This window comes from Mastacembelus armatus, chromosome 4, assembly GCF_900324485.2.
Source record: "Mastacembelus armatus chromosome 4, fMasArm1.2, whole genome shotgun sequence".
Lineage (NCBI taxonomy): Eukaryota > Metazoa > Chordata > Actinopteri > Synbranchiformes > Mastacembelidae > Mastacembelus > Mastacembelus armatus.
The window spans coordinates 13,081,947-13,154,035 of NC_046636.1; the positions used below are offsets into that span (position 1 = coordinate 13,081,947).

Sequence of the window (72,089 nt, forward strand, 5' to 3'; positions counted from 1 at the left end):
TTAATGCCTTCTGACCCGTTTAAAGGTCGAATGGTGTTTCTAGCTGAAAGTATGCTGACACAGTTAAGGCTCAAAGAGGACAAAGTTGAAAGGGGATTTTAACGTCCTCTCCATTTATTCCTATGGGAAAAAATTCCGACAAAACCTGGAATATTTCGGAAATTATGAAAGATATCGCTGAGAAAAGTAGAAGCACCCATCTCCTCATCGAGCTGCACGCGACGGTGTTTGAATGACGTTTCTACGTCGAACGGTGTAGGACTAGATAGCGACCGAAAAACGGCGGAATAATAATAATAAAGAGAAAAAAACGAAGAACATATCTTGGGATTGCTGCTTTGCACAGCAATCCCAACAATAAAAAAAAGAATAATAAAGAGAAAAAACGAAGAACATATCTTGGGATTGCTGCTTTGCACAGCAATCCCAACAATAAAGAGAAAAAACGAAGAACATATCTTGGGATTGCTGCTTTGCACAGCAATCCCACAATAAAAAAAAGAATAATAAAGAGAAAAAACGAAGAACATATCTTGGGATTGCTGCTTTGCACAGCAATCCCAACAAAAAACGAAGAACATATCTTGGGATTGCTGCTTTGCACAGCAATCCCAATAATAATAATATAATCAATTTAATAATATGATCAATTTGGTAGGGAGTGGGATTGAAGCAGCTGCCCTCCACTATGTTTATATTTGGCATAGATGTAAATAAAGATGGAATCATTTTCTTAAATTTATTAACAGCGTTGTCGGATAAACATCTGCTGTAGTGGAATTTTCTTCCAAACGCTGCATGATCCATCATTTTAAATTCAAAAGTTGTTAAAGAATGATCTGACAAAACAGGATTTGGGGGAAAAACTATTAGATGTTCAATTTTGATGCCATAGGTCAGAACAAGATCAAGGGTGTGATTGAAACAGTGGGTGGGTTTATTAACATTTTGAATGAAACCAATTGAATCTAATATAGAATTAAATGCAATGCTGAGGCTGTTATTTTCAACATCTACATGAATGTTAAAATCTCCCACTATAATGACTTTATCTGATCTAAGCACTAAATCAGACAGGAAGTCAGGGAATTCAGTTAAAAACTCTGAGTAAGGGACAGGTGGATGGTACACAATGACAAGTAGAACTGGTTTTTGTGTTTTCCAGTTTCGATGCGAGAGACTAAGAGTGAGGCTCTCAAATGAGTTATAACTGTTCTGAGGATGAAAGTTTAATAATAAGTTTGAGTGGAAGATTGCAGCTATTCCTCCACCTCAACCTGTGTGGTTTGAGGGGGGCGGCGGCTCTAAGGAAACTGCAGAGAGGCGTTTTAGACTGAGTCTCTGCATCCCGGTCCCCACCCTGGATTGTCAGGCTTTAGGTCGGCTAATAAACTCGGCCAAATTTCTAGAGATGAGAGCTGCACCATTCAAAGTGGGATGGATGCCGTCTAGACCGGGTTTTCCCCAGAAAGTGGCCCAAATGTCTATGAAGCCCACATCATTTGCTGGACACCACCTAGACAATCAGCGACGGAACAACGCCATGCAGGTAAACATGTCATCGGTGGTCAGATTGGGGAGGGGTCCAGGGAAAACTACAGAGTCCGACATTAATTTAGCAAAGTTACACCCCGACTCAACATTAATTTTAGTGACCTCCGATTGGCGTAATCGGGTGTCATTGCTGTCGACAATGACAATTTTTCCATATTTACGATTAGCCTTAGCCAGCAGCTTCAGATTTGACTCGATGTCGCCCGCTCTGGCCCCAGGAATACATTTGACAATGGTCGCTGGTGTCTCTATTTTCACGTTTCTGACTATGGAATCGCCAATTATCAGAGTCGGTTTCTCAGCGGGTGTGTCGCTGAGCAGGGAAAATCTTTTAGAAACTTGAACAGGCAGGTGATGAGCCGTGGGCTTCTGCTTAGCAGTACGTTTCCTTCGGACCGTCACCCAGGCTAATTCTCCGGCCTGCTCCGGAGCTGCCCTTGGACTGCTAACAAACCCTGAGCTCGTTGGCTCCACACCAGCTAACGGGGCTAGGCTAGCTGGCTTTTGTTCGAAGGTGCGGAGCCGCGCTTCCAAATCAGTGATCCTCGCCTCCAAGGCTAACAGAACCTTACACTTATTACAGGTATCATTATCACTAAAGGAGGAGGCAGAGGAATAACTAAACATGTGGCACACCGAGCAGGAAAGAGAGAGAGGGAGAGGCCATGTTAGCTAAGCTAACTAGCTAGCTAAGCTAACCGGTAGGCTAACGAGCGCTAAGTCAGGAAATAGCAATAAATACCGGTCAAAATAGAAAGGTACTTGACTAGTACCGGAATGTAGCAGTAAATGAACTGTTTAGAGTTTAGCTAGTTGGTTTTTAGGTGTGTTAAACTATAGCTAGTCTGTTGCTAGTCTGTAGACGAACTATACAACACACACAACACGACACGCTTGCAAGACAAAAGTGATTCGCTTACCCGGAGAGCAACACCAACAGGGGGAGCCCTGTTTAGGTTGCTTCTCCCCAATAGATCTCTCTGAATTTACATCAGTAGTTGCTTCATCTAAATTATCAACATGTCTCTTAAAATCCATTCCGACTAGACTGCTTAAAGACACCCTGCCATTAATTAACTCATCTTTATTAGACTTAGTAAATTTATCTCTAGTATCAGGCTACATACCACAGGCCTTTAAGACTGCAGTAATCAAACCCTTACTCAAAAAGTCTAGTCTTGATCCAGGAGTCTAATCTAACTCACACATAAAACAAATCTCTAGAACTGCCTTCTTTCACCTGTGACAAATGCCAAAAGTACTAAATACCAAAATTGACAAAATTAGGAACATCCTGTCTCAAAATGATGCAGAAAAGCTAGTCCATGCATTTGTCACCTCAAGGCTAGATTACTGTAACTCATTACTATCTGGATGTCCCAGTATCCCCATAAAAAGCCTCCAGTTAATCCAGAATGCCGCAGCCAGAGTCCTGACAGAAACTAGCAAAAGAGATCATATTTCTGCTATATTAGCTATATTAACCAGCTCCCAGTCTAGGTTCAGGAGGCAGACACTCTCTGTGCTTTTAAGGCTAGACTTTAAACCTACCCTTTTGACAAAGCATATAGTTAGGGCTGGCTTCAGGTTACCTTGACCCATCCCTTAGTTATGCTGCTATAGGCCTAGATTGCCCGAGGACCATCGGTGCACTGAGCTCCCCTACACTAACCATCCCCTCCCTTCCCCTCTCTTCCTCTCCTCCCCCCTCACATGTATATTCCACCATTGAATGTCACTAACTTGGCGCTCTCTCTCTCCCCTAGTTTGTGCTCTCTACCTCTCTCTCTCTGTACCTTCTGCAGGTGTCCCTGGTCCTGGAGCTGTATATTGCTGATGCAGAGTTACTGGCCCCACCAACCTGCAGTGTCTATTTGTTGTTTATTGTTGCTGTTCTTTTCTCTCTCCTCTTATCCACTCACCCCAACCGGTCGAGGCAGGTGGAGTTTTTCCTCTCCACTGTCACCAAGTGCTTTCTCATATGGGATTTATTGGTTTTTTTGTTTTTGTAAAGTGTCTTGAGATGATTTGTATTGTGATTTGGCGCTATACAAATAAAATTGAATTGAATTAATATTTAAATTTGTTTCATGATCAGAAACATGAAAGTGTGACAAACATGCAAAAAAAATAAGAAATCAGGAAAGGGGTCAACACTTTTTCACACCACTGTATGTATGTGAGAGAGAATATATGTGTGTGTGAGAGAGAATACTTGTGTGTGAGAGGGCCAGAATGAAATATGTCTTGTACGGTCTCTCATATGAAACAGTCTTGTTTATATTTCCTTGTAGGTGCACTTCCTCAAAGAAGAGTTGCTTTATCATTTTGTCACTATGTTCAGAGAATTTGGTTGAAACTGAACTTGAAATGCAGCCTGCTTATTTTTTCTAAAGCTGGAGAGATAGGACGAACTCCTTGAGAGCCTTGTTATTGAGTGTATGTGGAGTTTTTACAAAAAATAAGACTCAAAAAAGCCGCACAAAAGACTTATTTATATGGACCTTATTTAACTTTTATTGATTTTAATGTACAAAAATAGTGGACATTAGGAATTTTAGAGTACATTAACATAACTTAATACAGTACCATATACTGAACATTTCTTATACATGGTTATTCAGAATTTCTAGATCACAGCTGCAAATGGTTAAGTGATGAACTAATATGACATGGTGACAATACTGGATTGTGATGCAGTAATTGAGTGATTCAGAAAGAAGTCTGTGGGTGCTGATAGTAGGGATGACAGGTGTTCACTTACAGTCTATAGCTTCTCACTTTACTTCTCACTTCTCACACCCTTCTCACTCACTTTAAGTGAGGACTTGCTCATTAAAGAAATCATAAACATGTTTTGATTATTTTGTGTTCTCATTCACCATTTAGTTGAAAGTATAAGCTGTATTGTAATTGTAAATCAGATTAATAAAGTTAGCATGAACAACTTTCATATTCAACATAAAAACTTTTCATTGTTAATCCTTTTATCATTTTAATTTCTATCATGGATACTTTTATAGTTATAGAGTGTGTTGTCTTTTAATAGTAAATACATTTTAATTAAATATTGGTTTCTATGCAGCTGAACGTCCCTGGGTGTCAGAAGTATATTTTGATATGAGATATCTTAACATAATTTCAACTTCCTAAAACATATATACTATATACCCCATGAGATGATTTGCAATATATAACACGCATTGCATACATAAAAAAGAAAATACATACACCAGTGTTTGTTGTATTTCAATATATTGTTTTGCTTTAGGCACTTTGGTCTTTGGTTTGAATAATCTATTCAATATAAATACAAAATACATGTGCAGATGCTCGTCAGACTATGTAATTAAGGAGGAATATGCAGAAACACAGCAGTAATTGTGCATGCTTTAAAAACCCTTTCTTAAATCTACTTGCCTCATATTTTCTCCTGTCATTTCTTACTTCTTACACAGATTGTCTGTGTTTAACCAGTCTTAGCACAAATCACGGAAAGGTTGTTGTATTTTGTTGGCTAGCCAATTAGCCAATAATGTACATTGTCGAAATTGTTGAAAATTGCTTTGGTGGGTTTCTGTTTTGTTTCTAACCAGTGCAGCCTCTATTTCCTGTCATACAGACATGAGTTGGTGTAATTGAAAGCAAATGTGAGATTATGTGCAAGCTTGAGTGCATGCATTTTTTAGATGATCCTCAAATAACAAAAAATTGGCATTTTTCACTGAGATGAACAGTGTGAGGCAGAACTTACTGTAATAATAAAAACTTTGGAGGTGCTTTCTCTCAATGTTATCTGTGAAAACACACTTTTCAAAGACAGGCCAACAAGACCAACAGAACAGGTCAATGCATCATCTGGATATTTTTACACTAGCTTTCAATGCAGTTGAAAACAACAACCTGAACCTGTGTACTGCATTAGAGCACTTTCATATACAAAACAAATATTCCACTATATATTTGATAGTGTATTCTATTTTATTGGTCAGATGTGGAAAGACTGGACACTAATTGCTTTTTGTGTTGAGCTTAATGTGATCTATTTATTATTCTGAAATTCTCATAAATGTGCAGCATAGAGGGGGTGAGTGAGTTCAGTATCCCTGCCCTGTGATACTCAGCAAACCATTTCCAGGCACATTGTTTATTATTACAGAAATTGTAAAATTGTTAAGCACACATTTTTGAATATGTTGCAGTGTAATAATGTGACGTATTCTGTAATAGTTATTACATTAGAATTTGTAGTTACAATTTCTCTATGAAAACCAATAACATATGTTATAATAAACAAAATAATTACACTTCACTGGTTTCATGAACACATGTTTGGTGTTTCAGCTGTGTGCAACAGCAAGAAGATACAGACAGTGGTAATATTCAAGTAGTGTAGTGCAGAGGCCTGACACGCAACATAACTGCTGGTAGGTGGGAAGCCAGTGAGGGATTATTCTTGTGACTTATTATTACAACACACATAACTAACACTTTTTCTATTTTGAATGTATAGCATATTGTTTTACTTACAACAATTAGCCGTTAGCTGCATTTCACATTCACATGGTGATAAATGTTATAATCTGAAAGGCTCCTTTACATTTGACCATTTTCCACACTTGTTTTGTTAATAACTACATGTTGGAAGGCTTTGTGTGATGTCATGTAATTCCATCCATCCATCCATCCCAGCTCTCTTTGGGCAAAAGGCAGGTTCCATGACAAAATTTGTGATGGCATCTTACAGACTGTCAAGAGAGATATAAACAATATTTGCTGACACAAGTACTCTAGAGCTACAGTGGCATTTACAATTGATATGCAGTAGGTTGGTTCAAGGAAAGTATGTTATGCTTGGATTAGCCAATGAGTGAGGTTGTATTTGCATTTCAAATCAGCATATCAGAAGACTGACTACAGTTACTCTGATAATGACTTTTTCTAAACCAGTGTGTCACTAAGCTGCCCTAGTAGCAAAGGTACAATTGTATCACATGGTGAAGTTAAATGTTGGTCTTATAAAGACCATTGTATTTACAAAACAAAACAACACAAAAAACTGTATATGTTCTTATTAGCATGTCTTCACATCATGGTATTTGGTCTTTAAATGGTTAACTAGAGTTTCTAGTTGATTCAGCGCATGGTGTTTAGATCTTTTAATAGTATAACAACTGAATCATTAAACTCCCAAAATCCCATTAGGCTCTGCCACGGACTTTTACTGTCTTAACTGGCTTTTGGCAAATATTGTATATTATAGGTTATATAGCAACCAAACAAGAAAAATAGAGTATCCATATAAAATAAATATTTAAGCAATACTGTGGTGTGGATGTAAGTTAGTAATGTGTGAAGTAGAGTTGAATATGCTCATTAGGTAGAATTGTTTTAGATTTTTGTATCTAAACCTTTGGCTTTAGCTAGTTAATTAGGCTAACAATTCAAAATGGTAACGTTAAAATGCCTTTCCTATGTGCAGACATTGGATTACATTTCTAACCATATATAAAACCAACTTCAACTTTAATTATATTGTAATATCAATTTAATTTGGTATAACTGCACCATATTCAAGTTGTCACCGTATTTCAGGATGAGCTGTGATGGGTTGTCCTTGGCAGTTCAGATAAAATGACTTGACGTCCCTCTACTGCATGCAGTGTGTCACTCTTTTACCTTACATTTTCACTATAGAATGGGAATAAATAGGTAAATATGAAATTTGTGAGCACAAAGCAACTCATACACATGCAAATTTATTTGTTTCACAGTCAATATTTTGGTCCCGTGAAAGTAGCTGAAATTGATTATGATTGTGCTTCAGCTCTCCATGTTCACTGTGAAGAACAATAAAGCCAATGATTCTTGGCATGAGCTGCCTGTCATTGGGTTTTGGATTTTGTGGTTAGGGTTGTAGAATCTTTGATATGACTTAAAATTAATGACATAATTAAAATGCTTACATTCTATTCATTATTTTGCACAAATGAATCATTTGTAAACATGAACATAAATAAAAAATTGCCATTCATATCTGTTGCAGTATGTATAGTATATTAATATATTTCAACCACAAATGTCTGCATGCAATTAGACCTTTCAAATTGTAGATTGAATGAAAAGATCGCAGTCCAAAATAACATAGAAGCTATCTATTAACTATCACAAATTCTGGTGGGAACCCCAAGCTGCTTTGAAATGCACAGAACAGCTCAGAGTTTCTGTTGCCAAAGAGTTGAAGATCTCCAGCATGACTGCCATAAGATTGCTGCATCACCTAAAAACCTACAATATGGCAACGTAAAGGACACAAAATATAGTCCAGTAAGGACTGGAACAGTGCAGATAGTTTCCTCACCCATGCTTATTGCTGATGGCATTTAAACAAACTTTCCACTACTTCAGTTGGAGTCTGCCATCCAGATAGCCTCCTTGTGTGCACAGACTATCCAAAGGCATCTGAATCTCCATTAACAGCCAAGCTATTAGTGAATGAGAGACCCTGGCCACTGCATTGTGGAACCCATCCCACGCCTCAGACGACATGAATCTGGGTTAAGTCACCCACAACAGATACCAAGCCTCAGAGCGTTCTGCTATTTTTCTTTTCATTGTCATTATCTACTGTGGATAGGAAGTCCTTCTTTCAGTCAGCCCACACAGCTACAATTGGCTGCAGAGAGCCACTTAATTGTTTGCCAGGTAGTCTGGGTGTCCATAAAGGACACAGTCTCATAGCGAGTAGGACGACAGCAGGGGTGACTGCTCAGCTTCTTGCCGGACATACTCCCATTGTCCATCAGAACTTTAAGGGCCAGATCATAGTTCTTCCAGGAGCTCTGGCACGTGCCCACACAGTACTTAAAGAGGACTATCTCATCCGAGTCATAGCCAAGGCCAAGTTCCCGAACCCGTATCTCCTTCTTCTCCAAGTGGCAGTTGCGGCTGCTCTTGGTCTTGTGGCGGTTCTTCCTTGATGTTCTAGGTGACTTTGGGTCATCAGGGGAACGCAACCATCTGCCCTGCTGGATTTCTTCTCTATGCATCAGTGACCACATTTCTAAAAGAAAAAGGAACCACACAGAGAACCTCTGGTTGTCAGCAAGTTGTTTGCGAATGTTCAAACCTTAAAGCCCAGTCAAAAAGACAATGAGTCAGGCAATTCTAAAACTTTTGTTCAAAGTTTTCAGATGAATGTAACTACATAAAAAAGTGTATTGTGTTTTTATTGTAGGTAAGTATGTTTATTGTCATTATGTTGTAAGGTGATGGACTTCCACTGAAACAAGTTTTCAAGTGTACAGCAATAGGCTGTTATGGAGTGAAAGGCAAGATGATTTAAAAGGGCATGCAGCAAAGGCAGGGCAGTCCAAAAATGTGTTGTGATAATGCTATTTGTAGATTTGTTTGTTGCACCTTATAGTGCCGCATGGCGTAACTAATCAGACATGGTTCCCTAGAAAGTTATAGTCTTCTAAGACATAAATATACTTAATTTAATGGGATGTTTGAGGGTACTTTTATAAGTTACCTAAGTCTCCATAAAGCAATATCTTTTTGACTATTTTGGGGAAGCAGAACAGGATAATAAAACATATGATCAGTTTATAATGTTGATATGCCAATTGTGTTGGCATTTCATATTTGCCCATTATGCATTTTTAAACATTCCCCAGCCACACAAATATTAATTTAAGTCAGTTTTGTTTCAAATATGTATGTAAATCTAATATTCACTTAATCTGTCTACTGTTTGCTTTGGAAGAGATAATGTACACTGGGTTTATCAGCGCTTTTTGACTGAAGCTGAAGCATTTATTGTTTATTTTACTCAGCTATAGTTACAATCTAACCATGTAACTGCACTGCAGCCTGTAAGACAAGGGCAGGGTGTTTAAGCTACAGTATATCAGTGTTATAATAATAATAATATCAAATACAAAAAGTATCTTACTTCATCACATAATTGAAATAGGAAGTGCACCATAATTGACTTATTCGTGGTAACATGCAGAGGGATATTGTATAACTTCTCTTCTGAGTCATTAAAGAACTCAACTCAACTCGTCACATGAATAGTGCATGTACACAGATTTAGTTAAGTTAACTGTAGCTATTAATCTTACTTGTCTAACTGCATTCTGGTCCAATTGCATTATTAGGGTTAAGGTTAGGGTTGCAGTCTTCTTCATGCCCTACAACCCTAATAACCTTTTAAAAAGTAAAATGAAACAAGCGAGTAACACAGGAGATAGCAGTTTTAACAGCCTGCAGTTTGCAGTGCTGATGGACTTAGAGAATACAATTACAAGAAAAATTAGAGTACCACCTATCCAATCGAATCTAACCTAATCTAATCTAATCTAATTCATTTTCACACTCCTGTTATTGATTGTATTGTATTTCCCTTTCAGAAACATGATGTCATTTGTAGCAATGGGATCAAGCACATTCTTTCTCTTATCTTAGTGTTTTCTCAGCAAAAAAAAGTTTTGTAAGAGGAAAATCTTTTGGAAGACTTGTAATTGTATTATAAGATACCATGTAAATACATAGATATAGTGCTGGACTTTACAGACTAAAAAGAGGAAAGATTTGTCACAGTTTAATTTATGTGCTGGATTAGAATGGAATTTTATGAAATAGCAGTGGAGAGCATGTATGATGGAAATTGGAAATGCAGACATGGGTGTTAAAACTGGGAGTGAAATTTCTCAGGTTATCAGCTAAATAATGCCAAATGTGCTGTTGTTACCAGCACAAGAGCTGAGCTGCTGGTTGAAATCCAGCCTGCGTTGAAGTTCCTTTCTCAGTTGCCAGGAACACTTCAAACAAGATTTACCCACTCTGCTGGGCAGACCTGGCTCAGATCTTTGAATGATGTTTATTTCCTGACCTGGAGATGGGTTTGTCCTGCACTTTCTCTAAATGCTTCCATGCAGTACTTTCCTGAGGGAATGGTTATTACCACTTCAGAATGCACATTTACAGCAGCATAGGTGCATGTCAGTTCATGCCTTGATGTTTATGAAAAGAAAAGAAAACTTGTAATCATGAAGGGAGAAAAAAATGAAAAATGCACAGAAATATTCCCCAGGCAAAGAACACAGGACCTTCTCAGTTAAATCCTACTCAGGTACATATTCAGCCATGTTAAAACATGCCACATGGGTTTGCATTATTTCATGTAATTATACAACTATTGCATGTTACCATTCACTTGTGCAATGTTCAAGCAATTATATCTAAATGTCCTGATAATTCTTATTGTTTTTAGTGAGACTGTAGTCAAGACAAAATCTTACTGTTATGTTTTAGTGTTCGGTTATATTTCCCCTCACAAAACCAGTGGAAGTACATCTTAGGGTGTGCCAGACATCATCACAAAAATAAAGTCAGTAACACTGGGGATGACACATTGTGTGGTATCTACACTACAGTAGCTGCAGTAATCCCTGTCGTGCCTCTGTTATAAATGCTTAGGTAGACGACGTCTGTTATAAATGCTTAGGTAGAAGACGTCTCAATTGGTAGTGGAGTAAAACAAATGCAGTTCTCATAACAACGGGGAATATGGTAAAAATTATTTAAAAAGTAACATTTATACAATATAATTAACAGATTATAGACTGTTCCTCTGAGGAGTAAAATACTTTGCTTACAAAGCCTAGCCTGTTCTTTGCAAAGCATTTTTTCAATTAATAGAGCTTCCCCCAGATCTGGAGCAAGAAAAACTTCACATCTACTTCATGTTTACTGCACAAGTGGTTAACACCAAAAGAGGCTGTTGTTTGTGACATGTGATCATGTATATTGAAATTCTTTTCCACCAATGTTGTTTTGTTTTGGAGACACAGCAGATAGATCTAATTTACATTCATTTCTTGTCTTGCTCTTTTCTTTATAAAATGTTCACCAGTGACTGAAGTAAAGCAGACAGATCCTTTAAGTACACACCTTTCAATTTGCTCAATAATAGAGTTACTTCAAATATTGTTTTGTATTGTTTTTAATAAGTTTGTTAGACTAAATATTATTAGATAAGTATAATTTATTAAAATAAAGAGTGAGCCTGGTTTGGCTTCATACCAAACAGACTGGTAGAATAAACAATCCACAGCCATTCATCCAATTTCTCTGCTAGCTGTAATGAACAGGATGCCTCACAGTAACCTACACGTTGGATTAATTATTTTTACCCGCTTGTACACAGGGGCCCTTGCTCAACTGACCAGGGTCAAACTCAGTGTTGAAAACTACCAGGCAAATTTCCAGAGGCTATATTAGTCATACAGGAGTGACATGCTGCTTTTTTATGAGCTCCACTTGAGATTTATGATTTTAAGAAACTGTCTGAGTAATGTTACAGGGTGTTTTTCTGTTCTCACTGGGCATGTCTTACAAAGTTTCTTAACACAGAAAATATTTACTATTTACTAACACTAAAATTCAGCATTTTCTTACTATTTTTACAATATAGTATATAGTGTATTTACTATATTTTAATCATCTTTCAAAGCAGTGACAGACAAGGTTTCTATGATCTCTATATGATCCTTAACCAAACTGTTTTGTGCCTAAACCTAACCAAACTGAAACTGGTGTCAGAGTAGAAAACACTAATATACTCATATAAATAGTGATTTAAAGGCATTGACAAACTGTCTCATCATTTACTTTAAAGGAATTGTTGCAACTAAATTAAAGTACAGTTGTATAAAACAGTGTGTTCTTGACTCTCAGATCAATTGGTCACGGGCATTCTCAAAGCATTGAAAGCAGTAACCATTACACATTCACTGTGGTTACATGCTTAAAACTGACTTGAAGTTTGACAATATGTAAGAAGATGCCTCTAGTGTAGACAGCTGGATTGACTAAAACAGTAACATAATTGTTGAAAGTTTGATTTGATTTGCTTTCTGTATGGATGAATCTAGATTTGTAGATTTACTCTAATGATATACTCTTATCTGTTGATGCGCACACTAACAAGTTATTGATATTGTTGGAGCCTAAGCCTAATGGGAGTAATGCAGGACAACCACTGTATGACAGTTTTAAAGACATCACTGAGTGCACTGTGCCACAGTCACAGTGCCACAGTCATACACAATTCTATAGTCAAAGTGAGTTTCTTTTAGCTTCGCCTGTTAGCCAAAGTAAAGCCTTTTCTTTCTCACAGCAACCTTGAAAAAGCTGGCTTGATTACTGTAATGCTCTCTATGTTGGTGTTAATGCTGCTGCTCGTCTTTTAACTAATACCTCCAAGCACAGTCATTTAATTCCCATCGTCACCGTTCATTGGCTTCCAGTACATTTTACAATTGGTGTTAAATTATTGTTTGTTTTTAAAGCACTTCATGGCCTAACCCCTCCTTATTTAATAGGTCTTTTAACTCGCCGTAATCATGAGAGAGCGCTCTGATCATCTGGTCAATTTCTTTTGGATGTTTCAAGGTCAAGATGTAGTTGGACCGGTGATCGTGCCTTTGCTGTCGCTGCTTCCAAGCTATGGAACTCTCTACCTGTTGACATTCTCTGTTACAGATATGACTGCTTTTAAATCTAAGCTTAAGATTATTTATTCACGTTAGCTTTTAGTTCCTTAGTGAGTTGACATATTTTATGCTCTATAGTTTTACTGTCTGTTTTATTCCACATATTCATATTCTCTATGTATATCTGTGAAGATTCTCAGTTGTCCAGGTGAAGTTATTTAGAAGCTGAGTCATGACAACTGGGTTTCAAGTTTATAGGGCAAAATGTGTCACTACTCATCTTCGTCAGTCTGTGGTTTCACTCCACCCCTAGCCTAAATAGGCTCGTTAGGTAAACAATAGAAGTGAGTACAGATGAGTGTTATTAATGTGTTATGGAAGGGTTTTTCCACCTAAACACAGGGCTCGCAAAATTTCAAAATCCCTCAACTTAAATATTTGTTTCTAAGTGAAAGTCCAAAAACCTGGCTTTCTTTTTGCCTCATAGTCTGATTTTTCAGAAGCTTTCAGCTTTGTGGTAGTCAGCTTTTCTTTGGCTGTCACTTCTTCACCCTGACCTGTCTTATTTGGCTCAGCAGAACTAAAATACTTGTGCAAATCCATGTGCCGCTTATTTTTACACACGCACACACATAACGGTCAGCGATTTTTGAAATTCTCTCCACCTCTATCACACGTTTAAGCTTGCGGGGGGAGTTTTCACTTGTCACTTGAGGATAGGCTAATAACTGACAGGACGATGTCAGAGGAATTGGTGCGCAACTATTCCGTCACTGACCAGTCAGTACTGCAGTTCGCGCGATCGCAAAGTGAAAGTAAAAGTAAAAACAAAAATCAAGACGAATTCAAACGTAATTTCAATACTTCACATATTGACAGTGGCTCCCCGATGCCCGAATATTATATAATTACCCAAGTATATTTAAGAAAGAATGCAGAAGCATTGAAATATATTTTTCCTCCCCACATGATAGCCCGACGGGCAGGGCTGAGAAAGATTTTGGTAGCCCGACTGAAGAAGGCAATTACCTGTACAGGTCTGCCCACTGATGGGTCATCTGATGGGTGGGAAATAACTACTCATCTTTGTAATATATATGCAGTCCAGAGTGACCTATCAGAGTTTGATTATCACAATAGATCAAGTTTAACCATAAATAAAGAAGACTGAAATGATGCTAATGTAACAGAGATGAAAATATAATGAATTTCACCCAAACTGATGTGCTGAATTTGGGAAATAGAGCCGCCTGCTGGTTGTTATATGTAACTGCATGTACAGAGGTCCTACAGGCATTCTGCACTACCTCCAGCAAAGCAAGTGATGTCTGGTTGGTGGTAAGTGCATGGTAGCATGGCTTAGACCGGTTTTCGACATAAAAATTATTAATATCCTGTTTATGACAGTGTTTATAGTATGTAACTGGTACATAAGCACTGCTAGAGTGTATTTCGTAAACCAGATTGAAAATATGTGTGGATAAAAACGTTACTGCTATGTTGTCTACACTTAGTAGCATATTAAGTTAGCGCTAGCTTGCAGGCTAGCTTGTCACCGCATAGTCATGATGCTAAATGTAACTGTGCTATTTTCGCCCTGTCTAGACCCAAGTCACAGTTACAACACACGTTTGAAGGAAACTGTGTGTTTGTCTTTTGTACCAGGTAGGCTCAATGTAAATGTGAAATGTGTTTTTATTTTATAAGCTGTTCTTTTCAGTATTACGGATTAATGTGTTGTTCAGTACATTGTTGTATGATGTTCTAAAATCTTCTGTTAATGTAAAAATACCACTATACGATCACGGGTAATTGAAAAAAAAACAAGTGATGTCTGGTTGGTGACCCAAGTCGCAGTTACAACACACGTTTGAAGGAAACTGTGTGTTTGTCTTTTGTACCAGTAAAGACAGATTGAGAGCAATCCCGTGTCGGTGCCATTCTTCCACGACATCACACCGGCAGCTTCACAACCGCAGGAATATTGATAATGGCGGCGGTGCACACCGGGACTGGATCATCCACTGCAGTGGTGCCGTGACTCCGTGGTCCTTGGTCTGCTTGATGCTGATCGGCCGTGGTTGCAGCGTGGTCTACAACTGGTCTACTCAAGTCTTCACTGCCTGTCATTATGTTTGTGACTGTTGGTCTCACTGGTTCAAAGGGATAAACTGCAATTTTGCCTGAGCCATCAATTACAGGGGTTTTTTTTGTTGTTGTTGTTTTATTACACTGCTGTCCTTCTTCTCAAGATGGCCGAGAGGTTCCAGCCAAGTGGTGAATCTTCTGTAGGTCACTTCACTTTTGGTAGGGGTCGAGGTGTGATGGGAGTTACCATTCAGTCCAATAGTGCTGTTGGGAGGGACTTGGGGGCTTCGCCGATGATACCTGCTTGTGATAGGGGTCTGGGATCAGTTCAAGGTCTAGCTGAATCACCTATGGGGCAGATGTCATTTGGTGGTGGGCCAAGTCATTCAACACCTAGTGGTGAAAGTGCTGCATTACACCAGTTAAGCGACATGGTCTTTCAATTAGGCTCGCAGATTGGGGAGTCTATTGCAACAAAACTGATATCATCGGGTATTGTGGGCAACGATAATCGTTGTGGTAGTCATTCTAACAACCAGGTCAGTGTTTCAAGTGCTAGTACCAATCCACTTATTGAAAGTTCACAGTTTAATGTCATTGTTAGGTCTGAAAGAGAGCCTGTTATTTTCAGGGGTGACAGTACTGACAAATACAGTGTTGAGTTGATGAGATGTTATCTTAAGAGTCGCAACTATGATGTTGCCACGCAAACTGATGAGGTAATGGGGAAGTTGATGGGGAAAGCCAGAGATGTGGTTAAGATTGGTTTGAGAAGTAATCCTGCACTTAGAACCACATGCACCCCAGACACTATATACAACATACTGATACAGTACTTCAGTATTACTTCCTCGTGCCTGCCACTACAAGACTTCTACTCAACACTGCCACACCAGCGAGAGAATGCGGTTGACTACTGGATTCGTCTCAATAAAGCAGCAGACATGGCTGAGGAGGTCCCTTCTACTCCTGTGTCTCAAAGTCAACAGCCAATAGGACAACAGCAGGATGGTGCTATTCTGACTGAGATGATGTCGATGCTCAGAGAACTTCTCAATAAAGTTCAGGTGAATGACAGGAGGCCTCCTGCACGCCATAGTCAAACTAGAGGACAAGCCAGAGCTGTTGTAAGGGATTGTTGTGTATGCGGTGATAGCGGCCACACCACTGAGTCCCACTGCCGTTCAAACCGCCTCTGCTTCACATGTTTCAGTCCTGGCCACACAAGGCCCTCCTGCCCAACCAAAACTACCCCCATGGACAATGTACAGGGAAACTAAGTGGCCTGTGCCTGGAGGGAGGCCGCACAGGTGGTGATGTAAACTCCCACAATGCTGATGGTGCTGAACTGTACCATAATACTAGAGCTTCTAGTGACACTGAGACAGTTGTTGTACAAAACACACAAACAGTGAGAAGCAGTGACAGCCTCTTTTATATGCTTGTCAAAGTTGAAAATATTGTGACTCTTGGTGCCATGCTTGACAGCGGCTCAATGGCCTGTTCTGTGAGTGAAGTAGCTCTGCAGACACTGATGGATTCTGGGATTAGTCTGTCCCATCGAGAACCAACTACTGTGGTTTTCATTGGATGTGGTGGTGTTCATGTAAAGCCTACTTCAGTTGTGATGCTTGAGATGGAAATCTATGGATGCAGGTTGTCTGTGCCTACCTTTGTTGTCGAAAACCAACAAGATGACCTGCTTATGGGCTCCAACGTCATCAGGCATTTACTGCACCGGTTTAAGGAAGATTCTTCCTACTGGGAAGCTGTGTCCACAACTCATGCGAGTGACCCAGAACTGGAGCAGTTCCTCTCCCTGCTTGCTGGCCTGGATCGTTGGTCAGGTGTGGATGTTCCATGTAAAGTTGGCACTGTGAGATGTAACAGAGCTGTCACTTTGGAAACCGGCACAGAGTATCTGGTGTGGGGACAGCTCCCTAGAAGCACCAAACTATCACCCGGCAGTACCGTCATGTCTGAGCCTACTTCTTCTCGCTCCGCGCCCAGGGGCATCTTGGTGGCCAGAGTAGTCACACCTCTATGGGGGGACAGGTGGGTCCCTTTAAAGATCCTAAACGCCACAAATAAGTCTATTGCCATACGTAAAAATGCAAAGCTGGTGGAGCTCTACACTTGCCTTGCTCTGGAGGATTTGGAGGAGCCGCAGATCAAGTGTGCGAACCAGGTCGCCTCTGCCTCGACTTCTGAAGATTCTGGTTTGGTGAACAGCAGTGACGTTCAGGAGAGGCTTCAGCAAGCTGACCTAGGGGACCTTGACCTGCAGTCCTGTGATGTATCGGAGAACTGGAGCACAAAGTTGGCTGACCTTGTAATAAATTTTAAGGACGTTTTCTCTCGACATCACCTGGACTGTGGAGAGGCAAAAGGGTTTGTGCACAGGATTCGGCTCACTGATGAGAGACCCTTCCGGTTACCCTATCGCCGTGTACCTCCTGCTGAGTACCTAAAGCTCCGCCAAGTTCTGACTGAGATGGAGGAAAAGGACATTATTCTCAAGTCCACCAGCGAGTTCGCATCTCCTCTCGTGCTTGTGTGGAAGAAAAATGGACACTTGCAAGTGTGCACTGACTTCCGATGGCTAAACAGACAGACCTTAAAGGATGCCCATCCCTTACCGCCCCAAGCTGACTGCTTAGCTGCCCTGGGTGGGAATGCATGCTTTAGTACTATGGATCTGACTTCTGGATTTTACAACATGCCACTGCACGAAGACGACCGCAAGTACTCAGCGTTCACTACACCCATGGGACTGTATGAGTATAACCGCCTTCCTCAGGGCTTATGCAACAGCCCGGCCAGCTTCATGAGAATGATGACGTCCATTTTCGGTGACCAGAACTTTCTCAGTCTGCTGGTTTACCTTGATGATCTGCTGGTGTTTGCTCCATCAGAGGAAGTGGCTCTAGAAAGGTTGGAGATGGTGTTCAGTCGCCTCCGCTTCCACAACCTGAAACTGGCCCCAAAGAAGTGCTGGCTGCTCAAGAGGTCTGTAAAGTTTCTGGGGCACATTATTGATGGATCAGGCGTGTCCACTGACCCAGCGAAAGTCGAGGCTGTCAGTAACATGAGCCCAGCCGACTTCATGGAACCGGATGGTGCTACTCCATCGCAGCCCCGGCTCAGGTCCTTTCTTGGGATGGTCAATTATTACCAACACTTCATCCCAGGCTATTCGTCCATGGCCAGACCGCTTTTTGACCTCCTAGCTGGTGGAAAGCAAAAAGGCAAGTCGAAGTTACACGCCAAACGTAAAGGGCAGCCCCACAAGCTGACTCCAGCTGACTGGACAGATGTACACCAGCGTGTGTTCGAGGACCTCAAGGCAGCATTGGTCAACTCAGTGGTTCTGGCTCACCTGGACTTCAACCGCCCCTTCATACTGTCTACCGATGCTTCGCTAGAGGGACTAGGTGCGGTTCTCTCGCAGGTTCAGGAAGGTGAGAGCGTGGCTCGACCAGTAGCAAGCAAATCCCTTACAAGGGCCCAGAAAAAGTACCCCGCCCATCGTCTCGAATTTCTGGCATTGAAGTGGTCTCTGTGTGACAAGTTCTGCCACTGGCTCTCAAAGGTCATGTCTTCACGGTATGGACAGATAACAACCCTCTCACGCACATCCTGACTAAGCCGCGTCTCGACGCCTGTGAGCAGAGATGGGTGGCCAAGCTGGCTTCATATGTGTTTGACATAAAGTACATTCCTGGCCCGAGGAACGTTGTTGCAGACACCCTCAGTCGCCGGCCCTTTGTCAAGTACAATGTTGGTATGCGGTTGTTGCAATGCCCCTACAACCAGCTTCTTGCGGAGGCCCATCCAGTTTCCTCTGATTCTGTCCAGGACGCTTTCCGGCTCTCTAACGCCAAATCCGGTAGCACAGAAGTGTTGTCCTACGTGCCAGATTGTGTGATGTGCCAGTCCTTCTGTAAAGATGATGTCTCTGCCATTCTTGAAACACACGGTGCGTGGGATTCAGTTGCCAGGTTACGCGCTGTCAATATGCTGGAACAATTTCCCCAGCTGATCCCTCCATCTGAGCCTGACCTACCTGTTTTCTCTGAAAGCGAGTTGCGCAAGAAGCAGCTGAGTGATCCTGTCCTTTCACGTGTGCTGTACTATGTGGAACGTGGTCGTCGCCCTTCCAGGAGAGAAAAGCCAAATGAGCCTGTCATGGCCTTAAGGTACCTTAAGCACTGGGAGAAGTTGACGACATCTAGTGGTATTCTCTACAGGCTATCCAAAGACCAAGCGACCCGTAAGAGACGCTACCAGTTTGTGGTTCCTGATTCTCTCAAGTCTGAAGTCTTGAAAGGCATTCACGATGGTGCTGGTCATCAGGGGCAGTCTAGGAGTTTGTCCATCGCCCGTCAGAGATTTTTCTGGCCCCACATAGACCGTGACGTCAGAGACTATGTCCGCCAGTGCCCAAGGTGTGTCATCGGCAAGTCTCCTGATCCAGACGGGAGAGCGCCATTGGAGAGCATCAGAACTTCTGCACCCTTGGAGATTGTGTGCATAGATTTCTGGACCACTGAGGATGCCAATAACAAGTCAGTTGACGTGCTGGTTGTGACTGACCATTTTACACGGCTCGCACAAGCCTTTCCCTGCCGTGATCAGTCAGCTAGACAGGTGGCTAAGCAGCTGTGGGACAAATTTTTCTGTGTATATGGATTCCCTGAGAGGATTCATTCAGACCAAGTTCCTTCCTTTGAGAGTAAGCTTATAAGTGAACTGCTGAAAGTTGCTGGAGTGAAGAAGTCTCACACAACTCCGTACCACCGAATGGGCAACGGTAGTGTTGAGCGCTTCAACAGGACACTAGGTAACATGATCCGCGTCCTGCCACCTGATACCAAACGCAACTGGCCTAAGCACCTTCAAATGCTGACTTTCATGTATAACTGTACGGTTCATGAGACCACGGGGTACGCCCCCTTTTACCTGATGTACGGTAGAGTTCCCTGCCTGCCGGTTGACATCCTGTTTAGAAACATTCTCAGGGATCCTGACGTCTGCAGTTATGACAACTTTGTGCTATTTTTGACCAAAGACCTCCAGGAAGCCATGGCCCTAGCTCAGAGTCATGCTGACAAAGAACAAAATCGCCAGGCTGGACTCTACGATCGTCATACCAAAGGCAGATCCATCACAGTGGGTCACCGTGTTTTGGTCTCGAACAAACGTGAAAGAGGGTAACGTAAAACAGCTGACAGATGGGAATCTACGGTGTACTCTGTTGTAGCTGTGAACCCTTCCATCCACACATACCGGATAAGGGACCCTTTAACTGGTCAGGACAGAGTCGCGCACCGCAACCTATTGATGCTTGTGAACTTTCTGCCGCTGGAAAGGGACGATCTGTCGGACTGCACACTTGTATCCTCATGTGCTTGACCTGATGTTACAGATTCTGATGTCCTGGACTCAGTTGTTTGTACTGCGGACCCAAGATCGAGGGCCCAAGAATGGATCAGCTGCCTGTCAGATGCACCAAATGATATTTCTGGAGTAGATGTAACTGTCAGAGAAGTTAGTGTTGTTGCTGAGGAAGCAAGTGAAGAATCACTTGTGTCGCAGAGTGAGGTAGGCTGTGAGCGGGACAGCACGCATGCTCAGATGCCACTCAGTCTGACATTACATATGCACCTGGCTTTCATTCTGATGCAAGCACTACCCATACAGTTAGAACACGTGTTGGGCGGGTAATCAAACCAGTGAATCGGTTACTACATGTTATGTCCAACAAAGCTGTTGTAAATGATGCTGGCCAACTGTTTGACAAAGTTTCTTATTCAGTTTTCCGAGTGTTCAAGTAAATGATGGCGTCTTTGGCCATGTTCTATATGTTCATTCTTTTTGATGCACCGGTGGTTTGATTTGCTACAAGTAATTGCATCACCATAGCACAGTATAGGGTTGTGGGACCATATATGTATATATATTTTTTTTGTGTGTGTGTTTTGGGACGTGGCCTATGTAGGATGTAGGCTGCATCCTACTTCCAGTTGTTGGTGAGGAAGAAGGCGCAACTTCCTCTCCACTTCATCCCTTTGGGGGGGGATACTTTTTTTTGTTGGACTGTTGTATGGCCTTGTCACGTGAATTCATGTTTCTTGCAACCTGTTATGGTGATCGTTTTTTTAAATTTTTTTTTACTTTCTTGTTTTGGCTGAAATTCAGCAGGGGTGGGTGTAACAGAGATGAAAATATAATGAATTTCACCCAAACTGATGTGCTGAATTTGGGAAATAGAGCCGCCTGCTGGTTGTTATATGTAACTGCATGTACAGGGGTCCTACAGGCAATCTGCACTACCTGCAGCAAAGCAAGTGATGTCTGGTTGGTGGTAAGTGCATGGTAGCATGGCTTAGACCGGTTTTCGATATAAAAATTATTAATATCTTGGTTATGACAGTGGTTATAGTATGTAACTGGTACATAAGCACTGCTAGAGTGTATTTCGTAAACCAGATTGAAAATATGTGTGGATAAAAACGTTACTGCTATGTTGTCTACACTTAGTAGCATATTAAGTTAGCGCTAGCTTGCAGGCTAGCTTGTCACCGCATAGTCATGATGCTAAATGTAATTGTGCTATTTTCGCCCTGTCTAGACCCAAGTCGCAGTTACAACACACGTTTGAAGGAAACTGTGTGTTTGTCTTTTGTACCAGGTAGGCTCAATGTAAATGTGAAATGTGTTTTTATTTTATAAGCTGTTCTTTTCAGTATTACGGATTAATGTGTTGTTCAGTACATTGTTGTATGATGTTCTAAAATCTTCTGTTAATGTAAAAATACCACTATACGATCACGGGTAATTGAAAAAAAAACAAGTGATGTCTGGTTGGTGACCCAAGTCGCAGTTACAACACACGTTTGAAGGAAACTGTGTTTGTCTTTTGTACCAGTAAAGACAGATTGAGAGCAATCCCGTGTCGGTGCCATTCTTCCACGACATCACACCGGCAGCTTCGCAACCGCAGGAATATTGATAACGGCGGCGGTGCACACCGGGACTGAATCATCACTAATACCTTGTTGTAGAAAATTCTCCAAGTTTACCAGCAGTGGGTTTCCTTTAGAAGTTAACGGACTATGTGCTTAGGGTTGGATGTTGTTTGGTTCATGTAGGCTGCTGGACGACTTGGCTCACGTGATTACATCAGTTCTGTAACAGAGGGTTTATATGGATCTGGATCGGTCCGGCGGGGAAAATAGCTTGATGTATGGTGCAGCAATTTGCGCTACTGTGATGTTACATGCTTGAATGACGTTGTGAGTATTCACTTGTTTGGTACTTGTAACTGTTACTAACTTTATATATGGATAAACATATCGTGTGTGAGCTAAGCTGATTGGTAGCTATATATATATTGGTAGTATATATGCTCACCATACGTTCGCCAAGTTACGTTTCGTTCATTCGCCGTTATGATGCGAAATGAACGTTAAGAAAGGAACAGAGATATTCAGTTATGAGCCAACGCTAATTTCTTGTTTGTATTGTAGTCTTAAACTATGTATAGGGGTGTGTGCCTGAGCTGTAACCAAGGAGAGGTGGCAGTGCCCATCAGTATGCTGCAACCTAACACAGACCTGTGTAGGTTGTTCTATTCATTTTGTGATGTTATTTCTTCTTTACAGAAAATCACAACTACAAATGTATCATCAGATGTAGATTTGTTATCACTGTTGTAGTTGATGGAAATAAAGATACTGAAGGCATCATCTGACACTTTATTCTGGGAGTTTGGCATTAAGTGGTGTTCTGTCCGACAATCTGACACAGATTGAAGGAATTGATAATATCAGAGCCAGTGACACAACAAAGCAGTTCACACATATCTTCACTACACTTGTTGATGAACACTTACCAAAGCCTTTAGGCCAGTATCTGTAGACACTGCTCTCCTGTTCCAGATTCTCTGCAGGAGACCAGGATGGCTGCCTGAAAACATGATGGTGGTCTGTCGGAGCCTTTTTATTGTCCTCAGAAAACACATTTTCTGCCAGTGTCAGCAATGATGCCATCATCCACAGTATCACCTGACAATGTCAAGGAACACATAGTTCAATTGGACAGCAGCCTCTCTGGTTGGTAAGGCAAGTTGGAACATTCACAATTTCATTTGCAGGTCCTTGTCAAATTATGAAGCAGACGTGATCGCAAGTATCATCATTAGACAGTTATCATTGTAGAGAGCCTGGCTGAGTGATACTTTTGCATCCTGTGCATGGTATACATTAGTACTGTTTAACAAGCCCTCAGTGACTTTTCTTTGGTACAAACAACATGGCAGTATTACACATTTGTTAGTAGCTGCAATCTTCCACTCAAACTTATTATTAAACTTTCATCCAATTATAACTCATTTGAGAGCCTCACTCTTAGTGTCTCACATCCAAACTGGAAAACACAAAAACCAGTTCTACTTGTCATTGTGTACCGTCCACCTGTTCCTTACTCAGAGTTTTTAACTGAATTTCCAAACGTCCTGTCTGATTTAGTGCTTAGTTCAGATAAAATCATTATAGTGGGAGATTTTAACATTCATGTAGATGTTGAAAATAATAGTCTCAGCACTGCATTTGATTCAATATTAGATTCAACTGGTTTCACTCAAAATGTTGATAAACACACCCACTGTTTCAATCACACCCTTGATCTTGTTCTGACCTATGGCATCGAAATTGAACATTTAATAGTTTTTCCCCCAAATCCTATTTTGTCAGATCATTCTTTAATAACTTTTGAATTTAAGATGATGGGTCATGCAGCATTTGGAAGAAAATTCCACTACAGCAGATGTTCATCTGACAATACTGTTAATAAATTTAAGAAAATGATTCCATCTTTATTTACATCTATGCCATGTGGAGAGTGTAGAGAGCACAGTGGAGGGCAGCTGCCTCAATCCCACTCCCCTACCAAATTGATTATATTGTTGACAGTGCTGTAGCCTCACTGCGTGAAACGATTGATACTGTGGCTCCTCTGAAAAAGAAGTTAGTGAATCAGAGGAGATTAGCCCCATGGTATAATTTACATATTCGTACCTTAAAGCAGGCATCACGAAGGCTGGAAAGGAAGTGGTGTTCCACAAATTTAGAGGAAATTTTTCTAGCCTGGAAAAACAGTTTATTATCATATAAAAAAGTTCTGTGTAAAACCAGAACTGCATACTATTCATTACTAATAGAGGAAAATAAGAATCATCCTTTCTTGGGTTAACAAAAAGGACATCCAGGTATGCTGTGGCCTGTTACTAAATGGTGAAGACGACTTAGTGGACAAAAACTCCACTGGGAAGTGCCAATCCATCCAGTAGATTACACAGTAGAGTTAGTTACACAGTTGAGTTATTTGTAGAATTTTAGAATTTGCACTTAATTTACTGATATATAGTGGTATCTACATTCTGGAAACTAAAAGCCTCCATGGGTAAGCTGACCCATTCTCTTTCATCAGCTTTTGATGTGGAAACTGTGTCTTGCTTCACAATCTCCTCCTCCAAGACACCTCCTTGTGGGATACCAGCAACCAGAACCTGTACCTCTTTATTTAATTGACATGTGACACCTTCTACCACGCAGGGACTACTAATATTTTAACATCACTTATAATGATGAGTTTCCCTGCAGTGTCTGACAGAAACATAAAGCCCAGATCATATATCACATAAGGCATTTGCATTGCATTGCAGTAATTCCCTCTCAGGCACATTCCTGACTGGCCCAGGCCAATGTAGCAGTGAAACATATAGTACATGCTTATTACCTGCCAGCAAATCCCAATGACCTACTTTTACTTTTTTTACTCTTTCTTTAATTAATAAGATTCATATGCTTTGAGTGAGTAGCTTGTCGCTTCATCTTATGACACAAGACATGACTCTGTGTGTGTCAACATAGAATTCAAGTGGGCACAGTACTGAGCTCAAGGTTGTACCGGGCCTAAGGCAGGAAAATAGGTTCACATTCCAAGACTTATACCCTCTGACAATTTATGGCTGTAAAACTCTTAGTGACCTACTAAGGTAAACAACAGGGGATGTTGTTCTCAGTTGTCCAGAGGACTCCCATCTTAGAAAAACATTCTTAAAACTTACAACACAATAGGTTACTCTCTTGATTCACACATGACCAGTGAAATTTAACCCTCAAGGGTCAACGAACGCACCGGTGCGTTTTGTGGCATTTTCTCCTGATAATGCCAAATGAAACTTAAATTACTCCATCAGTTTTGCTCGTACAGATGAGAGCAATATATCAATCGAATCTGTAAAGGGACTAGTTTGATTTGTATACACTCATAATAACAACAAATTTTGTAAAATAAAGCAGACAGGGTGCACTCTCTGTTTGTCATCTCTCTTCACAGACATGTAAATAAAACAACCTGAATATCTCTAGAATTGCCTCATAAAAATAAGAAATATATGGCTTGAAATGTCTCCTTTTAAATGAAACAATTCAAGTCGAAAACAAATCATCACTTTTTATTTAATCCGTATGAACGTAAGGATCGGTACGTTTTCTCGTCTCACCTCATTATAACTAATGTGATCCTGCCTCATACTGAGTGCACTGTTCTATGGAATATGAATGTGATATCATATCTGAGGTGAACCAGGTAATTATGTACACGCCCCTGAGAAATGACATAAAACGTCAAGCTTCATCATAGAATTTACTTACTTTTTCTGTGCGTTTGGATGATGGCACGCTACACAGGTGAAGAAGTGCTTCGTATGTTCCAGACAGTGGCGAAGAGTTTACTTTGTCCTCAGGGGGAAATGCGACTCAGATGATGAATGTTTGCATTTGCATTGCATTGCAGTAATTCCCTCTCAGCCACATTCCTGACTGAAAGGCTGATTATGTGGGTCTTGGTCTTCTCAGGTAAATCACATGATTATTCATGATCAGACACACCTTGCTCAATATGTCTTTTCTAAATAAAAACTAGAAAATTTAAATCAGTGTATTGTTTTCTGTGAATGTGTGAACAAGATGACTTTCCCATTTTGAAGCAAATACTTTACGCTACAAGATGCATTTCTCAAATGTCTTCTGAACCAATGTTCTGTATGTGTTTTATGATCTTATTTCAGTGACTTAAAAATTTTAGTTTTTCACTAACCATGCATAAACACTTCTCAAAAACACAATCATGTATAAACTTGCTGCTCACATAATATTGTAGCCCAGTTTGTGCTGATTACAGTCGTATCAGACTTTAGCCACTATTATGTTTAAAAGCAACTGAAAAAAGCGGATATAGCCACCATACCAGATTGGTTGCAGCCTGGGTGCTGTTGATCTACAGGGAAATGTAGCAAGGCTTAAAGTTTAGGAGCAGGGTTCAAGCTTTTTTATCATGGTGTGGATGGAAAGAGGAATGGAGGTGGAGTTATCCTGAAGGAGGATTTTGCTAGGAATGTTCTGGAGGTGAAGAGAGTGTCAGATAGGGTGATGAGTCTGAAGCTGGAAGTTGAAGGTGTGATGTTGAATGTTGTCAGTGGTTATGCCCCACAGGTAGGATGTGAGTTAGAAGACAAGGAGAAATTCTGGAGGGAGATGGATGAAGTGATTCAGGGTATCCCTAGTGGTGAGAGAATGGTGATTGGGACAGACTTCAACGGACATGTTGGTTAGGGAAACAGAGGTGATGAGGAAGTGATGGGTAAGTTTGTTATGCAGGACAGGAATGCAGAACGACAGATGGGGCTAGACTTCACAAAAAGGATGGAAATGGCTGTAGTGAACACATTTTTCCAGAAAAGGGAGGAGGTGACATATAAGAGTGGAGGCAGGAGCACACAAGTTGATTACATCTTGTGCAGATGTTTTAACCTGAAAGAGATCAGTGATTGGTAAAGTAGTGGTTGGGGAGATTGTAGCCAGACAGCATAGGATGGTGGTGAGGAAGATGAAGAGGACAAGGATAGAGCAGAGGACCAAGTGGTGGAAGTTGAAAAAGGAAGTGTGTTGTGTGGCTTTCAGGGATGAGCTGAAACAGGCTCTGGGAGGTCAGGAGGTTCTTCCAGATGACTGGACAGCTACAGCTGAAGTGATCAGGAAGACAGGTAGGAGGGTACTTTGTGTGTCATCTGGAAAAAGGAAAGCAGATAAGGAGACTTGGTGGTGTAATGAGGAAGTTCAGGAGTGTGTTAAGAGGAAAAGGTTAGCTAAGAAGAAGTTTTGACACTGAGACGACAGAAGAGAACAGACAGGAGTACAGGGAGATGCAGCATAAAGCTTGGTGAGGCAGAGAGACAGAGATGGGAAGGATGTGCAGCAGGTTAGGGTGATTAAGGACAGGGATGGAAATGTGTTGACCGGTGCCCCACGTGTGATGGAAAGATGGAAGGAATACTTTGAAGAGTTGATGAATGAGGAAAATGTTAGCGAGCACAGAGTAGAAGAGGTGACTATTGTGGAGCAGGAAGTAGCAAAGATCAGTAAGGATGAAGTGAGGAAGGCATTGAAGAGGATGAAGAGTGGAAAGGCAGTTGGTCCTGACGACATACCTGTGGGGGTATGGAACAGTTTAGGAGAGGTGGCAGTAGAGTTTTTGACTGGGCTACTTAACAAGATCTTGGAGAGTAGGATGTCTGAGAAATGGAGAAGTGTACTGGTGCCCATTTTTAAGAACAAGGGAGACGTGGAAACCACAGGGGAATAAAGCTGATGAGTCACAATGAAGTTATGGGAAAGAGTAGTGGAGGCTAGGCTGAGGTCAGAAGTGAGCATCACATAGCAGCAGTATGGTTTCATGCCAAGAAAGAGTACCACAGATGCAATATTTGCTTTGAGAATGCTGATCGAGAAGTACTGAGAAGGCCAGAAGGAACTGAATTGTGTCTCTGTAGGAGTTGTTGTTTTGTATGAGGAAGTCTGGAGTGGCAGTGAAGTATGTTCGAGTGTTGCAGGACATGTATGAGAGCTATAAGTGAGGTGTGCTGTAGGTGTCACAGAGGAGTTCAAAGTGGAGGTGGGACTGCACTAAGGATCGGCTTTGAGCCCCTTCTTGTTTGCTGTGGTGATGGACAGGCTGACAGATGAGGTTAGACAGGAATCTCTGTGGACCATGATGTTTGCAGATGACATTGTCATCTGTAGTGAGAGCAGGGAGCAGGTGGAGGAAAATCTAGAGAGGTGGAGGTTTGCTCTGGAAAGGATAGCCACAGTAAAACAGAGTACATGTGTGTAAATGAGAGGGACTCAAGTAGAACAGTGAGGTTACAGGGAGTAGAGGTGAAGAAGGTGGAGGATTTTAAGTACCTAGGGTCAACAGTCCAGAGCAACGGAGAGTGTGGAAAAGAAGTGAAGAGATGTGTGCAAACAGGTTGGAACGGGTGGAGGAAAGTGTCAGGTGTGATGTGTGACAAAAGAGTGTCAGCAAGAATGAAAGGAAAGGTGTACAAGACAGTGGTGAGACCAGTAATGTTGTATGATTTAGAGACAGTGGCACTGAGAAAAAGACAGGAGGCAGAGCTGGAAGTAGCAGAGCTGAAGATGTTGACGTTCTCTCTAGGAGTGATGAGGATGGATAGGATCAGAAATGAGTACATCAGAGGGACAGCTCATGTTAGATGTTTTGGAGAAAAAGCCAGGGAAGCCAGATTGAGATGGTTTGAACATGTTTATGGGACAGTGAATACATTGGTAAAATGATGCTGAGGTTAGAGCTTCCAGGAAGGAGGCCCAGAGGAAGACCAAAGAGGAGGTTCTTGGATGTAGTGAAATAGGACATGAGTGCATGAGTTGGTGTGGGTGAGGATTATACAGAGGATAGGGTTGAATGGAGGCGGATGATTTGCTGTCGCGACCCCTGAAGGGAGCAGCCAAAAGGAAAAGAAGATTGTACATTTTTGGAATCAGGATTAACAATTCCTCAGCTGTTGTATTAACTTGTACATAGCTCAGGCTAATGAACAAGCTCCAATTATTGTACATTGTAGCAACCTAGCTCATTGATGTTCATCATTGATGCTAATCATTGCTGCTAATAATTAATGCTAATGCTATCAATGATATGCTAATGCTATCCACAATAAGCCTAATGCTAGCCATGCTACGCGAAAGCTAGAGGATTGCAAAGCTATGGCTGATGTTGTTTATACCAATGATCCAACAGTGCTAATCCAACATTAGCTGCTCATTCTTTTGCTGGTGCTATCATAGAATCAAACTGACTAGTAATTTCTAATTAGTCAAATTTTGTGACAATCCTCAGATTTAAAAACATATTTAAATCTAACTTTGATGACCAAAACTTAACTAAAATGTTAGGCTCCGTGGTGTTGGGAAAAATATTATTAGCAGTTACATTCCATTTAGCTTGTTAAATATTGTTTATGCACACATTGTTGCAAAGAGTTATGCTGACCTGACACACTAAAGAAAGAGGGTTAAAAGCGCTGTCTCCACGGTGTGAAAAGACACACAAGGTATTGAAAAGAGCGTAGGTTTCTGCAGAAGGAACACACCGCTTTCACTCACACTAATATTGCATACTAATATACCTATGTAGATGTAGATATGAATAGCAGGTTAAGAATGTGTTGTGACTCAGAGTAATTAGATACTGAAAGCTGAAGGCAGAGAAGCGACTGTACCTTGACACTGCTGAGTGGTGAATAACTCCAAATAAGGGAGGGACAGATAAGACTGTAGGAATGACAGATAAGACTAAAGCTTTTAACTTCCTAGATTCTCACAACAGTGCGCTAGGCCCCAGGGATTGGAGGAGATAAGTGCCAAGAGGCCAGGACTGAGCCCGAGCACCAACGAAGGGGAGTCAACCGGGACATCCCCAACCTGTAGTTAACCAATAAGATGTGATTTTTGGCTAACATATGTTTTCCTTTGTTTTGCCTCTCTCTCCTGCGAAGTTGGTTGCAGCTAGCTGCTTGCAGACTGCGATTTTCTGACCAGGAAGGGGTCCTTGTACAAGAGTTTGGAATTTCAATTAAAACTCGTGTGTGAACCAAAAGAATTTCTCCTCTGCTAATTTCCAATAAACGAACACGCTGACAGTGGCCACAAGTATGGCTACTAAGTTAAGACAAGCTAACTACTTTTTAGAAAAAGCAAGCCAAAGATTCCATTGGATATCTGAAAGACGAAATCAGAAAATGCACACAGTGCACAAAGACTCCATGGTGAGCTAACCTCTCAACTAGAGACAGCAGAGACAGAAAGAAATGAGTTGAGAGAAGAGAATTATCATCTTAAGCAGACACTTCTCCAGTGCGAAGAGGAGTTGACTGCAACAAAACACCTGCTTACTGAGGTAAAATCAGAACTAGTGGACCTGAAAACCCAACGAGCAGGTGCACAGCTGTCCCCTTGGCATGTTTCTTTAAGGGTCCATGATCCTTCTGTGATATCATCACCAGCACACACTCCATTTCTCCCTGATCATACTGATCAGTGTCTCACCATGCATGACGTTGATAAACTTGCATGACACATCAAATGCTTTGCCAGAGGGATCCTAGGACATCCATTCTTACTTGAGAGACATCGAGTTCTATCTACAAAGATTTCCTCAGGCGACAGCCTATGACAAAGTCTACCTAATCAGGTTAACATCCAACCATAATACTGATTTCAATGATCGGCAACATCACAGTGTTCAGAGACACTTCACACTGCTCTGACAAGTGTTAGAGCAGGAGTTCACTGATCTCTTAACCCAAACCGGGTTACTTGCTGCCCTGGAAGTCCAACAGAACCACCAGGAGCCTCCTATTTAATACTACCACAGACTCAGTCAAGTCTATTTTGGCTCCAGAAATTAAACTAACATGGAAGAAGATGCCCACTTTTAAGAAAAGACCAACCTGACCGTGCGCAGCCCTACACAAAGACTGTTCATGCCTTTGATACTTGAAAACACACTTCAGCACGATGCTCACTTAGACACTGCTGCAGATATCACAGTGATGTCATTGCCGCTCTTTGATAAACTACACAAGTTGACAAGTGCAAGTCCAGCCATATGCTCCTTTTGGGACCACTTTTACGGGGGACAAAGTCGAAAAACTTCCCACCACTAAACCAACCAGAATAGTCGACCAAAAAGAAACTCAGAAACCACAAAAGTAAAAATGATGATGAAACAAAACAGCATCAAACCCCTACAGGACTTGTCGGGGACAAAAATACCCCAGTACGATTATAAGTACAGCAAATACCTACATTCTAAGCCTAAACCACAGGCTACATAAGAGAAAGTCCCAGTGTTATAATAAAAACTAATAAAATAAATTTTGTTTAATTTTTACTTCACTTGTGTATATTACTGATCTAACTAATCCACTTAACCACCAAGTGGTTAACAAGTGGGGGAGGAAGAAAAAAGGGAGTATAAATATGTCCCTACATATATAGTCCAGAAAAACTGAGGAAAGTTCTGAAATAGTTTCAAATCAAAGAGCTTCAAAGAAAAGATCACTCAGTGAAACAAAAGATAACTGATTAGTGGGTTCCTTACCAGCAGAGCTTGCTCACTCACTCACACCACTGACCGGACTACAGTCCTGTGAATTTTCGAACAAATAAGTCAGCACCAAATTCTCAAGTTAAGTCACAGATGTATAAATGCCGCATTCACCTCACAAGTCTATGCTAACATCTAACTGACTACATGACAGTTGATTGCCACATGGAAAAATAATCTTTTGTGAAAAACCAAATTACCCAAACTTTGATATAGCTACATTAGATCAAGTCTACATTTTAGATTTTTTCCTCTCTTCTTTCATTACTTACTCTTTGTCCCCTTTGTTTATGATTTTAGCCTCAGGCCAATAGGAAGAAACCAAACTAATCTTAGTAGAAGCCATACAGCCACCTCACTAATCTTAGTAACATGCTCCTTAGCCTACTCAGCCTACCCATATGGCCACTTATGATAAAAATAAAGAGAGACCAATCAGTTTCTTGTTGAGACATCCGTTGTGTAACAGTTCTCAACCAACTACCACAAGCTCCTGCCTCCAAGAGATTATATCAGCCTTCACACCTGCCACGCCTTGGTCCATTGACAATTCACCAGCTCACTGCCGTGTGACCAAGTGAATTGAGTTGGAGATATGTAGCGGACCTAAGGCAGGAAACTGGGTTCACATTCCAAGACTTGTACCCTCTGACAATTTATAGCTGTAAAACTCTTAGTGACCTACTAAGGTAAACAACATGGACGGTATAGGCACTGTCAAGACTCCATTTGATAAAGAGCAGATCACTGGGTCTTGACAAAGAAACCCCCCTTTTTCTTTACATCCTGCCATAAATACTTTGAAACTACTCCCCTTTCAGGCTAGACCCGAAACCTATACAATAATTTATGAGCTGGTCTTCATATCCTGTCCTTATTTCTTCTTTGATTGTTAAATATGTAACATGTGTGACCTGACCTATACAGAGCATCCCTGTCAGACTATGGTGTGATATAGATAATCTGCTATTGTTTATTGATATTCATGCTTGTAGTTATTCCATATAACTATAAAGTAATTGATTTTATTTTATGATGTTGATGAACTATTGACTCTGGTCAGTTACTAAGTGTTTGAACTTTGCTGGGTGGAAAAAGAAATTATTGTTCCCATCTTAGAAAAACATTCTTAAAACCTACAACACAATAGGTTACTCTCTTGATTCACACATGATTCTCCAGCTGACCATCTTACATCAACCAACTTCAGGAGACAACCCTGCAGCGGCCAGATGGAGGATGAGGAAAGGCGACAACGGGACTCCAGTCCTGCAGCCCAGGATTTTGGAGAATGCCTCCATCTCTCCTGGAAACCTGCCAGCAGACTGCAGTCGGACCAGCCCACATTGGAACGGACCGAGCTTCAGTAAACCTGAGGACAACTGTGGCTGTGCTGGTTGTCTCACACTAATCAGTTGGCCTCCATAGTTACATAAGCACAGGCCTACACAGTTTCCTCCGAAACTGTGTTTAGACCTGGCTCAAACACATGACATAAATTAATTTAAAGATTTCTTTTCCACCACTGCAAACAACCTACTGTTAGATTGTCATAATGTTTTATTCTTTAATTCAGCTAGTTGTCAGATCAGTTCTCCCTCCATTTCCCCCTATGTAAATGGCATGTATATATTGTAAATAGCTGAATAAATCTTAAAAAGACAACTGTGACTGGTATCAATAATGTTATTTCACACAGTAAATACGTCACTGAATCGGGAGAACTCTCCCTCAGATTGTAGACTTGTATTACTTATTAATTGACTGGTTGATCTGCCATCACAGGATCTGGAGCCTTAAATTATTAAAATGGTTTATGATATTCATAATTCATAAACCCGACATAATACACCTTCATGTTCAATACACATATATATATATATATTTAAAATTGCTACAAGGTCATTCATCTTTGGTAATGCAAAAATGCAAAAATATGTATATTTAACACATACCCTGCTTGCTTATCTGTCGTAATAAAAAAAGTGCCCGCCATACAGCCTAAAATAATGGACACTTATTATTGTCTTATTATTTCCTTTGAACTTATAGCTGTATGTGCTTCCTGCTGAAACCATTCAGCACTACAGACCCACATACTTGATGCAATTTAACTGAGCTCAGTTGCTGCTGAATACCTGGTCTGCACTTTTGTGGCGGGAAGGATGCACAGCACTTGATATATTTAGAGGTCTGTACCTGATACATACACAGGGAAAGAAACTCAAATATCATCAGTATCACATGCCATTACAGTATCTGAAACCAAGAGACCTTTCCTGCAAATCAGAGATGAAATTAACAGGAAATAGTAGATATTACCTAGAGTTTGTTCATCATGGCAGGTTTAAAGAAAGGTGTTAAGATTAAGGTTTACTCTGGAGTTCATGTCCTGTTATAGATTTGCATTTACGCTTTGCCTTTTTATTCAGAACACACATCTTTTTATGTGGTCAGATGACATGTCGCACAACCAATAACTATACAAGGGGGGATGTAGGAAGCCTGCTTCTGGGTTTGGATCTACATAGGAAGTAGCCATTTGCTCCATCAAACCCTGGCTCCCATTACCTTTCGTTGAAAAATCAGCGCCAATTACTAAGTCACCATTGTTTTTTTTTTATCTTGTTCATTTCTATATAAGTTCCTATAGCCTTTAGGTTAAGTCAAGAAGCTCAAGACCATTTGTAAAACTGTCTTTGTTTGATTTTCATTGAGTAATCAACAACATGGCTTGTTCAGCATATAATTGTTCTAATAGACCTTCAAGGAACTCTCCAGTTTTTTCAGTAAGTAAATTTAAAAATCTAATAATGAAAATGTATTGAACAAAATCTGGCATCTTTTGCCATAGTTACATAGGCACAGACCTACACAGTTTCCTCCGAAACAGAAATAATATGCTCATTATTAGCTCATAATTAATTGATAATGATGGAGCCAGATATATTGTTTTTCTTGATTTATATTATTTTGGAAGAAAATTAGATGCTTCGCCACAGCGTCAGCAAGCAATGTATATCAGTGTGTAACTTTTCTTTTGGCCATCAGTGTAAACTTTAGCTAACGTTAGTGTACTACAGTAATAGCATTTTTATTTTAGATAATTGTATATTCACTTTAACCACTTTGCCACTTGTATCCACTATGTTCATTTTTTGTCACCTTCCGCAAACAATGCTGGGATATGTTGGACCGCAAAGGATACATCAGATGCAGCCTTTCAGGGGAAAGAAGGCCACATTTGTTGGCAGCATTTTAAGCATTTGAAATGGCACAGCCTTGTCGTGACACGCAATTGGCCTTCAAATACACACTCTGAATTGAAGGATGAAGCCCCTGAATTGGGAAACAGCTACTGCCCTATTGTCCAAATATGTTGCTTCTGGTTCCACAAAAGCAACAGGGCAATGTACCTAATGGCCAAAAATGGTGACTGAATTGGCATCATTCTCACGTTACGCAATGCTATGGGTGATTTCACCTTGTATCGGTCCACCCCCATACACCGTCAATGTGTACAACTACATTTTTTTTTGCTGCATTCTGAGATCATAGAATGCATTGGATGAGAAAGGCTATGAATGGAGAACCTTCACTGACCACTACATCTCTGATAGCTGACAAAACAGACTGTTGTCCTAAATAACATTTGAACTTGTGTGAACATGCTCACCTTCCAGTTCTTTAGGTGATGCTGGGTAATTGACCCCTCCTGCCTCCACCAGTATCTTTCATCTGAAAAAAGAAAACAACAGTAACAAGGAAAGGAACTCTTTATTAGGAGTATAATTGACTGTTCTTTTTAAATACTTTATGGAAGGAGTTCCAGCCTTCCCACTCTTTAATAACAAGGTACATGTACTTTTGTTAAATCTGTATTTAGGAAATGCTATTTGTTGTGTGTAGAGAGGAATGTTTTATCATGACCCATGATTAAAAAAAAGGAAGTAAATATGCTTTATGGAAAACTCTAGTGCCATTTTCTCAAATTCAAATTAATAAACAAATGACACAAATCGCACTGTTTCACTGTTTCTGCCAGATCAGTAAATTCACAGTTGAAGGCAGTAATGCTTAATAAGATTTGAGTCTCAGGTCTGGGCTCAGTGTTTTTTCTGGTCTGACACACTTGTCTAGGTTTTGTAGGGATTTTAAGTTGTCTTCATCTTGGTCCCTGTTTGGACTAATTTTAAAAGATTAACTTTTCTGGGACTTGACTGTATTTTAAATGGATGTGTCTTCAGTTCAGCATGAAGTTTCCCATTACTATTAGCTGTCACTGGCCATTTAACACCTCCATTAGAGAGGCTAGTGGGTCGATGACTTGAATATGTAAACTAGTGCTCTTTTTTTTTCTAGTTTTGATAGGAACTAGCAGGAGAGATCAAATCCTGAACAGAATTTAAAATCATTCTCCTCAAATACAAATCCCTTCATGACCAAGCTCCTTTGAACGATCTGTATGATCCCAATAGAACACAGGTGACCCTGAACCATCCCTTATTTATGATGCTTTAGGCCTAGACTGCAGAGGACTCCCCATTGGTGCACTAAATTCCTTGGCTTCACTGGTCCTCAGGTCAAAGTGTCCTTGGGCAAGACACTGAACCCCGAGTTGCCCTTAGTATGAGGGTGTGAGTGAATGGTTAAATTGACAAATAGTGTAAAAGCACTTTGAATACACTTGAGTGTAGAAAAGCACTATACAAGTATAACACCATTTACCATGTTTCAAGATGACTGTTGCATCAAATGTAAAATGCTTTTTTCAGTGTACATTTGGAAATGTTGGAAAAGCATCTATACATCTAAATATATGAATTTCGACATGACAAATCCCATGTTGACAATAAGAATTTGGTAGAAATAGTAATTGTCAAGATATTGGCTATTTATAAATTAATATTTATTTATCTAGTCACCTAGACCCAGTCCAGGTGGTGGGAGACGCCACGCTAACATCCCTCCTGGAGAATGCATCTCGATGCATGAGACTGTGATAACACTGGGCAGCTCTGTCAGTAACAGACTGCTCCACAAATCTGTGACAGAGTGCTACTGCAGGTTCTTCCCTCCTGCTGCTCTCACACTGTACAGCAGCACTGCTCCAATGTAGACATAACTCCCCACATCGTTAGTTGACCAAAAAACTGTTCATATTCTACTACACCAGAGTGCAATATTCAAGGATTTTTAAATTTTTTTTATATTTTTATTATAGTTATTATTTGATTTTACTATATTCTTATTGTATATACTTTGTAAATAACTTTACAATTACTAAATAAGTCTGTATTAATTAAGGCATTGCGACACAGATAATCTGTATCAGTGTTTTTCCAGGATGCAGCCTTAGAGGAACTGTGGTTTGAATTTAGTTAAATCAATCCATGAGGTGGTTGCCAGTTCACAACATAGTATAATATTTTGGCCATGAAAAGTGCAGCAGCGTATTTTTCTTTCATGCATTCATTGGATGTGATGACAGACTTCTGTGGTAAAGGCAAAAGGACTGCATGGCAAACCTGGGAAGTTTGCCCAAAGGTGTCTTGGGTCTTCCAGAAACTTAGTCAGAACCCACCTGTTACAAATGATGCAGATCTTGGCATTCTTGAAAAGTTTGTCATTACAATGTATGACAAGAAACTCAGACGAAGGGCTGGCCGGAAACTCAGACAAAGGGCTGGCCTGAAACTCAGGTGAGTGGCTGGCTGAAGACTGAGATAAAGAGCTAGCTGCGAGCACAGGTGAGTGGCTGGCCGAAGATTGAGATGAAGGGCTAGCTGGAAAATCAGGGAAATGGCTGGCCAGAGACTGAGATGAGAGACAGGCCGGAGACTGAGACGAGGTGCTTACCTGAAGCTTCGGTTGAGAGCCTTGCCAGACACTGAGGTGAAGAGCTAGCTGTGGGCTCAGGTGAGTGGCCAGCCAAGGCTTTAGGCAGCTGGAAGGGGACCTCAGCGGGGACACTGTCGTCGGCGCACCGAGGTTCTGGAATCCTTTAGCGGAACCTCAGGGGGGATGCTGTCGTTGGCACACTGAGGCTCTGAAAGCAGGGCTGGAGCCTCAGCGGGGATGCTGTCGATGGCACACTGAGTTTCTGGAATCCTGGGTAGAACCTCAGCGGGGGCACTGTCGTCGGCACACTGAGGTTCTGGAGGCAGGACTGAGGCCTCAGTGGGGACGTTGCCGTCGGCACACTGAGGTTCTGGAGGCAGGACTGAGGCCTCAGTGGGGACGTTGCCGTCGGCACACTGAGGCTCTGGAAGTAGGACTAGAGCCTCAGCAGGGAGGCTGTTGTCAGTGCACTGAGGTTCTGGAGTCCTGGGTGGAACCTCAGCAGGGACACTGTCGTCGGTATACTGTGGTTCTCAAGTCTGTCTCTTAGGACACCGGTGATGCTGTCGTCAAGGCTGCAGGACAGGGGAGTCTGGTGATGGTGCTGGAGACTCTGACTGCTGCGGCACTGGAGACTCGTTTTGAGAAGGCAGCTCTGGGCTCCGGCCAGAGGGCAGCTCTGGGATTTGGTGAGAGAACAGTCCTGGGCTCTGGCGAGAAGGCAGCTCCGGGCTCCAGGAGTGAGAGCTCAGGCTGAGGACGTGAATCTGGCAGGCAGGCTGGGGACTCGGACACACTGGTTGGAGATGAAGTCGACCCCCTCCCATGTCGTCGTCATCAGGTTGGAGGAGAGCAGTCAGCGGGAATTGGGGTGAAGTCCCGTGGAGCGAGGGTCGCCAGGGAGTGAGCCTTGAGCTCCTGTCAGGCGGCATCAGTGACTGAGGAGCTGGTGATGAAGCCTGGAATGCCACCGAAAAAACACGGGAAGCCAGCCGGGAAAGCAGGAGAGCCAGCACTGATGCTTGAAAATTCGGTGGCCTGGTGAGCCGGTGGGGAAACCAGGGATGTCTGCGGAGAAGACATCCACGAGGCATCACCGCCTTGCCTTATGGATGGGGAGTTGCTGGCTCCTGCACACTTTCAGCAGGGTGTGCAGGGAGGAAAAAAGTTCTAAAAACGTCCTTACGCTCTCCTCAGGACAGCCAGGTGGGGGGTGCCAAAGCAGCCGCTCCTGCTGGGTGATCGCAGCAAGCGGTAGTTGGGGGAGAATTAAATTAAATTCAATTCAATTTTATTTATATGGCGCCAAATCACAATACAAATCATCTCAAGGCACTTTACAAAAACTAAAAACCCAACAAATCCCTTATGAGCAAGCACTTGGCGACAATGGAGACGAAAAACTCCCTTTAATGGAAGAAAACCTCCAGCAGAACCGGGCTCAGTTTGGGCGGCCATCTGCCTCGACCGGTTGGGCTGAGTGGATAGAGGAGAGAGAAAAGAACCGCAACAATAAACAACAAATAGACACTGCAGGTTGGTCGGGCGAGTAACTGCACATCAGCGATATACAGCTCCAGGACCATGGACACCTGCAGAAGGTACAGAGAGAGAACAGAGAGAGAGGGAGAGAGCAATTTCAATTTTCAATTTTCAATTTATTTGTATAGCGCCAAATCACAATACAAATCATCTCAAGGCACTTTACAAAAACTAAAACTAAAACTAAAAACCCAACAATTCCCTTATGAGCAAGCACTTGGCGACAGTGGAGAGGAAAAAACTCCCTTTAACGGAAGAAAAAAAACCTCCAGCAGAACCGGGCTCAGTTTGGGCGACCATCTGCCTCGACCGGTTGGGGTGAGTGGATAGAGCAGAGAGAAAAGAACAGCAACAATAAACAACAAATAGACACTGCAAGTTGGTGGGGCCAGTAACTGCACATCAGCGATAAACAGCTCCAGGACCAGGGACACCTGCAGAAGGTACAGAGAGAGAGAGAGAGAGAGAGAGAGGGAGGGAGAGAGCACAAACTAGGGGAGAGAGAGAGCACAAGGTTAGTAACATTCAATGGTGGAATATACATGAGGTGGGAGGGGGGGTGTTAGGGTAGGGGAGCTCAGTGCACCGATGGTCCTCGGTGTAGTCTAGGCCTATAGCAGCATAACTAACTAAGGGATGGTTCAGGGTTGCCTGAAGCCAGCCCTAACTACAGTGGGTACGGAAAGTATTCAGACCCTTTTAAATTTTTCACTCTTTGTGTCATTGCAGCTATTTGCCAAAATCAAAAAAGTTCATTTTATTTCTCATTAATGTACACTCAGCACCCCATCTTGACAGAAAAAAACAGAAATGTAGAAATTTTTGCAAATTTATTAAAAAAGAAAAACTGAAATATCACATGGTCATAAGTATTCAGACCCTGTGCTCAGTATTGAGTAGAAGCACCCTTTTGAGCTAGTACAGCCATGAGTCTTCTTGGGAATGATGCAACAAGTGTTTCACACCTGGATTTGGGGATCCTCTGCCATTCTTCCTTGCAGATCCTCCCCAGTTCTGTCAGGTTGGATGGTGAACGTTGCTGGACAGCCATTTTCAGGTCTCTCCAGAGATGCTCAATTGGGTTTAGGTCAGGGCTCTGGCTGGGCCAGTCAAGAACGGTCACAGAGTTGTTCCGAAGCCACTCCTTTGTTATTTTAGCTGTGTGCTTAGTGTCATTGTCCTGTTGAAAGGTGAACCTTTGGTCCAGTCTGAGGTCCTGAGCACTCTGGAAGAGGTTTTCTTCCAGGATATCTCTGTACTTGGCTACATTCATCTTTCCTTCAATTGCAACCAGTCGTCCTGTCCCTGCAGCTGAAAAACACCCCCACAACATGATGCTCCCACCACCATGTTTCACTGTAGGGATTGTATTGGGCAGGTGATGAGCAGTGCCTGGTTTTCTCCACACATACCGCTTAGAATTAACGCCAAAAAGTTCAATCTTGGTCTCATCAGACCAGAGAATCTTATTTCTCATAGTCAGGGAGTCCTTCATGTGTTTTTTGGCAAACTCTATGTGGGCTTTCATGTGTCTTGCACTGAGGAGAGGCTTCCGTCGGGCCACTCTGCCATAAAGCCCCGACTGGTGGAGGGCTGCAGTGATAGTTGACTTTGTGGAACTTTCTCCCATCTCCCTCCTGCATCTCTGGAGCTCAGCCACAGTGATCTTTGGGTTCTTCTTTACCTCTCTCACCAAGGCTCTTCTCCCACGATTGCTCAGTTTGGCTGGACGGCCAGGTCTAGGAAGAGTTCTGGTCGTCCCAAACTTTTTCCATTTGAGGATTATGGAGGCCACTGTGCTCTTAGGAACCTTGAGTGCTGCAGAAATTCTTTTGTAACCTTGGCCAGATCTGTGCCTTGCCACAATTCTGTCTCTGAGCTCCTTGGGCAGTTCCTTCGACCTCATGATTCTCATTTGCTCTGACATGCACTGTGAGCTGTAAGGTCTTCTATAGACAGGTGTGTGCCTTTCCTAATCAAGTCCAATCAGTTTAATTAAACACAGCTGGACTCCAATGAAGGAGCAGAACCATCTCAAGGAGGATCAGAAGAAATGGACAGCATGTGAGTTAAATATGAGTGTCACTGCAAAGGGTCTGAATACTTATGACCATGTGATATTTCAGTTTTTCTTTTTTAATAAATTTGCAAAAATTTCTACATTTCTGTTTTTTTCTGTCAAGATGGGGTGCTGAGTGTACATTAATGAGAAATAAAATGAACTTTTTTGATTTTGGCAAATGGCTGCAATGACACAAAGAGTGAAAAATTTAAAGGGGTCTGAATACTTTCCGTACCCACTGTATATGCTTTGTCAAAGAGGAAGGTTTTAAGTCTAGCCTTAAAAGTACAGAGAGTGTCTGCCTCCTGAACCCAGACTGAGAGCTGGTTCCACAGGAGAGGAGCTTGATAGCTAAAGGCTCTGCCTCCCATTCTGCTTTTGAGAACTCTGGGAACCACAAGTAGGCCTGCACTCTGAGAGCGAAGTGGTCTATTGGGATAATATGGTACTATGAGGTCTTTAAGGTATGAAGGAGCTTGATTATGAAGGGATTTGTATGTGAGAAGAAGGATTTTAAATTCTATTCTATATTTTACAGGGAGCCAATGAAGAGAAGCCAATATAGGAGAAATATGATCTCTCTTGCTAGTTCCTGTCAGGACTCTGGCTGCGGCATTCTGGATTAATTGGAGGCTTTTTATTAAGATATTAGGACATCCAGATAGTAATGAGTTACAGTAATCTAGCCTTGAGGAAACAAATGCATGGACTAGTTTTTCTGCATCATTTTGAGACAGGATGTTCCTAATTTTGGAAATGTTGCGCAGGTGAAAGAATGCAGTTCTAGAAATTTGTTTTATGTGTGAGTTAAAGGACATGTCCTGGTCAAAAATAACTCCAAGGTTTTTTACAGTAGTGCTGGAGGCCAGGGCTATGCCATCTAGAGTAGCTGTAATCTTAGAAAAGTTATTTCTGAGGTTTTTAGGTCCAAATGGGGCAGTCATGGCCTAATGGTCAGGGACCTAAAAATTGCAGGTTCGAGTCTCAGGTCTGGCAGGAATTGTCGGTGGCACGGAGTGAATAGTCATCGCCCTGTCCACCTTCAATACCATGACTGAGGTGAGACCTTTGAGCAACGTACTGGACCCCCAACTGCTCCCTGGGCACCGCAGCACTGGCTGACCACAGCTCCGGGTGTGTGTTCACGGTGTGTGTGTTTACTGCTGTGTGTGTGCACTTGGGTGGGTTAAATGCAGAGCAAAAATTCCGAGTATGGGTCACCATACTTTCACTTTCAAATACAATAACTTCTGTTTTCTCTGAATTTAAAAGTAAAAAGTTACTGGTTATTCAGGCCTTCATGTCAGTTAGACACGGTTGAAGTCTGGTTAATTGTTTTGTGTTAACAGGTTTCAAAGATAGATACAGCTGAGTGTCATCTGCATAGCAGTGGTAATTAATAGAGTGCTTCCTAATGACATAGCCTAAAGGAAGCATGTACAGGGTGAACAGAATCGGTCCTAGCACAGAGCCTTGTGGAACTCCATAACTAACTTTTGTGCATGTGGAAGGTTCATCATGGACATGAACGAACTGGAATCTGTCCGATAAATAGGATTGGAACCGTTTTAACGCTGTTCCTCTGATATCAGTCATATGCTCCAGTCTCTGTAATAAGATGTTGTGGTCAATAGTGTCGAATGCAGCACTAAGGTCTAGGAGGACAAGTATAGAAACAAGTCCATTATCTGAGCCTAAGAGAAGATTGTTGGTGACTTTTAACAGTGCTGTTTCTGTACTATGAAGTGCTCTAAATCCTGATTGAAAATCTTCAAATAGTTCATTCCTGTGTAAGTGTATAGCTAGGTATAGAAAGCATCTGCGGAATTTTATCTCTAATAGTTGTGATTTTACTTGTAAAGAAACTCATAAAGTCATCACTCCTGAGAGCTAAGGGAACACTGGGCTCAACAGAGCTGTGACTTTTTGTCAGCCTTAATAAACTGTTTTTCTAGGCTAGAAAAATTTCCTCTAAATTTGTGGAATGCCACTTCCTTTCCAGCCTTCGTGATGCCTGCTTTAAGGTACGAATATGTAAATTATACCATGGGGCTAATCTCCTCTGATTCACTAACTTTTTTTCAGAGAGGCCACATTATCAAGCATTTCACGCAGTGAGGCTACAGCACTGTCAACAATATGATCAATTTAGTAGGGAGTGGGATTGAGGCAGCGGCCCTCCACTGTGTTGGTACTTGGCATATGGCATAGATGTAAATAAAGATGGGATAATTTTCTTAAATGTATTAACAGCATTGTCACATAAAGATCTGCTGTAGTGGAATTTTCTTCCAAATGCTGCATGATCCATCATCTTGAAATTCAAAAGTTATTAAAGAATGATCTGACAAAATAGGATTATGGGGAAATACTATTAAATTTTCAAATTTGATGCCATAGGTCAGAACAAGATCAAGGGTGTGATTGAAACAGTGGGTGGGCTTGTTAACATGTTGAGTGAAACCAACTGAATCTAATATAGAATTAAATGTAGTGCTGAGACTATTATTTTCAACATCTACATGAATGTTAAAATCTCCCACTATAAAGACTTTATCTGAACTAAGCACTAAATCAGATAGGAAGTCTGGAAATTCAGTTAAAAACTCTGAGTAAGGACAGGTGGACGGTACACAATGACAAGAAGAAGTGGTTTTTTGTATTTTCCGGTTTGGATGTGAGAGACTAAAAGTGAGGCTCTCAAATGAGTTATAACTGTTCCGAGGATGAGAGTTTAATAATAAGTTTGAGTGGAAGATTGCAGCTACTCCTCCACCTTGACCTGTGCTTCGAGGAACGTGACAATTTTTATGACTGAGGGGGGTTGATTCATTTAGACTGACATATTCATCCTGCTGTAGCCAGGTTTCAGTAAGACATAGTAAGTCAATTTGGTGATCAGTTATCAAATCATTTACTAACAGAGATTTAGATGAAAGAGACCTAATATTTGATAATCCGCATCTGGCTGTTCTGTTTTTCTGTTCGATAAGAGGAGTGGTCTTAATTTTTATTAGGTTTTTATGAATAACTCCTCTTCTGTTAACATCTGATTTATTTGATTTATGTGTTCGAGGGGCAGACACAATCTCTATGCGGTTTGAGGGAGGTGACGGCTCTAAGGAAAGAGAGGCGTTTTATACTGAGTCTCTGCATCCCGGTCCCCACCCTGGATTGTCAGGCTTTAGGTCGGCTAATAAACTCGGCCAAATTTCTAGAGATGAGAACTGCACCATTCAAAGTGGGATGGATGCCGTCTCTCGCTACCAGACCGGGTTTTCCCCAGAAAGTGGCCCAATTGTCTATGAAGCCCACATCGTTTGCAGGACACCACCTAGACAGCCAGTGACGGAATGACGACATGCGGCTAAACATGTTATTGCTGGTCAGATTGGGGAGGGGTCCAGAGAAAAATACGGAGTCCGACATTAATTTGGCGAAGTTACACACCGACTCAACATTAATTTTAGTGACCTCCGATTGGCGTAATCGGGTGTCATTGCTGCCCACGTGAATAACAATTTTTTCATATTTACGATTAGTCTTAGTCAGCAGCTTCAATTTGACTCGATGTCGCCCACTCTGGCCCCAGGAATACATTTGACTATGGTCGCTGGTGTCTCTAGCTTCACGTTTCTGACTATGGAATCGCCAATTATCAGAGTGGGTTTCTGAGCGGGAAAAATCTATTAGAAACGTGAACAGGCAGGTGATGAGCCGTGAGCTTCTGCTTAGGAGTACGTTTCCATTGGACCGTCACCCAGGATAATTCTCCGGGCTGCTCCAGAGCTGCCCTTGGACCACTAACAGACCCTGAGCCTGAGCTCGGTGGCTCTACACCTGCCAACGGGGCAAGGCTAGCTGGCTTTTGTTCAAAGGTGCAGAGCCACGCTTCCAAATCAGTTATCCTCGCCTCCAAAGCTAGCAGAACCCTGCACTAATTACAGGTATCATTTTCACTAATGTAGGCAGACGAATAACTAAACATGTGACACACTGAGGCGAAAAGAGAGAGAGGGAGAAGCCATGTTACTAGCAAGCTAAGCTAACTGGTGTGTCTAACAAGCAATTAAAATGGGTGGTGACCAAACACACAGAGAGGGAAATGGCCAATGTCACCATACAGCAACCCCAGCCATCCTCCTTCCAACAGTGTATTCTCTCCCCTAAACTCTAAGGTGTATGTAGTGAGTTGGTTCAGCTTCCTGACTAGCACCACCAACCACCCTACCCACTCAAACACCACCCAGGGTGCCACCAGCCCCAATTCATGAGCACCCTCATTCTGAAAGTATTAATACATATTGGCATCCAAAATTTCTGGTTTAGGGTTATATATGATAAGGAGATAAAAGAACTGGTTCATATAATAAAAGATAACAGTTTTATTCCTTTCATCCATCCATTATCTATATTATTCCTATTTAGGGTCACAGGTCTGCTGAAGCCTATCCCAGCTCTCTTTGGTTGAAAGGCAGCGGTACACCCTCGACAGGTCACCAGTCCATCACAGAGCCACATATAGACCACACACACTCACACTCACCCCTATGGACAATTTAGAATCCCCAATCAACCTAACATACTTGTTTCTTGGACTGTGAAAGGAAAGCCGGAGTATGTGGAGAGAACCCCCACAAACACAGGAAGACCATGCACACTCCACACAGAAAGTTCCCTAGTTTTATTGCATGTCATGAATTAGTATCTAGTATGGCATTACTAGGGATATGTTTTTTCAGCACCTACATTTTAAATGCATAATTCAGGCAAAATTTAAACTAAATGAGTGGAATCTAGAACTGCCCAAAGACATCTTGAAACTCTCACCCCCTAAACTACTATCAAAAATATATCTAAGTTGACTAAACTAACTTTGATTAGCTCTTCTGGAACAGAAAGCTCAGAGTTTCCCATCTTAGGGTTCATCAACTCAGAGTTTTCTGAAATACACCCCATGTTTTCTATAACCCCTGCCTCTACCTCATGATTTGGAAGTGATTTTGCAGTGCCCATTAAGGTTGCACTGCAAAGCAATTTAACTGTCTCCCCTGCAAATACACCTTCATTGTTTTGTATCAGTGCAAAGTGAGTATTTTCTAGCTGACTACACCATGTCAGGTTGAATTACAGCGTGACAGGCTCGTTCAGTAAACATGTCAATAGTAGCTAGTGTCACTGTAGCTAATATTTGGCAAAAATAGCAGGGGGTTTATTGAAGCGAAGCAGCATAATTGGTGGAAGTATGTTGTAGACTTTGTGCTGAAGATGGATGTCTTAGTACCATGTCTGATTCTAGTGCAAAGTCACTCCCCTGGCAATGTGGTTATTGTCTTAATAAGGGTAGAGTTTGGCCTGTAGACAAACAGAAATGGTAATGGTAATGCTTCAATGCTAAAAACAAAATAAATTAAATTAATGTTAATTAGAAACATGCAATCATCTGTCATGGCTGTAGATTAATCATTATGTTTGTTCATATAAGACTCTTTTCTATTTTCATATCAATATTTTTTTTTATAGAAGCCAACACGTGTTGAAATATTTTTCCTATGCTTCACTGTGATGGTTCAGCTGCCTCAAACCAGTGAAACCAGTGTTGTGACTGGCTGAGTTAATGGTTTATAAAAATAAAATTCAGTCTGTATTCCTCTCAGCCTAGCCATTTTACACTTGCATTTATTGATGCCTAACACTTTGTGTTCATAGTTCTGCTTGAGTCACTGAAATAATATATTTATTTTAAATGTACATTAAAACCTCAAAACTATAGTACAAGCAGATTCATTCAAAGCCCCACAGTTTTACTGGCTTACATGTTTATGGATAATTTGCTATCAAACAATTCATCTGGCTACCCAACCGTTGAAATTTTAGAGTAGCTACTATGTGCACCAGCTCCGTGGTGCTGGACAGATAATACACAGTGTATCACAGCTTGTTTATTGAAAGCAGCTGCCAACTGCACCTGGAAAGGGGCTTGAATGATGAGCTGATAAACCATGACATATGTATGACCTGTCAATAAAACCAAAACATATAAACTAAATAAGAGCTCCTGTTGTAGACCATCACTAGGTGCTCATTCCCTATGAGCCTTCTCATAATTAATTAATATTCAAGTAACCTACATGCCTACATGTAGGCTACTAAAAAAGTCCACTTGTCATTTTGGTAACCATGTGTTCTTGCCCAAATAAAAACTTATCAAACCAAAGCATCTGATAGTAATATTCTTGGCAAATGGATTGTGGTTCTGTGAAGATTACAGAAAGCATTTAAATGTTGCCTTAACACATTACAGTGATGTACTTAAAATAGACACTTGGACAAGGAACCAAGTTACTACTGACCTGAAGGCTCAGTCCAACAAAACACTGTTAAAAAAATTTTGTCCCTCTACTAGGAATCATTATCATCATCATTGGAATCGGATGGAAAAATAATGAAACCAGCTGTCTGGAGATGTGCTTATGTTTATTATGTTTTTTCACACAATACAGAATTTCTAATAAGATATTTTCTTACAGTAATGATTGCCATATTAAAACCTAAAATCAATTATTAATTCAATAGTTATAGCTCATTTTATGTAGATATAGACTGCGGGGGTATTCTGACATATATATTCTGGCAATCTCTCTTTCTTTCTCTCTCCTTCTGTCTTTATAACAATAACAGTAATTTTGAATAGATACTGTAGTTTTGTGTACAGGGTATGATGCCATATTTTTTCTGGGAGCTCAAATTAGGCCCTAGAATATGACCTTCTAAAAGAGAACTATGCAGCCTACAATATCTGTTTTTATTTGCTTAAATGTGACTGATCAGTGATGGAGATAAAGCCATGAGTCATGAATTGCTGCAACTCAACATCAGCAAAATGTCTTAATATTTCACTATTCATTGTGTAATCTGTATTGATTTGTATTGTTATAGACTATCCAACAACTACAAAGATTTTGAAATTATAGGCCTACTCTTGTTTGTTTTGGGAAGTCTTAGAAAATGAAAATATTAAGTTTTGTCGACACATGCAAAGTAGAAAGGAGAATGGAACTTTTACAGTTGCCCCCAGTGTGATGTCAGTGCATATTTTGGCATACGTAATAGCAAAAAATGGGAAATGTTGAACCCCTTCAAGTAGGTAGGTTTTAACGACTTCACAAAGTTTGAGACTGAACTCAAAAGTGTTGAAATATGTTAGATTTGTCATCAGCAGCATTACCTTTGCCGAGTATGCTCGCCCTCCCGATCATGGGCGTGAATGTAAAAAGAAAACTGCTGGCGTTTTTCTGCAATGATCCTCGCACTCTCTCCGGAACTCTGGGCTTGTTCTTCGGTTATATCCGATGGCATAGCGGCGCAGGTCTGATTTGGTTGCTCATCATTGCTGGAGACACTGTCAGAGAGTGACAGCACTGGCCGCAGAACCAGTCTTGCGGGACTGAGCTGACTGCTGTCAGAGGAGCCGTGACGTGCCGTGGAGTGCAGTGCGTCCTGCTGCAGGACAGGTGTGGGTCGACTGGAGCGTCACTTCCAGATGTATTTGCGTGTGTATGCGTGCGTGCCTGTGCGCGCGTTTGTACAACCAGCAGTGTCATATTCCCTCCTCCATAACATGATCTGTTACTGAGACATTAAACACAGGCTACATATTTATATGCGAAATAGTAAACAGTGTTGAAGGAACCCAGTACACCTGTGATATTAATATCAAAACAATGAACTTATTAGACACTCCCATAATTTTGATAGGTCTACATTAATATTAAAGCAGTATATCAAGAAATGTAAACACTATTCTATTTCATTGGATAGCAACTATTTATGATTTTAGACAAATTTCACTCTGACTTCTGGGGCACTTGTGCCCATTAATATGCTTAAAATACTTTTAACAAAAGTAATCTGTGGTGTTTCAAAAGCTGTTGGTGCTGGTGGAGATATGGCAGGGGTATGGCAGTGAGGTAGGAGACAGTAGCGCAGATGGGGACTGAGGAGTTACCTAGGGGCAAACCTCTTCAGTCAAACATTTATTCATGAGCTGTATCTGCTTCAGAGGGAGAACCTGCTGCCACTGCAAAGGACCCCAAAAATACTTTTAAAAACCTGACATTAAACTTACACAAAACACACTGGATCATTTTAATGTCTGAATGTCTGGTGTGATGGAATATGCTTCTTAGCCCACTCACAACATCAGGATCAAATCAACAAACAATGCTTTTTTCAACAAGTTGCTGTTATCCTCACCCTGAACAGGTCACCAGTCCATCACAGGGCCACAAATAGATGAACAACCACATGTTTATACTCACTTCAATGGGAAATGTAGTGTTATTAATTAACCTGCCATAAATGTTTTTGGAAACCGGAGTACCTGGAGAAAACCCACGTAAGCACAGGGAGAACATGCAAACTCTGCACAGAAAGGCCTTGGTCAGGTTTTGAACCAGGAAACTTCTTGCTACGAGCCAACTGTGCTAACCACCAAGCACAAGTACTTTTTGAAGGTTTTGCCTCTCTTCCAGGTAGCTACTAGTTTTGATTAGTTTGTGAAGAGGTAGAAGGATGATGGATTGCTTGGCAATGTTCTGCTGATGTATGTGCAACATGCAATGCAGTTGAGAGTGTGTTCACTGAGGTTGGTAAAAAAATGCCCCCCACACCACAAATGTCACACTCTGCATATGTATAGTAGTGTACTTTGGCAACAGGATGTGGCCTTTAATAGCAGATAGAAGCCATAGTGTTGGCAGATCAGGCCTGGAAACTGATGCTCTTTATATGAGACAGTGGTCTCTGCTGTCTTCTGCTGTTGAAGAAACCCTTCCTGAGCTGCGCAAGCAGAACTATTCCAGTCCTCCATATGTCCAGGCCGCAGACCCCAGCAGGGAGACTCAGTCTCAGTTTGCCCAACCCACACAGAGTCCACCCTGCACAGCCACTGAGAAAATACGGCCCACTTGCTCTGATATCCAACACTCAGGTACAAGTGATGCTGTACTGTATGTTTTCAAATACTGTTTAATTTTTAGCTAAAAAGTTATACTCAATCATACTAAAAATGTCCACCACAAAACGTTTAAGCCCTAAACGACATTTTGGTAGCCTCAGATTAATTGGAAGGAAAATGGAATGTTTTGGGTTTCACTATGCAGATACAATAATAATAAAATAAAATAAATCTCAGGCTTATAACACAAGTTTTGCCTGATCTTTGCGACACATTTGCACTAGGTGAAAAATTGTACTGTAGGGGACAGTTGGTGTTTCACCATTCTGTTCCAGTCCAATGGTTGCCATTACATCCTGGGATAGTCTCACTTCTCTGTCCACTCTGCATTCCTCAACTTCATAGAAGAATTATTCTCTTTATAGAGGTGTAAAGTTTATAATCACATGATAGGGTATGTCTCCTGGACACAAAAGTGTTGACTAGCACTCTTGTATTTCTCTATTTGTAACTGTGTTGATGAGTCTAATCCTCTGTTTACTGCTGTTTAGGAGACTAAAGCTTAGAATTTGTGTAAAATTATAATGATTTGATTGACAGCGGATTCAGTTTTGTTCATGTGTAGACTGAGTGGATTGACTGTAACTGAGGGCTTTCTGACTGTGATCATAGTGACAGTGGAATTTAAAGGGGGATGGGCTGCTCCTCATGATTTATGTTGACATGATGAGCAAATAATTACACTAAAAACCTTGCTTCAGGCAGTTTGAAGTTCTAGAAAACACAGAAACTTTCAAACAACATTTTCCCCAACAGGTTATGATGACTTATGTCTTCTATCTCCGGTGTTCACATAAGTTAACTCAGCTCTGCTTGCAGGGGAGGTCTCACTTCTCATCATACTGTACGTCTGACCCCCTGCACCGTATTACTTTCCCATGAATCACCACTAGAACTACATCATCAGTCCTTCCCAATGGATATCAAATTAACTTTTCCTTGCCAGCAGAATGATGACTTAACCCTTCAGAAAGGAAACAAATGGATTAAATAATTTTTCTCAGTACTCATTTAAACTTAAATTAGCCCCTGCCGGTATGACTTATTTTTAGATGTATGGTTATCAGCTGCACAATGTGTCAGTAAATAATATAAAGGAAATGCGATCCCTGGATAGGTTGCATAAATCACAACCTGACCTGAGATTAGTTGTTATTTGATGTAGTTTCACTTGTAAGCTGCTACTTACATGTGACTTACATGCCTATGTTTTTATACATACACATAAAGTGTATGTGTGATGGAATGATGTGACCTAACTGTCAAATCTTATACAGTGGTGTGAAAAAGTGTTGGCCCCCTACCTGATTTCTTATTTTTTTGCATGTTTGTCACACTTTAATGTTTCAGATCATCAAACAAATTTAAATATTAGTCAAAGATAACACAAGTAAACACATCATGCAGTTTTTAAATGAAGGTTTTTATTATTAAGGGGAAAAAAATCCAAAACTACATGGCACTGTGTGAAAAAGTGTTTGCCCCCCCTTTTAAAACATAACTGTGGTTTATCACACCTGAATTCAATTCCTCTAGCCACACCCAGGCCTGATTACTGCCACACCTGTTCGCAATCAAGTAATCACTTAAATAGGACCTGCCTGACAAAGTGAAGTAGACCCAAAGATCCTCAAAAGCTAGACATCATGCCGAGATTCAAAGACACTCAAAAACAAATGAGAAAGAAAGTAATTGAGCTCTATCAGTCTGGAAAAGGTTATAAAGCCATTTCTAAAGCTCTGGGACTACAGCGAACCACAGTGAGGGCCATTATCTACAAATGGCGAAAACATGGAACAGTGGAGAACCCTCCCAGGAGTGGCCGGCTGACCAAAACTACCCCAAGAGGTCACAAAAGACCGCACAACAACATCCAAAGAACTGCAGGCCTCACTTGCCTCAGTTAAGGTCAGTGTTCATGACTCCACCATAAGAAAGAGACTGGATAGCAGCATAGCTGCATAGCAGAGTTCCAAGACGAAAAAGAATATAAAGGTTCGTCTCAGTTTTGCCAGAAAACATCTTGATGATCCCCAAGACTTTTGGGAAAATACTCTGTGGACTGACGAGACAAAAGTTGGACTTTTTGGAAGGTGTGTGTCTCATTACGTCTGGCATAAAACTAAAACCGCATTTCAGAAAAAGAGCATCATACCAACAGTAAAATATGGTAGTTGTAGTGTGATGGTCTGGGGCTGTTTTGCTGCTTCAGGACCTGGAAGACTTTCTGTGATAAATGGAACCATGAATTCTGCTGTCTACCAAAAAAAATCCTGAGGGAGAATGTCCGGCCATCTGTTCGTGACCTCAAGCTGTAGTGAACTTGGGTTCTGCAGCAGGACAATGATCCAAAACACACCAGCAAGTCCACCTCTGAAGATGAAGACTTTGGAGTGGCCTAGTCAAAGTCCTGACCTGAACATTAAAGTGTGACAAACATGCAAAAAAATAAGAACTCAGGAAGGGGTCCAACACTTTTTCACACCACTGTATGACATGTGCCTCAAGTCGTGGCATGGCATCTGACGGTAGGGAATGGGTAGGAATAGAAAGACAGAAGTGCTATGATAAATTAACCCTAAACACATGTGCACTGTTGCTCTCCGGGTAAGCGAATCACTTTTGTCTTGCAGGCGTGTCGTGTTGTGTGTGTTGTATAGTTCGTCTACAGACTAGCAACAGACTAGCTATAGTTTAACACACCTAAAAACCAACTAGCTAAACTCTAAACAATTCATCAACTGCTACATTCCGGTACAAGTCAAGTACCTTTCTATTTTGACTGGTAATTATTGCTATTTCCTGACTTAGCGCTCGTTAGCCTACCGGTTAGCGTAACTAGCTAGTTAGCTTAGCTAACATGGCCTCTCCCTCTCTCTCTCTCTTTCTTGCTCGGTGTGCCACATGTTTAGTTATTCCTCTTCCTCCTTTAGTGATAATGATACCTGTAATAAGTGTAAGGTTCTGTTAGCCTTGGAGGCGAGGATCACTGATTTGGAAGTGCGGCTCCGCACCTTCAAACAAAAGCCAGCTAGCCTAGCCCCGTTAGCTGGTGTGGAGCCACCGAACTCAGGGTCTGTTAGCGGTCCAAGGGCAGCTCCGGAGCAGCCAGGAGAATTAGCCTGGGCGACGGTCCGACGGAAACGTACTCCTAAGCAGAAGCCCACGGCTCATCACCTGCCTGTTCACGTTTCTAATAGATTTTCCCCGCTCAGCGACACACCTGCTGAGAAACCGGCTCTGATAATTGGCGATTCCATAGTCAGGAACGTGAAAATACAGACGCCAGCGACCATAGTCAAATGTATTCCTGGGGCCAGAGCGGGCGACATCGAATCAAATCTGAAGCTGCTGGCTAAGGCTAATCGTAAATATGGGAAAATTGTTATTCACGTCGGCAGCAATGACACCCGATTACGCCAATCGGAGGTCACTACAATTAATGTTGAGTCGGTGTGTAACTTTGCTAAATTAATGTCGGACTCCGTAGTTTTCTCTGGACCCCCCCCCCAATCTGACCAGCGATGACATGTTTAGCCGCATGTCGTCGTTCCGTCACTGGCTGTCTAGGTGGTGTCCAGCAAACGATGTGGGCTTCATAGACAATTGGGCCACTTTCTGGGGAAAACCCGGTCTGGTAGCGAGAGACGGCATCCATCCCACTTTGAATGGTGCAGCTCTCATCTCTAGAAATTTGGCCGAGTTTATTAGCCGACCTAAAGCCTGACAATCCAGGGTGGGGACCGGGCTGCAGAGACTCAGTCTAAAACGCCTCTCTGCAGTTTCCTTAGAGCCGTCACCTCCCTCAAACCGCATAGAGATTGTGTCTGCCCCTCGAACATATAAGGGTCATTCTCCAACTACTGAAGAATTTGGGTCCCTGGCAGAAATAAGAAAAACAAAAACACATTTTTCATTTTTTATTTTTGACACTAAGATGAACATACAAAAAATAAATGATAGATCAATTATTATTTTTATTCTAAAAAATATGGTTTTGTATAACTGTTTTTTGCTATATTTCCTTTGTCCCTGGACCAGATTTTGTACATTCAATCCTCATAATATTGAGTTCAATTTTGATCTAACAGTAACTTTATGGACAAATGACACATAAATTCCTTATTTTAATGAAATGTATCATGTGTTTGTGAGATAGATTAGTATTTTATGTATTTTTCATAAAAAGAACACCTGTCCCTTGGGTCACTGTCATTTCCACCACACACCACAAAATGCAACTTTAGTTTTGTTTTTTTTAAACACTATGTACTTGCAACCACAGCAATTGTCATGTGACAGTAGAGCACATGCCAGGACAGCATAGTTAGCTCCATGGAAAGAAGGGAAACAAGAAAAAAATCAAGGTAAATGTTTGCAAAACCAGTGTAGGTTTATTGGTCGTCATTTCCAAACAGCTCATATTTCCTTTGAATGTACAAATAATGAGAAAAATAGCATTTATTATTGTGTACTTTGAGTATATTTAATGCTAACTCTAAAACAGAGATTAGCATGCTAATATAGCATGAGATTTTTTTAAAAAATCTTAGACATTGTCATTTCCACAACAGTCATTTCCATCTCTTTGTTTATTGTGATGGAAAAGACATGCTGTAATGGAAATGACAGTGTCACGGTTATAAATGTTTTCATTTGGCTTATATAACTTAAAATGCTGTGTTTTCACTTAAATAGTTATACAAAACACAACTTCAACACTTCAACAATTGTGTATACACTTAAACTACAAGAATAGAATAGATACTTAAAGGTGGCACCGTCTGTTCTTTAGATGGCACGCAAGACCACAGCAGCGAGATCAAAAGCATACAGAGAAAGGATTAAATCAGATCCACTTAAATACCAAGAGTTTCTCAGAAAAGACAGAGAAAGATACTTGAAAAAAAAAGAAAAAGGTGTTGTCAAATCTGTGGCAGAATTGAAACACAGAGAGAAAAGAAAAGTTAGAAGACAATGGCGAACTTCTCAACAAAACAGACGCAGAAGGTTGAAAAGACTGGCTGTAGTTGAGAGTTTTATGGCTGGAACAACACCACCACAGTCACCAGAAGACATTGGTATTGATCCAGAATATGCCTCACCAGGTAACTCCAGCTCCACTGATCCACCCGAAACACCTCAACTGCCTGCACCTAAAATCTGTGCACAGAGAAGAGGGAGGAAAAAGGTGGCAAAGACAAGGGCAAAGGTCTACAGAGATCTTTATGCAACTACTGTGAAGCTTGAAGATGCTTTACGGAAGGTAGAAAAATACAAGAAAAGATGTGACCAACTTAAGAAGAAAATGGAAACGGCCAATTCCCCAGAGCTCAAAACCAAACAACAGATGAAGCAAAGAACAAAGGATTTAAAAAGAACTCTCCTGTTTCAGAACACAATTATTTCACAGATAAAAAAGAAATACCAAAATATGCACACTGCTAGAGATCGTCAAGTGATCTCCAAAGTTGTAGCTGGTAAGCTTCTGAAGAAATACCGCTTGCTCTGCTTTGCCAAAAAGGAGTTTGGGTTCTCACCTAAGCTGATGAAAACAAATGTGACAAGGGCCATCAAACTCCAGTACACCCGAAAAATGCAATGTAACAAAATCAGCAAAGAAGTGGAGGAAAAGATAACATCATTTCTGGAGCGTGATGACAACAGTAGGATAACAACAGGAAAGAAGGAGACAATTACAAAGAGCAAGAAAAAAATGCAAAAACATTTCCTTGTTGAGTCCATGAGAATACTTTATCAGAAATTTAGAATGGAGCATCCTGAGATTGCAGTTTCTTACAGCAAATTTTGCAAAAAGCGACCTTTCTGGATTGTTAAACCAACAATCAAGGACAGAGACACATGCCTTTGCAAAATACACGCAAACCTCCAGTTTATGGCAGACAGACTGTTTTATCACAAAGTAACAAAAAGTGCCAAACTCAATGACCTAATGGAGTCTGTGGCATGCACAACTCCAACAAAGGAGTGCATGTACAGGGAGTGCCCTGACTGCAAGGACAAGGAACTGCCGACCTCTAACTTTGATGCAGGAGAGCAAACCTGGTGGTTTGAATGGAAAAGCAAGGTCGAGGAGAGGGAGAAGGCTGGAAAAGATGGAACAAAAGAAAAATTTAAAGCTCACCTCACAGTCAAGGAAAAAGTCCATGGAACTATACAGACACTGCTGGATGATTTTTCAGACCAACTTAACAAAAAAATGGGAAAACACATCTACAACATCATACATCAGTATTCTGCTCTCAGGGCCCTGAAGGAAAATATAAGCGGAGATGATATTGTCTTGCAAATTGATTTTGCAGAAAACTATTTATGTAAATATGCAAATGAGATCCAAGCAGTACATTTTGGTGATTCCCACAGACAGGCCACTCTCCATACAGGTGTGGCTCACACCAAAACTGGGGTGGTGTCTTTCTGTTCCATTAGCTCATCAATGCGCCATGACCCATCAGCTATCTGGGCTCATCTCAACGCAGTGCTCCCCTACCTCAAAGCACTGAAACCAGCAGCAACCACACTGCATGTCATCAGTGATGGGCCAACCACCCAGTACAGGTCCAAGAAAAACTTCTTTTTCTTAAGCAAAATTCCCTTTCAGATTGGATTCAAAAGGATCACATGGAACTTTCTGGAGGCGGGACATGGAAAAGGCCCAGCTGATGGGATTGGTGCAGCTGTTAAACGGCATTGATCTTCCAAATGGAAGGGTGCTGTATGAGGAACTCTCAAAACAGCCATCTAATGTGAAGCTGATGTATGTCACTGAGAAGGAGATTGAGAAAATGGACAGTCTCCTTCGTGATGGCCTGCAGACTATCCGAGGCACAATGCAGATACATCAGGTAATTTTCACCACATCCAGATCAGTTTTTTTATGAGAAGGTGGTTTGATGTGTGTAAAGCATTTATGTTTATTCATGTTTGTGTGTGTAATCTGAATACCATGCGCTCCTCTAGATTGTCTCTACAAGACCAGGAGAAATATCTTGGCGTATTCTAAGCTGCTTTTGTTCAGAGCCCCAGCTTTGCAGATGTTTTGGTCCACAGACAGTAGACATGGAAGTAACAGGTGATACTGAGACTCCTGCATCCAAAAGCACACCTATCACCACAGCTCAGCCCATTGGAGACCTTCATGAGGGACTGATTGGAAAATGGTGTGTGGTCACATATGATGCTGATCCTTATCCAGGCATCATACAGGATGTTGACTCTGACAGCTGTGCTGTGGTAAAAACCATGAGTTGTGTTGGCAAAAACAGGTTTTTTTGGCCAATGAGAGAGGACATGATCTGGTACCGACTTGAAGATATTGTTAGACTGGTCCCAGCCTCAACCAGTTACAAAGAGGCACATGATGTTGCATCCCACAATTTGGGCAGAAATATGCGCTGCTCTTGAGCTTAAAGGATGAAGGAAAGCATCCATATGCAAATTTGACAGTTTGTTTATAAGTTGAAAGCACTCATTTCAGAAAAATTAATGAATGATAATATTAGTTTCAATTTTTAACATATAATTTGAAAATGAAAAAATCTATGGTTTGAATTTGATCGCCATAAACTCTTTTAGTCCAACTTTTGCAACGTGCTCGTAGGTTTCAGCACATTGCAAGCAGGGAAGGAGCAATTTTCTACCATCTGATGAAATGTTTAGTATTGTTTAAAGTTTAAATAATGTTATGCTTCCAAATGGATGTTATATTGTGTCAAAGATAATAAAAGTGAACATTATTCAGCATTGCTGTGTGTCATGTCATTTTCAACAAATGCTGTCTTTTCCACCACGCAATGTCATCTCCATCACAACACATATTTTTACATAAAATTCATAATAATAACACAGTCACACTAATAATATTTTCCAGTTTTAAAAATTATGCACTCATGGTTACAATTCACTTCCGGGATTGGAAAACTCATGATTGTGCCATGTAAGAACTTCAGTAACATAGATAAAAATTGCTTGTCATCTAAAAAATGGATAAATATTATCTTTAAAATCCTTAAAATAAATACAATTATACATTTGGGCACATCTATGTGTGAAATTTCATTGAATATCTCGAAAACATGCTTTATGTTAGTAAATTTATTTGAAAAATACCTTTTTTGTGGTGTGATGGAAATGATGCTTTCCTCTGAATGTTGGACTAAAATTACAAAAAAAATATATTATTTAAATAATTTCATTACAACCACTATCAGAAAGTGTTTTTACATATGATGGAGAAGAAAAACATATCAAAATATTTCTAAAAATATGTGTTAGATTTTCTAAAAATTTTCCAGACCAAATTTGACCGTAGTTGGAGAATGACCCATAAATCAAATAAATCAAAAGTTAACAGAAGAGGAGTTATTCATAAAAACTTAATAAAAATTAAGATGACTCCACTTATCGAACAGAAAAAAAGAACTGTCAAATGTGGATTATTAAATATCAGGTCTCTTTCATCTAAATCTCTGTTAGTAAATGATTTGATAACTGATCACCAAATTGACCTACTTTATCTTACTGAAACCTGGTTACAGCAGGATGAATATGTCAGTCTGAATGAATCAACTTCCCCCAGTCATAAAAATTATCATGTTCCTCGAAGCACAGGTCGAGGTGGAGGAGTAGCTGCAATCTTCCACCTGTCCCTTACTCAGAGTTTTTAACTGAATTCCCTGACTTCCTGTCTGATTTAGTGCTTAGATCAGATAAAGTCATTATAGTGGGAGATTTTAACATTCATGTAGATGTTGAAAATAACAGCCTCAGCATTGCATTTAATTCTATATTAGATTAAATTGGTTTCATTCAAAAGGTTAATAAACCCACCCACTGTTTCAATTACACCCTTGATCTTGTTCTGACCTGTGCCATCGAAATTGAACATCTAATAGTTTTTCCCAAAATCCTGTTTTGTCAGATTATTCTTTAATAACTTTTGAATTTAAAATGATGGATCATGCAGCGTTTGGAAGAAAATTACACTACAGCAGATGTTTATCTGACAATGCTGTTAATAAATTTAAGAAAATGATTCCATCTTTATTTACATCTATGCCAAGTATAAACATAGTGGAGGGCAGCTGCTTCAATCCCACTCCCTACCAAATTGATCATATTGTTGACAGCGCTTTAACCTCACTGCGTTGAAACGCTTGATTCTGTGGCCCCTCTGAAAAAGAAGTTAGTGAATCAGAGAAGACTAGCCTGGAAACATATAAAAAAGCTCTCCGTAAAGCCAGAACTGCATACTATTCATCACTAATAGAGGAAAATAAGAACAATCCCAGGTTTCTTTTCAGCACTGTAGCCAGGCTGACAAAAAGTCACAGCTCTGTTGAGCCCAGTGTTCCCTTAGCTCTCAGCAGTGATGAATTTATGAGTTTCTTTACAAATAAAATCACAACTATTAGAGATAAAATTCAGCAGATGCTTCCTATACCTGCAATAAATGAATCTTCTACTACAGTAGCTCTTGAATCATCTGTAGGACCTCAGTTATGTTTAGACTGCTTCTCTCCCATAGATCTCTCTGAATTTACATCAGTAGTTGCTTCATCGAAATCATCAACGTGTCTCTTAGACCCCATCCCGACTAGAATGCTTAAAGGCACCCTGCCATTACTGAACTCATCTTTATTGGACTTGGTAAATTTATCTCTAGTATCAGGCTACGTACCACAGGCCTTTAAGACTGCAGTAATCAAACCTTTACTCAAAAAGCCTAGTCTTGATCCAGGAGTCTTGGCTAATTATAGACCAATATCCAACCTGCCATTTATTTCTAAAATCCTAGAAAAAGCTGTTGCTAAGCAGCTATCAGACCACTTACACAGGAATGAACTATTTGAAGATTTTCAATCAGGATTTAGAGCACTTCATAGTACAGAAACAGCACTGTTAAAAGTTACCAACGATCTTCTCTTAGCCTCAGATAATGGACTTGTTTCAATACTTGTCCTCCTAGACCTTGGTGCTGCATTCGACACCATTGACCACAACATCTTATTACAGAGACTGGAGCATGTGACTGGTATCAGAGGAACAGCGTTAAAATGGTTCTCATCCTATTTATCGGAAAGATTCCATTTTGTTCATGTCCATGATGGACCTTCCAACTTAACAAAAGTTAGTTATAGAGTTCCACAAGGCTCTGTGCTAGGACCGATTCTGTTCACCCTGTACATGCTTCCTTTAGGATATGTCATTAGGAAGCACTCTATTAATTACCACTGCTATGCAGATGACACTCAGTTACAGTGGGTACGGAAAGTATTCAGACCCCTTTTAAATTTTTCACTCTTTGTGTCATTGCAGCCATTTGCCAAAATTAAACAAGTTCATTTTATTTCTCATTAATGTACACTCAGCACCCCATCTTGACAGAAAAAACCAGAAATGTAGAAATTTTTGCAAATTTATTAAAAAAGAACAACTGAAATATCACATGGTCATAAGTATTCAGACCCTTTGCAGTGACACTCATATTTAACTCACATGCTGTCCATTTCTTCTGATCCTCCTTGAGATGGTTCTGCTCCTTCATTGGAGTCCAGCTGTGTTTAATTAAACTGATTGGACTTGATTAGGAAAGGCACACACCTGTCTATATAAGACCTTACAGCTCACAGTGCTTATCAGAGCAAATGAGAATCATGAGGTCGAAGGAAATGCCCAAAGAGCTCAGAGACAGAATTGTGGCATGGCACAGATCTGGCCAAGGTTACAAAAGAATTTCTGCGGGACTCAAGGTTCCTAAGAACACAGTGGCCTCCATAATCCTCAAATGGAAAAAGTTTGGGATGACCAGATCTCTTCCTAGACCTGGCCGTCCAGCCAAACTGAGCAATCGTGGGAGAAGAGCCTTGGTGAGAGAGGTAAAGAAGAACCCAAAGATCACTGTGGCTGAGCTCCAGAGATGCAGTAGGGAGATGGGAGAAAGTTCCACAAAGTCAACTATCACTGCAGCCCTCCACCAGTCGGGGCTTTATGGCAGAGTGGCCCGACGGAAGCCTCTCCTCAGTGCAAGACACATGAAAGCCCGCATAGAGTTTGCCAAAAACCACATGAAGGACTCCCAGACTATGAGAAATAAGATTCTCTGGTCTGATGAGACCCAGATTGAACTTTTTGGCGTTAATTCTAAGCGGTATGTGTGGAGAAAACCAGGCACTGCTCATCACCTGCCCAATACAATCCAGTACAGTGAAACATGGTGGTGGGAGCATCATGTTGTGGGGGTGTTTTTCAGCTGCAGGGACAGGACGACTGGTTGCAATTGAAGGAAAGATGAATGCGGCCAAGTACAGAGATATCCTGGAAGAAAACCTCTTCCAGAGTGCTCAGGACCTCAGACTGGGCCGAAGGTTCACCTTTCAACAGGACAATGACCCTAAGCACACAGTTAAAATAACAAAGCAGTGGCTTCGGAACAACTCTGTGACCGTTCTTGACTGGTCCAGCCAGAGCCCTGACCTAAACCCAATTGAGCATCTCTGGAGAGACCTAAAAATGGCTGTCCACCAACGTTCACCATCCAACCTGACAGAACTGGAGAGGATCTGCAAGGAAGAATGGCAGAGGATCCCCAAATCCAAGTGTGAAAAACTTGTTGCATCATTCCCAAGAAGACTCATGGCTGTACTAGCTCAAAAGGGTGCTTCTACTCAATACTGAGCACAGGGTCTGAATACTTATGACCATGTGATATTTCAGTTTTTCTTTTTTAATAAATTTGCAAAAATTTCTACATTTCTGTTTTTTTCTGTCAAGATGGGGTGCTGAGTGTACATTAATGAGAAATAAAATGAACTTTTTTGATTTTGGCAAATGGCTGCAATGACACAAAGAGTGAAAAATTTAAAGGGGTCTGAATACTTTCCGTACCCACTGTATATCTATCTATTAAACCTGTTAAACACAAACCGGTTAACCAGACTTCAAGCCTGTCTAACTGACATAAAGGCCTGGATGACCAGTAACTTTTTACTTTTAAACTCGAAAACAGAAGTCATTATATTTGGGCCAAAAAAATCTTAGAAATAACTTTTCTAAAATTATAGCTACTCTAGATGGCATAACCCTGGCCTCTAGCACTACTGTAAAAAACCTTGGAGTTATTTTTGACCAGGACATGTCCTTTAACTCACACATAAAACAAATTTCTAGAACTGCATTCTTTCACCTGCGCAACATTTCCAAAATTAGGAACATCCTGTCTCAAAATGTGATCATTACTATCTGGATGTCCCAATATCTCCATAAAATGCCTCCAATTAATCCAGAATGCTGCAGCCAGAGTCCTGACAGGAACTAGCAAGAGAGATCATATTTCTCCTATATTGGCTTCTCTTCATTGGCTCCCTGTAAAATATAGAATAGAATTTAAAATCCTTCTTCTCACATACAAATCCCTTCATAATCAAGCTCCTTCATACCTTAAAGACCTCATAGTACCATATTATCCCAATAGACCACTTCGCTCTCAGAGTGCAGGTCTACTTGTGGTTCCCAGAGTTTCCAAAAGCAGAATGGGAGGCAGAGCCTTTAGTTATCAAGTTCCTCTCCTATGGAACCAGCTCCCAGCCTGGGTTCAGGAGGCAGACATTCTCTATACTTTTAAGGCTAGACTTAAAACCTTCCTCTTTGACAAAGCATATAGTTAGGGCTGGCTTCAGGCAACCCTGAACCATCCCTTAGTTATGCTGCTATAGGCCTAGAATGCCCGAGGACCATTGGTGCACTGAGCTTCCCTACCCTAACCCCACCCCCCCTCCCCCACCCCACCATTGAATGTTACTAACCTTGTGCTCTCTCTCTCCCCTAGTTTGTGCTCTCTCCCTCTCTCTCTGTTCTCTCTGTACCTTCTGCAGGTGTCCCTGGTCCTGGAGCTGTATATCGCTGATGTGCAGTTACTGGTCCCACCAACCTGCAGTGTCTATTTGTTGTTTATTGTTGCTGTTCTTTTCTCTCTGCTCTATCCACTCACCCCAACCGGTCGAGGCAGAAGGCTGCCCAAACTGAGCCCGGTTCTGCTGGAGGTTTTTTCTTCCGTTAAAGGGAGTTTTTCCTCTCCACTGTCGCCAAGTGCTTGCTCATAAGGGAATTGTTGGGTTTTTAGTTTTAGTTTTTGTAAAGTGCCTTGAGATGATTTGTATTGTGATTTGGCGCTATACAAATAAAATTGAAATTGAAATTGAAACACTGAAAACAGAGCATTACTCTGCAATCAGCACACCCCCTGAGGTTAGGGCCCACCACTGCTCATGCCTTACAGGATTGCAAAGAAACCTGCTGCTACCTTCTTTTGGCACTGTCTGCATTGTTCCCCTGGGGTCCAGCAGAGAGTAAAGGAGTGGGAGGGGAGGTTTTGGTAGAGTTGCATAAGAAGATGGTATATATGAGTCCTTATACACAGTAAAAATACAATTCTACTTTCAAGGAACAAAAGATTCACAAATATATTTTTTAGATTATATTTTATAATATGATAGATTTTATAACATAGTTATTCTTACATTATATTAATAAAGTTAGCAGACATTCTTAATCTTAAAGGAACAAAACCAGTGTGACGAATGATCTGGGGTGCAGCAGCTGTAAGGTCAGCTGCTCTCCCAGTCGCTGTTGTCTTTGGTGGTCACTGAAGGTTCTTACAGTGTCCCCACTGGTGGCACCGTGCAGTATGTCAAGCTGTCTGCCTAGCCAAGTTTTTGCCACTAGTTTGATGCCAGGTGTTTACACTGAGCCAGCTCTGACTATAGTGCTGCCGACTGGAGTTGATCGTCAGATCAAAGAGAGAGAGGGAGAGACAAGATCACTCAGCAGTTAATCTTCTTTAGTGTGTTTGTCTATCAGTTACCAATCTGAAACAGGGCTGACCCATAGAGTATAAACCACAGACACATAACCACACACACAGTAACACAAAGGGCCCATTAAGAGTTAACCAAACATCAACTCTCTGAACTCTCTTTGGAAACAGGAGCACTTGAGGTATGTCCACAGAGTGACAGTACAACCATGGCAACTCCACATACAGTAGAAAGAGCTCCACTGGTCAGCTAGTTCCAACCCATAAATGGTTGTTGTTGAACTACAGTATAACATTCCAGTTAGACTTTATCTGGTGTTCAACTCAGTGAGGCATCAGGTTGTTAAAAAAAAGTTGTTTAACAGGATCCCTCTGAGATATTTTTATAGCAGGTAAAGAGAGACACATAATGTGGGGGCAAAAGTTTTACAGTTGACCCTGCCGTTGCCTTACCCAGTGTAGATGCAGTCAGTGGGAATAAAGGACATTGAAACCTGACACTGACAGCCACACTCTGCAGAATGTAGCTCAGCCTGCCTCAGCTCCAGTATTAATTAAAACATAATGATGGTCTGGAATGACTAGCCGGTGTCAGGTTCCACAGATGACAGGTGAGTGAACAAGATAAAAACTTCATCTGTAACTGGAACTGGTGTGGCCATAGTAGCTGGTATCAGATGCTGTCCCTTGATGTCCTCACCAGCCTGTGTTGTCATACCCAGGCCACCTACATAGTAGTGAGGAGCTTCTGTTTGTGTGCACTCACCAAGCAACCCCACCCCCCACCAACAAACAGCCTAAGAACAAAGAACCCACTGAGGTCAAGGATACTATTTTAATAGTGACCACCTGCTTCTTCTGTTTATAGCAAAGACGTTTGTGATTTACTATGCACTGTAGAGCCGCAGTACATAATCAGAATGAAGGTAGAAATACCACATGTAGTATGTTCTTAGCATGTTTCAACTTTGACAAGGTATGTTAAGTTTTTATTAATAGAAATCGTAATACTTGGTCTTTGTAATGTGTGGGTACACACTTTCACACTGTACATTTTTTAGCAAATCTAAACAACCTGATTTTCATCAGCAGACAGCTGACAGAAAAAGCTCTGACAAACTCACTGGCCCAGCACCAAACAGCACACAGACACAGGGTGGAATGTAGTGCAGCATTTAGCACATAGAACTGGGGAAAAATTTTATATACTATAACCAATTGACTTATTGAAAGAGTAGTTACTAGTGCTGTCAATTTATTAAAATATTTCATAGCCATTAATTGCATGATGGCCATAGTTAATTAAAATTAATCACATACGTTTTTTAAATTTATTCTAAATGTATCTTAAAGTTAAAGGAATATTTTAAGTTTTTGATATTCATTAAAATACATTGCAGTGGACAAATATGCTTGCTTTATGTAAAAGTTTATCATTATTGCAGCAATTCAAAACAATGACAAATACTGTTCTTGAATATTCTCCAGAACAACCTCAAAAGGTACTGCATACTCAAAAAATATGCTGAAAGCCCAGCAAGCAATGACAGCTGGGCATTTTGACCTGAACATTGCTTAACATTAATTAAATTCAGTTTATTTGTATAGCACCAAATCACAATAATTGTATTCTCAATCTCAAGGCACTTTACAAAAAAGAAAAAAACCCAACAAATCCCTTATGAGCAAGCACTTAGTGACAGTGGTGTCAGGGTTCGTTGGGGGGTTAAGAAATAGGACCAATGATTCCACTCTGGTACTTCGGGTTCGAACAAACTTTATTCACAAACAGAACTCAAAGAAAGTCAGAATATGAACACAGGAAACTAGGGACATAGGCACATAACCGAGAGGGACAAGACAACATGAGCAAAGGGACAAGACACGAATGTCTGGGTCACACCCACATTCGGGGAACACACCAGACTCAAGGGGAACAAACACCAAGGTACAAAGGTCTGAGTCACACACACACTAGAGGACACACCATACCAAGGGAAACAAAGATATGAAACCAGAGACTAAACTAGAACACAGAACATGGCGACAAGCACATACAAAGAGCAAACAGCTACTTAGCTTAACTTAATGGGGTAGTCCATGAACAGAAATCCAAAAAGGGGAAAGCAAGGCGAGGTAACAAAAACAAGACAAAACAAGTCAAGATCAAGTAGACAAAACGCAAGCATCTAGTCAGGGGCTTTTGGCAGCATCAGTAGGCAGACAACCTGGCAAAAAGCTGTGGCTGAACAAAAGTATATAAATGGGAAAAACACAATGAGGCATGGGTGAAAACAATTAACTAATTGGGTCAAAGTAAAGGGAACAAGACAGAACAAAACCAAATCCTAAATGAACCTACAAAATAAAAGCACAAAACAGGAAACTCAAAATACAGATCCTGACAAGTGGAGAGGAAAAACCCCCTTTATTTTCATGTAACATAGTGCTAAAAGTTACCTATAACAACAATTATGTTATGAGGTGGCAGTACGCTTCATTTCTCCTTTTTTCCTTTTGTGTCTTTTCTTCTTTCCTTCTTGTCTGTCGTCTCGTTAGTGTAATTATTCACAGGTGTGCAAGGCGAGGAGGCACGCACTTCAGTATTCAGCTCTCTACATAAAAGCCCCGGATCATCACCAGTCAACCTGCCAGTTCGTCAGTCTGCCTCATTGGTAGTAACTCATCTTTGGCACTGAATGTTAAATACTTACCTTCATGTGTGGTCTTGAAGTCCTTTGAGAGACTGGTGTTGGCCCATCTGAAGAACATCACTGGAACATCACTTTCTGGTGCAGTCACAACAACCTGGAGCTAAACACGCTCAAAACAGTGGAGATGGTTTTGGACTTCAGGAGTCACCATCATTCTTTCACCTGCGCAACATTTCCAAAATTAGGAACATCCTGTCTCAAAATGATGCAGAAAAACTAGTCCATGCATTTGTTACCTCAAGGCTAGATTACTGTAACTCATTACTATCTGGATGTCCCAATATCTCCATAAAAAGCCTCCAATTAATCCAGAATGCCGCAGCCAGAGTCCTGACAGGAACTAGCAAGAGAGATCATATTTCTCCTATATTGGCTTCTCTTCATTGGCTCCCTGTAAAATATAGAATAGAATTTAAAATCCTTCTTCTCACATACAAATCCCTTCATAATCAAGCTCCTTCATACCTTAAAGACCTCATAGTACCATATTATCCCAATAGACCACTTCGCTCTCAGAGTGCAGATCTACTTGTGGTTCTCAGAGTTTCCAAAAGCAGACTGGGAGGCAGAGCCTTTAGTTATCAAGCTCCTCTCCTATGGAACCAGCTCCCAGCTTCAGGAGGCAGACACTCTCTGTACTTTTAAGTACTTTAAAAACCTAATCCCATAAACTCAGTCGACCCCCCCCCACCATGCATGCATGACTGTGAGAAATACATTCCCTTGTTTTAGTTATTATTTGTTTATCTAAATGTATACAGTTTAGTAAAGCCAAAGTTGCTTGCAGGATTATAACAGTATTTTGCTAATGTTGGAATATGTCCCTAACATATAACATATAACACATAACATATAGAAGTATGACATACAGTATAGATAATAACAACCCCTTTTCTCACACCCTACAAATGGCTACTTTTTAGTCAGAATGGTGGTCCCTGGGTCAGACATAGCTTTTATAGTGAAAACTCATCATGCATATTACATTTGGCTGTAAAACAAACCTAGTGGACAAACTGAAAATCTGACCTGAAGATTATGATGTTATCTTACAGATTATTACAATTCATCCTGTGGAGGACTTAGATTTTGAGAAATTAAAAAAAAAAAAAAAAAGTCAACCTGCTGGTGGCCGTAGGTAAAATGGGGGAATCAGCGTCATTCATAGACAAGTGTAAAAAATCTCATGGTACAAGACATTATGCTGAGTAGATGAAATTCAAGAACTGGATTTGTGGAAAATAACCAAAAACACTAAATCACCATTTTTATTCTTTAAGTTACAGTCCACCAGCAGTTAAAAATGACACGTTAAAATGCAGCATCTTTACATTTTTATTCTGAGTGTGTCCTTGTGCACACGGCCTACAATAAATATATAAATACTTTGACTTAAACATCTGACCAGCGTCAAGTCTGCAAAATCTTACAGTCAGGTGAGCACAAACTATGCAAACACTGCACAATACCATAACAAAGTGAGACAGATTCATAAAGCTCATTTCATGTCTGATATAACACTGATCATGACTGATGTCCGCAGGCCTGAGATTGCAGCTGTTTGGCAAAGCTGGATGGGTCAAGTATTTGTTGTGTTTTGTTGTTCATTCAATTTCCTGCTAAAAGATCTGCTTTTGAAAGCAGAAAGGCATCACTGAGTCACCATTGTTTCAAATACAGCAATGAGGTTTTCAGTTCCATTTACACAATTCAATTCTAAAACACAAATATTCATTAATGACCAGAAGTGATTAGAGAGAGGAAGTTCAGATGTTAAAAGATGGAGGGGTAGGCCTGCATCAGTATAACCCTACCTGACACTATCCATTCACATCAATACAAAATCAGTCATTCAGTCAAATTAAAATACATTCTAAGCAGCAAATAATTCAACATGATCCAACTCAGACCTGTTCCTCCAATCTGTCATAAATAATCCAGGGTAAGATGTGGTTAGCCATTTTAATCACATGTGCCTTGAGGCATTATAATAAACAATTGTGCTTATTGACAATTACACATCAAAATACATTGGGAGGTATCTTTCATAAAGAATTAACAAAGTTGATCTGTAAAGTGCCTTTGCTGACACATAGCAATCACTCATAGATCAGTGGAATAGTGTAGCATTGGAAAGATCATGTCATCTGCAGCCACATGTGCATCCTCCTGTATTTACATAAGGAAAATAAAACAGGGACCCATTCATTAAAAACTGCTCCATTGCACCATTATTGGTCAAATGCTCCACAGGTTACCTTAAAATGATTCTGATGTTTTTCATTTAGTTTTAAAGAACAAAGTAATATTAGCATCAGATTACACAAGATCACTTGACATGATCTGCTGACTGCTGAACATATGACATACGTTTGATTGGATGACATGGTCCGTGGCTATATATAGGACAGCAATTGCACAGTAAATCTAAAGCCACGCAACCAGTTGAAACATATGTGTTGAAAAAATTTTGCAAAAGGCACATTATATTAGCTTTTCGGCTGTTCTAGATTTGTTATATAACTTATTTATTCAAATCATAATTACACCTATATTTTCCTATTTATGACTTATATAAAAAAATTAAATTAATGAAAGAAGTAATGTGCATCTGAGTCTGTCTTCATGTCTGGGGTTTATCTTGAAAAGCCTTTATTATTATGCAACTACCATTGAATGAGCTGCACTTCTACAGGTTTTGGACTGCAGAACTTGTTCCTAGAAATGGTGCTTAGTGTTCTGCTCAAAGTGTTCAGTTTTTGTGTCATTAGACCAGAAAGCCTTCTTCTGCTGTCAGAGCCCTTCAAATGCTGTTTGACAAACGCTAAGTGGCCTGTCAGATAATTTTATTATTCACTAAGCGAAATTACGTTAGCCTTTTTCAGAGTAATTCCAGCAGGTTTTCAATCTCTGCTAACAGAGTAACTGTTAAATTTTTGGTTACTTCCCTTCATGTTGTGTTCTGTTCTGTTCCCTTCACTGTGCTCCTAGGAACACTTAAACCTTAAGAAATGGTTCTCTGTTTTAGCAGTTATTTTGATTTGGTTTTAGTTTTTATCGTGATATGTAGTGTAATTTCAGGACCTTTTGCACACAGGTGTGTGTATCTCTCTAAACTATATCCAATCAATTCTATTAGCCACAGCTAGACTACAATTATGTTTGAGACATATCTCAATAAGAATTAAAGCAAAATCTTGAGTGTCAGAGCAAAGAATCTAAATACGTTTGTTATTAACAATTATTCATTCCAGATTAATGGGGGAAAAAATCACAATTTTTATTCATTTAAAAATAAATCTTTCTTCAGCCTGATGGCTCCCCTCCAAGAGTCACCATATTGCCATGGTTGAGAAGTATGAATGCCCAAATGATCCTGGGAGCTATGTTGCCTTGGGCTTTATGCCCCTGGTTTGGTCACTCAAGGCAAATTGGTCTCAGTTAATTGGTCTCAGTTAATGGGCCAAACAAAGCGTGGCTCAAAAAGACCCCATATGAATGGAATTAGATCAAGGCACATGACTCTGCCTCCCTCGGCTAGGGTTTAAAGGCGAGCACCTGGTGGCTGGGCATCCACCCATGGGGCCTTCTGTAGGCCCACCACCTACAGAAGCAAAAATATGGGGCTGGTGCAATGTGGTTTGGGCAGCAGTCGAAGGCGGGTGCCTTTGCGGCCCAACCCTCGGATAGCAGGCTGGCTCTTGGGACATGGAATGTCACCTCACTGGTGGGGAAGGAGCCTGAGCTTGTATGGGAGGTTGAGCGGTACCATCTCGAAATAGTCCAGCTCACCTCCATGCAAGGCTTGGGCCCTGGAATCAAAACCCTTGATAAAGGGTGGAATCTCTTCCATTCTGGAGTTTCTTAGGGTGAGAGACGGTGGGCTGGTGTGGACTTGTTAATAGCTCCACGACTTAGCTGTTACATGTCAGAGTTTACCCCAGTCAATAAGAGGGTTGTATCCCTGCGCCGTCAGTTTGGGGTTGTTGTTTGTGCTTATGCACCAAATGATGACATCCGGTCTTCTTGGAGTCTCCAGAAGGGGTACTGGAAAGTGCTCCAACTGGGGACTCCATCATTCTACTGGGGGCCTTAAATGCTCACATGGGCTATGACATTGAGACTTGGAGAGGTGTGATTGGGAAGAATGGCCTCCCTCATCTGAAACCAAGTGGTGTTCTGTTATTGGACTTCTGTGCTAGTCACAATTTGTCCGTAATGAACACTATGTTTGAACATACGAGTGTCCATAAGTGCACATGGCACCAGGACTGCTTAGGTCCCAGGTCAATAATCGACTTTGTAGTTGTTTCATCGGAACTCTGGCCGCATGTTCTGGACCTTCAGGTGAAGAGAGGAGCTGAGCTGCAACTGCTCACCACCTGCTGGTGAGTTGGATCTGATGGTGGGGTAGGAAGCTGGACAGACCTGGCAGGCCCAAATGCATAGTGTGGGGGTTCCTCTGGCAGAGGCCCCTGTATAGGAGGTCTTGCTGAAGCTGTACCATGAGGTCGGCGGTGCCTGTCACAGCAGTATTCACTGAACCCAGTGGTGGACACCAGAAGTAAAGGATGACGAAACAGCTGACGGGTATCGGCAGGCCACACAGGTGATTGCAGAAGCAAAAACACAGGTGTGGGAGGAGTTTGGTGAGGCCATGGTGCAAGACTCGGTTGGCCTTGAGGAGATTCTGGTAAACCATCCAGTGACTCAGGAGGGGGAATCACTGCACTACTGACACTGTGTAGTGGAGAGGGTGTGCTGGGGACATAGTCAGGCAGTGAAAGGAATACTTTAACATGCCTCTGCAATGTTGTGTGGAGGTTGGGGACAGTGCCTCTGGATTGGCAAACCAGTGTGGTGATCCCTATTTTTAAGAATGGGGATTGGAAGGTGTGTTCCAACTATAGGGGGATCACACTCCTCAGCCTTGCTGGGAAACTACACCAGGGTACTGGAGAGGCCTGTAGTTTACCTGTACTTTATTTAAATATTTCTTTAGTAAATTGTCTGGATAACACAGCATTAACACTATTATGTACAAGATGAAAGTTACACATTTAAACACTTAGTGAGGTAACCAACCGTGTGGCTGCGTCTTGTCCTGGTTGCACCACAGGCTCATCTACATTGCAAGTTAACCTGTATAATTCTGTTTGTGGTTTGATTATGTAAACTCTAAGTACGTACAACATTACATATTACATCAAGTCAACTGCCAGATGATATAAGCATTTATATACATTCACACATGAATTTCCCATTACACAGTGACTCAGCCACATCCAGTGGACATTGAGGGGACTACACTGCATCTATGTGGCAAGCTAGACTATGGGCTGATTATGATGTTCATGCCGCCGCTGAAGAAGCTTACTACCTTCATACACACTTT

General features: G+C 41.1%; 2 protein-coding genes across 7 annotated transcripts in view; both read right to left on the reverse strand.

Moving 5' to 3' along the window:
• Positions 1 to 4,262: 4,262 nt before the first annotated feature.
• On the reverse strand, positions 4,263 to 49,026 carry artn (artemin). 4 transcript variants are annotated; one of them, XR_003296559.1, is made up of 6 exons: positions 48,356 to 49,026; positions 35,359 to 35,420; positions 23,044 to 23,215; positions 7,916 to 8,617; positions 7,123 to 7,245; positions 6,291 to 6,302 (listed from the first exon to the last, which is right to left on the reverse strand). XR_003296559.1 is itself a non-coding variant. In XM_026322885.1 (4 exons), exons 1-4 carry the CDS (start codon positions 48,384 to 48,386, stop codon positions 8,208 to 8,210), a joined length of 675 nt encoding a protein of 224 aa, XP_026178670.1. In that variant the 5' UTR covers positions 48,387 to 49,026; the 3' UTR covers positions 4,263 to 8,207. The 4 variants fall into 4 exon arrangements, 2 of the variants coding, with proteins under 2 accessions (XP_026178670.1, XP_026178671.1); XR_004463059.1 differs by having other exon boundaries at positions 4,263 to 6,302; positions 7,140 to 8,617; XM_026322885.1 differs by having other exon boundaries at positions 4,263 to 8,617.
• A 19,643-nt stretch (positions 49,027 to 68,669) lies between these two features.
• Positions 68,670 to 72,089, reverse strand: part of st3gal3a (ST3 beta-galactoside alpha-2,3-sialyltransferase 3a) — a 59,492-nt gene continuing 56,072 nt past the window's right edge. For all 3 annotated transcript variants that reach the window (XM_026323311.1, XM_026323310.1, XM_026323312.1), the window contains exon 12: positions 68,670 to 72,089. This exon is cut by the window's right edge and continues 717 nt beyond it. The gene's annotated coding sequence lies outside the window, so the exon portion shown is untranslated.

What these genes read in the sequence shown, in the direction of transcription:
- artn (XM_026322885.1), bottom strand. Translation starts at nt 48,386, where the DNA reads ATGATCGGGAGGGCGAGCATACTCGGCAAAG. An exon ending in GGCGAGCATACTCGGCAAAG is followed by an intron (nt 35,421 to 48,355) that starts GTAATGCTGCTG and finishes TTCTTTTTTCAG; the next exon opens with ATGAAAGATACTGGTGGAGG. An exon ending in ATCACCTAAAGAACTGGAAG is followed by an intron (nt 23,216 to 35,358) that starts GTGAGCATGTTC and finishes TGACATTGTCAG; the next exon opens with GTGATACTGTGGATGATGGC.